This window comes from Synchiropus splendidus, chromosome 2 (genome assembly GCF_027744825.2).
Source record: "Synchiropus splendidus isolate RoL2022-P1 chromosome 2, RoL_Sspl_1.0, whole genome shotgun sequence".
NCBI lineage: Eukaryota > Metazoa > Chordata > Actinopteri > Syngnathiformes > Callionymidae > Synchiropus > Synchiropus splendidus.
Window position 1 is genome coordinate 11,120,084 of NC_071335.1, and position 60,948 is coordinate 11,181,031.

Sequence of the window (60,948 nt, forward strand, 5' to 3'; positions counted from 1 at the left end):
CAACTTGAAACAATAATGTCACCACCACATCTGAGTCTTCTCTCGTCCTGAAGGCTGTTACTTTCCAGCAGAGTAGCACACATTTGGCAACAACTGGTCAGCTTATAGTAAACCTTACGACAAAACCTTGAGGTTTACTCTTCTATAAAATCTTGACCTACTTTTTATTATAATCCGGAACGATTGACGTGCTGCAGTTGAAGCTCACGCTCTGCAGAGAAGCCAGTCACAAACATACGTTTGGTATTTTAAGGAAACCATGAACAAGAACTTTTAGAATTGATCAAATTCACCCTGATAGCAAAATATACCTGGCCCGTTTTGCCAGGACGTATCTGCATTTAAGGGGTGTCCCATTTCTAAGTCAGACATAGATCTTTACAGGTTGAGGCGAACAATCGAGGAGTGATCTTCTGAGTTCCGGAATGAGGATTAAGGGAGGAATTGGAATTCACCCTTAGTGAGCTGCAATGTCCCAGGATAAAAAGATGAGAGCTTGTTTTTTTTTTCTAGCTGTTCTGTGTTTACGTGCTGATGTGAATAGAGACTTATCGCAACATGAGATAAGAGTTTGTGATCATATGGACAAAGGCCCATTTTCAAGAGTTTGAGAAACCATTTCTAGTTGGTGACAGGACAGGATATGGACTGCCTTGTTTGAAGTACGATCTTCACAACTGGTAGTACATTTACATTTTAAACCACATGCCTAGTCATTTTGTGTCCTATATATGCAGAAAGTTGAAGTAAACTAATTGCAAGTGCTCCAAAAACTGCATGACCAACAAAGCGCGTCAATATCTTGACCTACAAAGATGAGCGTTCAGGCTTTGCCCTTCCGCAGGCGAGCAAGTGGAGATTATAAATGTCAAGAATTAGTCTGAGAAGTTCCCCAAAAAATCATGCAGGTAAAAGGGAATTCAACTTTTAAAGTGGACAAATGTTTGAAGAAGAAAACCAGACTGGTGCTGAGGGTCAGTGGTGAAGGAGGACTTTTTTCGACTGCTATTTCCTCTCCTTTGCTGCTCAATGAATGTGAATTTTTAACGGCCTGTTACTTCGGCTAGCTTTGAAATTTTGGCCCCTGGTGTGAACTCAGTGGTCCTCCAGAACTCCCTGCAGAATGTCAGGATGTTGCTCAAAGCAAAAGTGTGACATCCACAAAGTCATCAGCTGTCATGTCTGGTCACCTTAGAAACGTTTCATATTACACACAATATATTCTTCGGTCAAACATGGACAAGCGCCATCTACAAACAGCTACAGCAAATTTACCAAACACGTGGTTTAAGAGGGAAACAGCAGCAGTAATAAACTAGAGTTCAGGATCATTACCACTCAGGATTGAGGGCACGTCTCTTCTGGAGACTGCAATAAGAAGTTCTTGCTCTCAGTTGCACATTGAAAGCAGCCAGGTTTGTCACCAAGAATGACAGGAGAATCAAGCGCAGGTTTACCCATCAGAAGCACCGGGGGTGACTGAGCAGCAGGATACCCCTGGAGGGGATGTGGACCACTGACCTTTCTGGGAATCAATTTTTGTAAATCCTTATCCTTTACGTTTTAATAAATGCCAAGTAAGTGTCAGTCCGTTCATAATTACTTGGCCTTATTTGTGGCCAAGACGCCTGGTGAGGGCCGGAGGGGGAAACTTGATGATGCACTTATGCAGGGCGACTTACACACCCTCTTCAAGAAACAAGGTGTGAGAGGCTCTCAAAATACTGTTTGTATGTGGACAGCTTTAGCACTGACGCTACTGGCGTGGGGTGGAATGGGTCGGGCTCCAAACACACACATTTTCCCGATCAGTAGTTGATCATATCTCATATCAATTCTGGAACTGGTGAACAAAAGCCAGGCCCATAAATAGCAAAATTCACTTACTGGTGGAAAATCATGGAGGAAATTGAATTACTCTGCCACTAACTGGTGGGTTTACAAAGGAATGCAACTAAGGCCAAAACAACAAACGCGCAGAGCCTACCTCGCCTAACAGGATGTTTGGCAGCTATAGCTTTGTCGAGCAGACCAGAGGATTTTAAGGATGGATGGCACCAGGACAAGACGTGTGGCTGTGCTATAGGCTCTGACAAATTCAACTCCTTGGTAGCGTCTGTGAGTTCTCGTTCACGGGATGAGATGGAAATTCAAAAAAATGGTCTCAGGTGAAGTGCCGGTGTGTGGACACGCCCACGGCACCGGCATCATGTCAGGGTGGTGGTCGAAAATGGCACAATGATGTGCGGCAGTAATCTGTTTACAAAGCAAAGCACAAACTGGATGCGTAGTGGAGGAACAGGACAGTGACAGACGCAGCGACAAAATAACAAACCTCAAGCGGCACCTGACCGTGGAGAGAGTTGTAACACACCATGTAAACACACCATGTTTATTAGCTTGCTTCGTGCTGCTTACCTCCAACTTAAGCTTGGTTGTGCTAATGTCAGCTCAGTTTCCTTGGAGTGTTACTATAGCAAGTGATGTTGGAGCTAAACGTTGTCGGGACAAATGAGAAAGCAAAGCAAAACAACAGTTGAGGTCCATTACAGTTCTGGCCAATGTTCAGAGGGTTGTGCGCCATCATGTGGTTATTTAGCAAATGATCAAATATAAGACTAAAAACTAACAAAAACTGAAATGGCTGCCAAGTACATCTATATATTTGAAATGAAACTTCATAATTCAGTCGTGTTGGTAGTAAAATATGACCCCCATACCGCCACAGGTCCTTATCCTGAGTTCTTTTCTTTTTTTCTCTCATTTCTAATGCACATATTTGAAAAGGTAATCTCATGATGCAGATATTGGGTACAAATATTGAGTATAAACAGACCTAATGTGGGTGTGACAGAGCAGAACAGCGGAGGTCAGCACCTCCCGAGTGCTTTTCAAACTGAATACAGTGTTGAGATGGAGAACAGACCCAGCAACTGAATTACGTTTTTCACATTAATGTTCGGTGCATTCTGTATACAATTTATTTTGTGATGTTTATGAAGACCGTGTGACATGACGAGTGGCTTGACGTATGAAAACGCATCATACAAACATGTACAAATGATGAAACACAGGGAAAGATGTCCGGTTTGACTGGCCCAACAACATGATCCCTCGCTGTCAGGGGGCTCGGCTTTCCTAGTTCAAGGAAGTCGATCCAGGGCAAAGGCCCATCAGTCACATTTAAAGCAGGACTAATATTCCCTTCACTTCCAAATGTCTGTCATCACAAAACAAGAAAGTAGAAAGCCAGATCTGCAATCCTCCTCCCCATTTACCATAATGCAGAGAAAATGACTGTCGCCGCACTATCTTGGAAACCAGCTATTTCTCACTACACAAGTACATTTTCTTCACTCATGTGCAATTAAGACACCGCAGTCGCTTCAGGGCTAAAAAAAAAAAAATGTTAAATGGGGATGAGCTCAGCCGGAGTGGTGCGTCACCGACGGCGCTTTGCCTCTGACCACATCGCCATCTAGTGGCAGTAATGAGAAGTAACCTAACCAAAACAGACCCATTTCACTATTAAGAGGGGGACAGAGCAGGCGAGTGCGTCACACTGCATAACATAAGTAGTACATATTTCTCTCGCAGAATTACCCGGAGAACACAGCGCTGTCTAAACATAATAATAGAAGCTCTTTTTGTCTTTGCTCATCTCAAGTCAGACTGTGGAACTGCACCAGTTCCAGGGCCAACTTGCCACTTACACTGTATCCAGGATACAAATGTAACTGTGTAACACAAATACGAACTGAGATATGCCATCTCCAAATGAAAGTGAAGTGAAACATGCTCATACAAGGGGCACGGCCAGTGGAGCATGACGTCCTGCTGCAGATGTTTCTCATATCGTTCGGACAACATTGTACCTATTTGTGTTCAGGTAAATTCCATTGACGCTCCGTGTCCAAGTGGGAGCCAGGCATGGCGTGGCCCCAGGGCCCGTTGACAGCCTCTGCCCGGCCCTAATGAGCACAATGTCAAAAGAATTACACCGAACACGCACGCGGACACACAGTCCGGGCCGCAGCAGCTGATGAAGCAGATGACACGTGACAGGGTTACGTTTCGCTGCAGCGCCTGCCATTGCAACACCCTTTTGAAAACCGATGCATGAAGCCCACACTCAGATGAGCTACCCCTCCCAAAACACTGAGCCGAGATGATGCGTTTCCTGTCCAGTTCTGCTGTGCCAGTTCTAGTCAGACTCCAATAAATCTTCGGGCTAAACTGTGTCACGCATTATTTCTGAGTTCAGTTCTCCAAGTCACTTTCCCTTCAGGAGAAGACACACTGAGGTTTCCCCAAGTGCCCCAAGATCACGGTTGAAACAATCCAAAGCAACTTTATTTAAACTCCGGAGTGTTGCCGTTTTGAGTACCCGACCGATCAGTGTCGCTGGATGAGCAGGCCCCAGATGAAGCGTGAGGGCTTTTGTGCCGCTCCAGTTTAATTCACGTTGACACTCCGCTGAAACAGACGAAAGGTGACTCAGCTTCATTTCAGCTAACTCACTCCAACAGTGGGGAAGTAAAACTGTGTCAGATATGACTGTGAACTGCTGTCGTTCACCACTAAGAGCTTAGTCCCAGCTAGAACTGGAAACATCTGAGCGAGGCTGGGAGCACATGCAGCCCATGGTCTGCATCCGTCACTAGTTCTAAATACAACCTCTAGATCTGCTTTTAGACCCTTATTTTCATTTTCACTTTTTTTTAATTTTTTTTTTTATGTTGAAATTATTTCAATGAATAATGATCAGCTCATCAGCGTTTCTTGTCCCTCAAAATATTGAGAAATATTGAGTGAAGTGCCTTTATATCATTATGTATTTATTAGTGGTGGGACTTTAACTACAAAACAAAACAAAAAAAATATTTATTTTAATTAAATTTGATTGAACAGTTTGCTCTCCAGACGACAGGGAACCTTTGTCAGTGCAGGAGTCCCTGGTCCACTGATCACACTGATGCACAAGACACGTGGCAGCTAGGATGATAACAACAACAACAAACATGGAGGAATCCCTGAACAAAAGCAAACAAAAGCATCTGTTTGCTTTGGTTCAGGGAGGTTTTTCACTACACAATGGTCATGGTTTCCACTACTCTGAATGGACTTGAAATTCTTATAAAACTGAAATTCTTACACAAATATGTTCAAGATATTAAAAGAGCTTTAGTTGAAATAAGGTGATATAAAAACTTGAATATAGCCACCATTGTGAGTTATTGAGCTATTGTCAGACTGATGCAGAATAAACAATATTTTGTTGTCTAAATGTATGTATGGCTCCATCATTTGATTCAGTAACATACCTAATTCATTCCAAGTGAAAAATGTGGCTTATTCTTAGACCATTAAACTGTGATTATTTGAGACTCTAACCCAAGATATTCACCACTAAAAAAATGCCCAATATTTATATATCGTTCACTCTCTAAACAATATGCAAATAAAAAACAATATGCAAAAAATAATTCTAGCATATTTTAAGCAATATAATGCCATTGATGATATTTAAGAACATTCATTCCCTTTAGTTGCCCAGCCTGACCAACACAGTCACCTGCATCTGCAGCTTCACACAAACAAAACCACAAAACATTTAAATTCTTGCAGCGCTGAACTGTCGTTCTCTAAAGTGCAAAATAGAAGGTAAATCCAACCTTTGGATCAATGCAAAGGAGTTGAATTTATTTTTGTTGTAGAAAATGCTTTAAAACAGTATCAGTGAGGTTTATTCGCCAAAATAAAGTCAGTTCATTCAGTATGAGTCTAAAAAGCATTTAAAGTTCCATGGTGAGGAAAAAAACCCCACAAAGCAAAGCACTCACAGCCCTCACAGAAACAGCTTATCAAAATGTTTCCAATCGTACTGTAAGTGAAATAAAAGTCCCCTCGGACGTGAGTGAGGAGCGAATGAGGGACAGAAAAGAGCTGCCGGGCAAAGGTGAAGAAAGGGAAAGTAAAAGGTTGTTCAGGTGGATCCAAGCACACTTCAGGGCGTCAGGCCTGCTCATTAAAATTCCTCATCTCAGCCTCTGAATCGTAAACCTTTTTTAAGTTTTATTTGGGCGCTCACCTTCAGCACCTCTCTCACGCAGCAATCGATCACACGCCGGCTTGACCTATCCTCATCCACCACTGCTCACTCGCCCCCTTCATTTTCTCTTCCTCTTGATCTCATTTCTTCCCCCTAACACTCAGATTTCACACTTTCGGAGACAGCTTGAATGTGTTTCGATTCACCGGCAAAACAGTCAGATATCTATATTCAATAAACTCCAATTATTTTTCGTCAATCATTTCATCAACTCAATAAAGTCAGCAACCCTGGGGGCGTCTACTGTTATTGATCATCAATGTTGAACTCCAAAAAACACTTTCTATAGTGCTATAAAATGATAAATATAATACTAGCCTTTCCAGGAATGAGTACAAATAAGCCCATACAATTGAGCTTCATTTCCCTTTTTTCACTTTTCACTGTGGATCAAGCATGTGTGTTTTTCCTTTTGATCAAGAACAGTACTGTAATGTAAACATCAATGTAAACATCACCATGGGTGAGGAGACAGTAGTGACACGTACATGAGGTTTCATGAAACAATGTCCTGATTTTCAGATGGCACTGTCTGCTGTGAAGTGTTTGGACTTCAATGAAAACCTCACTTCATTTCTAAACCACGAGCGCCATCCAGCGACCTCTGAGACTTAGTATCATGCGACACTGTTTCATGATACCTCACCTGCCCATCACTATTAAACAGCATTAGCAGCGGGGAGACGCGGGACGCGACCCAAAGCATGAGTTTCACAATTATTAGCCACAACATATGTTCCTCAATGGCATTCGCTTCAATACGTTCATCTCAGTTTAAAGGAAAGTAACAGGCCCTGCTGCCCTTTAGTCAGTCTTCATTATACCTTCATTGCAGCCGTGTAAAAAGGTCAGTGTTAGGTGTTCGTACAGCAGATGATGTGTAGGCTTCTCCCTGGAGATATTGTCTTATAAGAACTGGTTTTATCGTCCTGCCGTGGAAGTTACTCTAATGAGGACTTATAATAGGTCATTTGAAAAGGTCTCACCAGTAGCAGTGGGAAGAAAAGACAGTGAAAATAACAGTGTCTGATCCGAACCGTGGCCCGCGCACACTTCGACAAGAAAATCACTTTCAGTCGGAATAGATCTGGCTGCGTGAAAACACAAGTTGATGCTCTTTATTTTCTCCTGCATTCAGCGCTTACAGCAAAGATGAGCTATTGATTTGCTGTGGAAGCCCTCACCTGCGTGCGGAAAGCCACGTGTTCCACTTTCTTATTTCTGATAGAAATTGATTTGCATCACTTCAGGGACAAAAAAAGAAAAAGGATGTCGCATGGTTTAATGGGAAATAGGTGCAGATGCATTTAATTCTGCCTGATATTTTGATTCAATGACTCTTTTCAAAGTAAGTCTCGTAATCCGCGTTTCTGGTGAAGAATAAACGGTCACGCGTGTTGTAGCGCCTCCTAGTGGTCAGTTTGTGGACTGCAGGGAAATTATTTATTGGATTTATGTCTTATATTGAGAAATAAATACAGCGAAATTCAGTCTCTAAGTTTGATTCTCTCTTACAGGTCAATTAATATAATTATAATAACTGACTCTATTATTATAATATTATATTATAATAAAGTCAACTGTTATTACTGTAAATTATTTCAAATAAATCCATCGTCGTAGATTAGCTGGTCCTGTGTTCATCCCACAGAGGGGAAATTTAAAAACTGAAATTCAATAAATATATTTTAGGGGCAGCTCTACAAGGGAGCATGGTTTCCTATACCCACAGTTTTGTTCCCACTGTCGGACCGGTGAGCCCTGTGAACTCAGACCAGTGGGATAGAAGCCAGACAGCGGTTTCTGTCGAAGAAAATTAGCCACAATAAATATGCACATCCTCATCAGTGCTGTGAGCAGTCGGTGGTGTTAAATATTCATGTCCCTCTTCTTAGAAGGGAAAACTGGGTGTGTATTTCTGTGGATTTTTGGAAGTCATTTCCATCAGAAAAAAAAAAAACACACACAGGTGAGTTTCTCATTTGCTGGCGTGTTGAAAGGTTTTCCCTGTGTCATGCTGGTATTCTTCATTCTTCAGATTATGGACGAATGTGCACGTGGTAACAACTTTATTCTCACCGCGTCTAGTAAGAATGACTTGGGCCTTTACTTCAAAATTGACGCCACAGACACCCTTCTTGGTGGCGTGGTGTTTCATTGAAATTAAATGTGTCCCGTCCCACAGGAGGCAGGCGTACTTCAGTTTATTTTAATGAACTGCCACCATGGAAACACAATGCTCTTTTTTCTTTCTTTCTACATTTTCCAATATTTAATAAAAGAGAAAAGGAAAATGCATTCATTTTATTTCTATTTTGTTCCTGTTTGTTAGCCATACTAAAGTAAATAAATATTCAACAGCTTATTAATCATATCCATGTTTGTGTACAGGAAATTTTCTCTGAAAATAGTACAAAAGGATGCAGAAAGTTGGAAAAGTAAGAATCCCTCCGGCCTCATCTTTCATTTTACATGTGGGGCGAGAGGGGGAAATTGATCTTGTAGTGATAGGGAGATGAGGTATCATGAAACAGTATTGAGGGGTTGATGATACAGTGTCCTAATTGTCAGAGGCCACTAGCTGGCGCTCTTGGGTTAGAAATGATGTGAAGTGTCATTGAACTGGTTGTTCAAGTGTAAACATTTTACAGCACACAGTGCCATCTGGTGGCCGCTGAAAATCAGGGTGCTGTGTCATGAAACCTCATCAACCCTTCAGTACTGTTTCATGAAACCACATCTACTCACCACTATGATCTTGTATGGATCTGTATCTCCAACCCATCCTCACTCTCATTGCGTAATATATGGACATTGGGAAAGTAGAGTTTAGCGTTCTATACTGACAAAAATGGCAGCCTTCGGCGTAAAATGTTACGCATAGGTGTTTCAATGGACTGAAGGAACGTTTTCAGATGGGGGAGGAGTGGCGCTTGCGTTGTGCGGGGCTGCAGCGCCCGAGTGCAGGGAAAAAAACCACATTTTACATACGTATATGGTGGATCGGACGCCACTGAGCACGAGGAGCACCACACGCACAAGTGCATGAATGCACGAGCATCGTGGGGAAACGTGTTGAAGATCTCTTCACTGAATGAGACTGGTTGTCAGTTGCTATCTATTACATGGCTCATATACTTTGGGACGGCAGTGAAAGTCACCATGACTAAAACATGCTGCAGTTTGATGGCTTTTAAATATCAGAATAAAAAGAGAGAAATAATATTAGCATAACCTAATCTTCCTTTTTTCTTCATCTGCTGTGCAGCCAGTGTGTCAACATGCCACGCTGAAGGCTGTCTTGTTCGTCAGTATAGGACGCAGAAGTCCATCTTCTCAACATCAATATATGAGGCCATGGGACTGAGAATGTGTCGGTATCTCAATATAGACTTGACACCGATAAATCCAGCGCATCTACAAACATCTCAGACGATGAAAAACCAGCTGGTTGTTTACACGGCCAAGTGTCACAAATTCTACTTAAAGGGCATCGACAAGCATTGTAAATGTCCATTTAACGTGTATTTGATCATCATTTTCAATCGCAGAGACTGTAGTCCAGCAGTGAAAGAACTTGAAACAGGTTAAAGACAATTGTTTATTTCACCAACCAGAGAACATAAAATCATTTTCCTGTTTCGTCTTCAGCACAGATCACTGGATCTGGCCTTACTCAGAAATAAGAAGGCAAAACACAAGGCAATTTCAAGACAAATTAAAAGCACTACGCTTGTAAACAATGAAAGGGAACAATCGTCAACAAAAATATTCAAGCATTTTTTCACTGTGTTGTGTTCATGTATCACATTCATCACCATTAATAAATAAAAAACTAATCTGGTGATTTCATTGAAAGGCTCTCGGTTGTGTTTCAGCGAACTCTACAGCTGTATGAATGCAATACACAGGCAACATAAACAATCATTTCACATGAGGGAACAAACATGGGGCAGCTTTTTTCAGGTTTGTGTGCACTAAAACTCGCCACGCATGCTGCGAAGTTTAGTGAATCATCAAGAACGAGAAGTGATGTGTCTCAAAAGGTGTGTCAAAGCAGCAAGCAATGGAGTCAGCTTTGTTCATCTATGATTCTGTGGAGCATCTCTCCACATTCGCGTTCATGTTGTAAACTATGAAACTCCAACTCAAATTTTATTTTCTCTGCAAAATTTCAATAAACCCGTGTTCGCCCCCGCAACAAATTCTATATTGTGCACACAAATTGGTACAAGACTACATCCAAAGTGAAGAATAAAAAAATAATAAAGAGTATCATGTGTTCATACCCAGCAAGGTTTGCTGATTTGACACAGTTTGAAAGTGCTTGTGTTGGGTGAACAAATCTCAAATGTTGAAGAAAACTTTTGTCTCTTTGCTTTTCATCTGATTGCACTTTGTGGATAGAGTTTTTGAATCGTGATCCACGCGCTTTGAAAAGGCAATTGACCATCAGTTATCATCACTTGATTCTAAAATGCAGCTTCTATGAAGACAGAAAAGTATCGAAACAAAACAGAAAAATCTCACGACTTCTTCAAGGCTCAATCTGGACACAAATGAAATTCAATTTCAAGTAAGACACAGAAGACAAGCTGGTGCCACTGGACTCTTCAGACCGAATCCTAGCGTGATGTGAAATTACTTCCAAGTACAAATCAGAAAGAATAGAAAACACTAACTTCAAGTTAAAGTGTCTAAAAAAGAAGGGCATTGTTATCTGTGATGTGATGTAATGATGCTAGTGTATCAAATAAAGTCCGACTACATCCGCATGCAGCTTGTGAGCTGGGGATTGGGCAGCATCATTCAGACAGCTTAAGAAATTTGTGAAAGAAAAGGTAGCAGTGGCTCTTTCAGTTGGGTGCTGAGTTTGAAACCCAATATTCTCTGAACAGGTCTCATGCGATTGACCCTATCGAGTTGTGTTTTAATGTGAGGGAACTGAATTCCCCATTCTGACCAACCCCATCTGTCAGAGTTTCTGGAGGCCGCTCTGAATTTTCTCTGGTGTTGGTTCATTTTTCTTTTTGAAGAGATTCTTGAGTTTCATGGACTTCTTGCTTTTCTCTTTATCCTTGTTTCGTTCCTCTGATTCAGCTGTGGTCGCTGTCGATTGAGGGACGACTTGTGCGGGTGGTTGTGGAGGCTCCGGCATCTGTGGGATGGTGGTTGTTGACGCTGTTGGTATAGCGACGGTATTGCAAGATTTTTCCAAAATCCCATCGTACACAAGTTTGCTCAAAGGGCCAACAGCAAACGTGTCAGCGGAGGTCACCCATGGCTGTTGGGAGGTCGCTGTGAGGTCTGGCTGGCCAGTTGCTACAAGAGGGGAGATCGACTCGGTGACACTCATCTTCTCCCTCACTCCAGAATGCTTTGGGATGTCAATGGGAACGTCAACTTTATCCCAGCAGATCTTTCCTGTCGGTGTGTCGATCGAGCTGTCTATGCTTTCTCTGGGTACCCGAGGCATTCGCCTTCTTTGAGAAGCAAAAGGCATTTCAAGGTCTTCTCTTTGTACCCTTCTACTTGCCGTAGGTTCCAAACAAAACTCATCTTCGTGCTCTGGGGCGGGTGAAATGTCTACAAGTCTCTCAAATGGATCTCTCGTAGGCTTCCGTAAAGCAGCTGCATTGGAGTAGTACTCGCGCTCGTCGATGGATATCTTCTTTGATGTTGTCCTTTCACTGTCACTCATTTTCTCCATGGCCCGAACAGAGGTATCCAATCTTCTGGAGCTCACATCTGTGGCCATCAGTTCTCTAGTCACACTCTTGGACATGTGGTCGAAGGGGTGATCCAACTCCTCCAGGACCAGTCTTCTGGAACTGCTGTCCACTGAGAAGCCCAGCATATCCTTTGATATCTTCCTCGGGCCAAGATCAGATTCCACCTCATTCCAAAATAGTCTTCTGGCCTCCAGTGGCGCATCATTTTTATCCTTACAGATATTCCTTGAAGAGCTATCTAACTCAGCTTTTACGTCCCTGTCTTTTTTCCTGGAGAGGAACTCCACATCCACAGGTAGTTCACTCCTGTCTCTGGATGGCTTTCTCAACGAAGCCTCGGTCAGGGATTCTGGGTTCGGATTTTCCATCGGATTCTCAAAAGATCTCTCTTTTGTCAGTTTCCTGCAGGACGATTCAAGGTCGTCGATTGACACTTTGCGAATTGGAGGTTCAACAACTTCTATGTCTTTGCTCAAAGGATTTGTCATGGCACTGTCAGGAAGCGCCTCCGAATCATCATAGTAGAACTTTCGGGACGAGGCATCCACAACAGCAGCTGGGAACACTTTACACTGCGGGGGTAAAGTGGGATATTCTGTGTCTGAGTACCTTTCCTGTGAGTCCCTATTGGTGAAGTACAAAATGGTCAAGTTAGAAAACAGAATGTTTCTGTTTATAGTGCAGGGAAAGGGGGGGAAATAGGAACGTACTGTTTCTTCAGGGTTTTGATGAAGAAACCGTCACCTTCATCAAAGCATGGATACGGCGCTCTAATAGGAAGGAGCAGGTCGGGGTCGGCGGAGAGCATCGTGGCAGTTGGCTGAGTGATGACCCCCGGTCGCCGGGTGCGGCAGATGGTGGAACCAAGGTTGCGAGGGGAACGCTTGAGTGGTTGAACTGAAACAAGTCCATTTCAGCGAGTCCTTCAAAGTCTCTACTGAGCACATGCCTTGTTGCTTACCTGGAATTTGTTGCATTATTGGGGATTCTTCCATCAGGTCCTCCATAGATCCATGGATTGAGCTGCGACAAGAACAAGAGGGCTGGGGCACTCGGGGCAACCCCAGTGCCATTGAGTCAGAGTAGAGCTGAGCAGATAGGTTGGCGAGGCCTGGGTTCCTGATCACGGGGAATCCACAGAGTCGCTCTATCTGCTGCCAGCGATGCAGGCGCTCCCGTAGACAAGCTGTTACTTCAGCAAGAGCATTCCTTATGAGAAGATAGAAAAACAAATGCATTTTTTCTTCTATATCAGTCCTGGTCTTGCATCAGGGATCGAGTGACTCACTTGGCTTCCAGGATCTTGTGGTCAACCTGGTCCAGAGAGGAGCTGTGGGCCACGTGAAGTGTCCCAAAAACTGAGCTCCTTTTCTTCTTGATTCTTTCTGCCTGCAGTCAGGAGAAATGATTACTCTCGAGTGGCCTCTTTTTCAGTGAACTCATAATTTTGGCAGTCACCTCTTCTTTCGCAATGGCCAGCTGCAATTCGGCGCTCTGCTTCTTTACATTGTAATATTCGACTTCTACTTCATGAGTCAATTGCAGCCACTGCTGGAGGGCTTCTGATGCATTCCAGCTAGCCTGCATGTCCTTTTCTGCCCGCTTCAGTGCGCCACGCACCTGAGGACACGTTTCAGAAACCCTTTCACCTCTTTACTGATGCGTTAACTAAACTGGGTGACTGGGTAACAGCCTTACCTGGACCAACTCTTCCTCTGCATATCTGAGGCGACTGAGCTCTGTGACCGCCCCCTGTCGGAGCTCGTGCAGACGATGGGCTTCCTCTTGAGCACCCATGATCTCATCGCGCATTTTCTCCTCCAAATTTTGCTTCTCTTCCGCAACATTGCGTTTCTCTTCCTGCGCTCTCTCCAACCTGTTTTCACAGAAACGGTATTTTAACGGTACCCGCTGCTGTCAGGAGTAGTGGCTTCTAAACACTTACTGCTCTTGCAGGTCAGTGAGGCTCTGCTCTGCCCTCTGAAGGCTCTCCAGGTCTTTCATCATTTTGGTTATGTGAATCTTGCTGGCTTTGTTTTGGGCTTGGGCAAACCAGCAGCCACCGACTCCCATCACCACTGATACAATGAGCAGGAAGTCTTTCATATAGTTGTGTGGAGGCCCTGTGACAGTGGGAAGATAGTGCTCAATGATTCATTTTAACTGATCTCCTCTTCTTCTAGTTCAACTTCACGTTAGTTATCATCGCTCTTCGCACCACATAGTCATGGGTTTGATAGTCCCCTATGTTTCGTCAGGTTCTGCACAATGACAAGTCCAAAAGGACACATTCTATAGTTTGTCAGTTACTCTAGATCACATGGAGAGGCGAGAGGTAGGTCTCTTTCCTAAATCCTTAGCTGTTCTGGGACAACAGGTTTGTGTTGGCTAAAATCAACATGGCGGCATGATCAATATTGGCGACACATGGTTTCCCTCCAGCCAAATGAGTCCCAACTCTAGTCTAAAATAGTATTGCAGATTAATGCTCAAATCCGGTGCTTTTGTCTTGAATATAATACTTTAAACCAGGGGACTCAAACTCTAATGATTGGGGCCACCAGAGGCAGAGACCTGGTGTGGCTGGTGCCGACAGGAAGTGAGTGGTCCTGTGGTTTTGCCGCTTGGTATTGGTCATTCTGCTTCATCTGGTGTTGCTATGTATTTGCCTTAAAAGAATCCTCCTCTGTAATTCCACTTCTCGTCGGAGTGAGTCTCTCGACAGGCTCCTTTATACAAACACCACGAGTCATCCCTCAGTGTGAGCTGTCCCATCGTGATTTTTCATCCCTCCGCACAGATGTCTTCTCGTCATATTGTTACAATCCGTTGTGGTAATAATGACAGCATTTTAATAACATAAATAGCATTGGAATTATTTGGTGGTTCGACACTGTGATAAAGGTGCTTCCAAGGTAAAGCCTAAAATGTCATTCATTGGGATTCACAAAGGGGGGGATGCACAGCAGGGCTACTATTGGGCATGGCGTGGTGGGCCCCAAAACTGTACCCTGAGGGCCACAAATGGCTCTCGGACCGCAAGTAAAGCATTAAGAAGTAAAGAAGTGTCCGATTTTCTATACACCTCCGTCCATTACTTTAACAAAACCATAGTAAGCAATGAAAACTTCAAAATCTCTTAAAGGTTTGTATTTACGTGTCGGGGGACCGAAGAGCACCACGTCCAGAGCTTTGATGTTAAGCTTCTGCTTGTCTCTCTGATCCTGAACCTTCAGGTGTCCACTAAGAAATGAGGGCTCGTTGGCTGCAATCCTGTCAGCAGACAACACAAGGGTCAAGTTTTTTTTTTCTTTTTTCTCTTTAAATCCCATAAAGCTTCTCACCTGGGCAGAGTGTTTCCATTGACCTTAAAGTCTTTAAAGTTCCTCTCATACTGGGGCAGCTCAACAAAGTCCTTCAGCCAGCGCAGCACATCGTCTTGCGTCCAGTTGTGAACTGTTGGAGGCAAAATGTGAATGCTGAATGTGCCATGGAGCGCCATCTATGCAGCTGGTTAGGGCCTGCAGCTAGGGACAGCATTTCTATCCACCAACCTTATATTGAGCTGATTTGTTGCTCACAAAGAAAGCAAGCGTTTAAGCAAAAGTCCACCAAGTGGATCAACCAAATCGTAGCTTTTAGGCCCATCAGATGAGGAGTTTGATGTGGGGGGCAAAGCAACATGTTGTGAGCTGCAGAGAGTTGAAGAAGTGAAGCCCCACCTTCGGACGACTTCCAGCCTTTCCAGAGCTCTTCCACCGTGATGTGCTGGTCTTCTCTGTGCAAGTGACTGTGTTTGTTGGTTTGCTGCTGCTTCATGTCTTCAATGATAAACTGCAAATACAGATGCATGCAGATATTTCATTTCTTCAGACATCAGTTGCAGACCATGATGTCCTCATCAGCGATCCAATATATTTGTAATGGCTGCCGCTCAGGTTATTTTAAGGCCAGTAGTCAGAGGCTTGTGTGCGCGCATGCAGGGCAGAGTGCCTGACATCACCAGACAAAATAATCCCATCCTTGCTTTAGTGTTTATCATGGATTTAAATCATATATTAGTAAATGAATGTCAATGTCTACCTGCACTAAATGAGTGCAGTCTGATCCCTCACTATTAAAGTGATTTATAAAAACAAAGGCATAAAGTTTGCTTCAATTGAAAAAGACATATCAAATATCAGAGCAGTAAAAATTGCAACATTTTTTGGCGGGTTTATGGGTAATGTTCACACTTGTTACGGACAATAATCACCTCATGAATACATGACACCAAACACTTTTCAGTCTCCACCATCAGCAGTTGTCAGACAGATGTTTGCAGTTGAATGTCTTAATGCCTGTGATCAGCTTGTGGTTGCACGTTCAAATCTATGCGGCTGTGTGTGTGTGTTTTCTAGCCTGTCTGAGCGCACGAGGCTCATGCTGTCTTGGAATGTGTCCTGGGCTGTAAGCGAAGGCTTCAAATGATAACTGGAGAATCTTGTTGGGCCGAGTCCCCGCCCCACTTCGGGCCACTCTCTGCCCACGACATCTGAGCCCCTGGATAAAGTGTCGCTGAAATGCTTTCTCAGAGCTATAAGTGGAATTTTAGAATTCTTGTTTGAGCATGTCGCAGATGATCAGAGACTTCTATCAAGTCATGTGCAGAGAGACGCCGCATATTTCATATTAACCAAGTTTTCAGTGATGACTTGTAGTGATCGGATCTGAATTTTGCCAGATTTAAACCTAATGAAAACGTTAGGAAGTGGGTAGAGATATCTTGAATCGACTGACAGTCGATGTTGTTTACTCTACAGAGATTTGCTCTCTGAGTCTGCAGAGATGAGCCGGGCTCTTTCTTTTGTCAGGGAGCCAAGAGGAGCAAGGTAATACTGTTGCTATCCTTGAAGAAGCATCTGACCCTGACAGCAGCCAGATCACCTGCTTGGACACGTCTCGCTCCTCACATGCAGGACTTGCTTTCACGGAGCGTTCCTCACCTCCACACTCTCCTCCACCTCGATCCCTCCATCCTGGTCATCGTCCATCATCTGGTGGATGCTGCTCAGAGCCTCCAGGCTGAAGCGATCGGCTTCACTCAAGCATGGTGGAAACACCACCATGCAGGGGTCTGTGTTCCATGACAGTCGTATCAATAAATCTTAAGTTTGATTTCAATGAGAAAGGTCATGCATACATTTCAAAACGCATCTACATTTATACATGTCCCGAATATGTGACCAAAAAGTGTCATTGTTTACGCTCAGCCATGGAAAGAGAATAAACATTTTCTTGTGGTACCTTCAGCCATGGATCACAGCGTTCAGTAACATACCACAGCTCTTCTGACTTGTACCTAAGCGAGAGCTCTGTTAACTTCCAACTGTGTGTTTGACCATGTTCCCAACACTGCCACCACCTCTTTTGTTTTTGACTGTGGTGATATGTAATATGCCAGACGGTATGTCAAAAGCATTAGGTAAAACAGAAAAAAATCTCTATGTGTGAGAGAGTGCTTCACTGGTATTATCATTTACTGCAACCTTTACGGAGCAAAAACACTCATGCTAGCGAGCGATGTAGCAGAAGGGATGTGTTTGGGTGGCAGAGCAGACGGGAAGATGCCACAGAGATTCCTGTTAATGTATGGCGGCGTCCTGGTGAGTCACAGGTCCGACTCATCTGCGTTATTTTTGACCTCTGTTGCTTACAGCGGTCCTCTAGTTCTACACCTAATAACTCTGTCTCATACCGTGCTATGTGTTCATGTTACATGAAATAATAATCGAGATAAATATTCCTTTATTATTGCTATTGGCAAGCGAAACTTGCTGCATAAATAACACACTGTTTATCCAGGTGGATACATAGTTATTAATCAGTAAATGAGATCAGACTGCTTTAAGCGAGACACAAGTAACAGGAAAACATTCGATCTCAACCTTGAGTCAAACCGCATCCCACCTATGAAGGCCGTACAAACTAAGCTAACAAAGCTAACAAAAATGACTTACAAGGTTGGCACCTGTCCTTGGTGGTAATAAATATTTCACCAGGAGTTGTGTACTTGTGGAACATTTTTCAGGGATTAAATACTTGTAATTACTGTGTAATACCAAAATACTAATGATAAATGTTGAGGGGAACAACGCTGGAATGAATAAATTAAATCAGTTTAATGGAAAATTCCAACGATGAAAGGCTGAGAAGAGTAAAAACTACAGAAATACTAGTAATAATAAAGACAATTAAAAAAACAACACCAAAAAAAGAAGAAAAAATATATATAATGAAGCAGCAGGAACTGCTCAATGATTTGAAAAATGTGGCCACATTTAAACTCTATGACTTCATATGCTTCTGTAAAAAACTTGACTTATGTCTGTACTTTTGTTTTAGATATTAGCTCTGCTGGTGCTTTCCGTAGTTAGTTACCATCTTGTTCTAGTATTGGTAACTAGAGGTGCTTTCCACCAGTAACTGCACTGAGGTGAAACAGGGCCTTGTTGTTCGCTGAAAGCTCTTCATTAACGTCACATAGTCCATCACCGTCAGAGGGACAGCTCCTCACAGCCTTATTTTTTCATGACTGAGTGTTGTTGACTCACCAGTGGGGTCGAACCCTGCAGTCCCCCCATGGAAGCTGAAGCCCTGCAGGTCTCCGGCCCCATGCGCGGCCACGAAGAGAGCAGCAGGGAGCAGCAGGTACAGCAGCGGAGGCAGAGGCCACATCTCACCGGGGGAAGGATATTTTCCAACTGAGAGGAGAAACAGCAACTAAATACATTGAGAAATGTTTCATTTATGGTTTGTTTAAAAGAAAATGTGGTACCAGATCATAAAGAAGTCCCGAACAGCCTCGCTGCTGAGCTCTACTTTTGAGATGGGCTGTGATATTCCAGAGTATAAAAAGCTTTATGACTCAGTCGTCATGAAAGGAGTCCAAAATAAGGGGTCCATAATCCAGTGTGTTCAGTCACCCAGCGTCTGATCCTCCACGATCCGTTGAGAGAGAGGAGCACGGCCTGTTGTCTTGAAAACCTTTCAGTCCAGCTGGTTTGTCCTAAATCACTTTGTCCACTTCAGTCCTGGGCAGGCTCTTTCCCAAATGAGTGAAGACACCGGGACATGACTTTGCTGCGGGGAAATGACTGACCTCCTTTCTCCCCCCTCCCGCCCCACCTGCTGCTCTCTCGCCCCCTCTCTCTCGCTCTCTCACTCCTCTAAACAACCCAGACCTTTCATGTGTACATGCAGGGCCCTGTCACCTTATTGAGTTTCCTCTCCAACCCAAATGTGATCCAACACTGTTTAAAAAAATAACTTTCTAACTGAGTTGGTCCAGTGACCTCGATGCACAGTGTTGCTCATGTGGCGCCACAGTGACAGTCAGTTTCTCAATCATGCCCTGAAACAGGAGCAGGCGGTTCACTACTCTGTTGTTACTGTTTAATGCATCTTTGATACACAAAAAACCTTTGTGTTTACAATGCTATTTCTCTTCTCTATTTCCATGCCAAAGTTTCAAATCCCGCTTGAGGAGCTGGTGCCAACGTGGTTAATAGGTGGCGCTAAATGATCTGCGTGAGTGCACGTGCTTGTGTGCGCGCGTGTTTAAGTGGTCGTCTGTGCAAGGGAATGGATGAATGAAAGATTTGCTATTTGAAGCATGCGCGCAGCTATTGTCACCCCTGCGTTGCTTGTGCCAGTGGAATGGCGCTGGACAAGCCCCATCTGTTTACCCTCTTCTTCTGTTATTGTCACCTCTGCCAAGAAGGTTTTGTTTTGCAGCACCATTATCCTTCTGTCTTTCAGCAAAATAACTAGAATTTCAGAGAGTTTTTTTCCTCTAAGGAATCTTGATAGTGACACCAGGATCAGACATTCTCATGTCAGTGGTTCTCTGAATTCCCATGCGCATCCTGAAGACCGGGCCACTGATGTCTTGGCCACACAGTGACGTGAGCTCACCCAGCTTTCTCGCTCTGCTTTCTACTGGGTTGTGCAACCTGGTTAGAGAAAGTTACTGCCACCTACTGTCCACTGAGCTCAGTTGAATTTTCTATATTTCGTATACTGAAGCAGATACTTACTTCTGTGGATAAAATCCAGGGGGCGCTTACCTCAGTCCCACCCACAATAATGTCATTTATTATGTCTATATACTTGGATACATGTTTAGTAATTCAAGCATATTCTTCATGACTAGTGAGCTGCTGGAGTCAGCGGTGCATTCAAGTGGTCAAAGTCCACCAGGACAGAAACATAGGAAATGAAGAAAAAAAATAAGAGAACATACTGGGTTATTTTGTTTTGTTTCCCTGTTTCAAGTCGTCCATGTCCAGATTCCTGGGGTATTTCACTCTGACATGTCAGTGGGAGAAGTGGAGCACAAATAAGAATGAGACAGCAGCCACTTGCTCTTGCATGTAGACGGAAAAGATTCAAAATTCTCTGGCTTTCATTTCGTTTTTGAGCGGAAAAAAATATCAACGATCGCAACATACGCAGATTCAGAACGGCACCAAAATTAATTTCTGTTTGTTAACAGACAGGCGCATGGAAGGACGGCAGTCAGCATAAATGAAAACTATTTCACTGTAAATATAATGATAACAGTGGTTGAAAATCACAACATGTTGGTTGTGATAGGCTGATGGGGTCATGAAACAGTGCATGATACAGTGGCCTAATTCCTGAGGCCACTACATGGTCCTCTTGGTTTAGAAATGATGTGAGGTTTCATTGAACTGGTGGCCCAAGTCCAAACATTTCACCGCAGACAGTGCCATCTGGTGGCCACTGAACAACAGGACACTGTGTCATGAATCCTCATCCACCCATCACTACTGATGAGGTTTTATGAAACAGTGTCCTTATTTTCAGAGCCCACTAGATGGCGCTTAAAAAGATTGACATGGTCATTTAAATCCAAGTCTTTTAGAGCGAAGAGCGCCATCTAGTGGGCCCTGAAAATAAGAACACTGTTCCATAAAGCCTCATCGTTCATAACTAGGTGGAGAACTTTCTAGAATGAATGAGGTCATCCAGGAAATTATCTTTTCCTCAGTCCAAATGCTTAAACGCACCAAGTGCCCTTTGCACTTGGTGCAAGGTTCAAGCAAAACGTGAGGTTCTCACCTCAGATCAGTGCTACTGGAACTGCATATTCGGCAGGTAATAATAATGGAGCTAGTGGCTAAAGATGAACTGAGAGGGGCTCGGACCTGAGCTCTGTCTTCTTCTGCCCCCTGATATGGCGCATGGTCGAGGCGTTGCAGCAGTGTTGGCAATAAGGACCAACAGCTCACATGTGGGCCTGAGTGGTCAAGGGTGACACCAGATTTCCGTGGAAGGAACTGCACCTCGGTCTTGCCGTGTTTAGTTCAAGAAGGACGTGCGGAGTTCACTTGCTTTTCACAGGGAAGAACTGTCCTGGAAGAGCAGAGACCCCAGGATGTAGGTGGACATGGATCTTGGTGGCTGGGTTCAAGTTTGTCTGATGGCTTGGTTGACTTGAACACCAAGTATTTCCCTCAGCGTTTCACTGTCTTCCTGCAAAACATATGTTGAACAGCTGCACATGTCATGTTTGCTGTAATCTTTCGTCACCGATGACCTGGATGTATCAGGTTACTGAGTCACATTTTGTGGCTCCAACGTCAATAAACATGCCACAAGTGAACGTGCAAACTGTTTAAATCTTCTAACCATAAGCATTTGAAGACGCGACTCTAAACGCTAGGTTGAAAGAGTGAAAAACTCCTGCCAAATAGAGAGCGTTAAGACAGGAATAGCTTTGCATGTGCTGCTCCTTGTCTGCTGCGGCCTCCGTATTCCTCCATGTTTACGACTCTTCAAGCTGTGAAATAGGGAGGCAAATGTTCACACACCTGTCCTGCTGGTCGCTACTGGACTTCACTCAAGAAGCTCAAAAAGGAGCTCACAAGCTGTTAAAATACAGATATTCGGTGAAATGTCACGAGTGTGAGGGGAACAAACAGGCCCCGTGCAAACACGCTGGGAGTCACAGACAGGCTTTTAAACCCTAACAAAGTGTCCGGTTGCATTCCAGCAATCTGGCTCCTGGTTTAAAAATAGTGGGGCAAGTTTGCCCTTTAGCCTGAGGAGCATGCCCGAGCTGCAACTGAGGCTTGTGTGTGAGAAACTACAGTGTTTTGGTTTGGTTGTCTATGGCTTCCACCCTCTCATCCCCAGTTACTTAAATATAGTGATTATTGACTTCATATTTTACGCGTCTCCCTCGTGATGGTTTCCTTCTGAAGTGATGCTCCATCCTTTGGTGTTGTCTCACTCAGGACTAAGGTCTGATCCCATGGCAGAGTCAGGACTGCAGACTTCCCTGAGTGAGTCTCTACAAGTGTGTGAGAGAGAGAATACCTTATTCAACTCCAGATTCTGCTTTAAAAGTGGCACAGCTATGCTCCTAAACATGAGGCCTGGTACCACTAAGTTGGCTGGGAAGACTATCTGAAATGTATTACTGCATTTCATCCTGGAATGAAAACGAATAACTGGGTCACATATACCACTGTGAAGCAGAGACCTGTCCTCCAGCCTCTGCACCAGGAGCAGGTGGAATGAGGGAGATGGATGGAATGACAGACCTGAACCTTGCCATGTTTATCTGTCAGCATAATGCTGACTCATGCGTATCCAGCTTCACAGCATCTTTCCTTCCCGTGACTAAAAGAGGGAAATAAACAGTGTGGATATTCATGTATTTACTTTGTTCTTTAATATCTCATTCCTGTAGAGAATCTTCGCAGCAAAATACAATTTAAATGTTTGAATTTTCCATGTTATATCAGGCTAAAATTTATAAAATGGCTGCCTAACTTGCGGTGCTTTATAAGGACAACAAATAAAGCTGATTCTGATTCTTCATGTGGCTGCCATGTTTATTATTATTCAAAGTAAATAATTGGGAAATGATTGAACTTTGTTGTTTCACACTTCCATACTGTTAAGGTGACCTTCCTGTGACAGCTGTAGGTAACTCCCCGGACCTCCACCACCCTCCATCAGCCAGTGCTTTCTCTCACCACCAAGAGTTCACAATCCAAGATCCAAGCGGAAAATATATTTGTTCAAAACAATTGACAATCGCTTTCATGGCTGTTGTTCTCTTCTTTTCGACCTGGATAACTAGAATGCACTTGAGCCTGTGTTTCCCAGCTCGGACTTCCAGCTTCAGTGGTAACTGGAACTCAGCAATAAAGCATGAAAAAGCGTAATAGGGCCCCTATAGTTATCTCTGGTTTTGAATGACTGTTTTGACAGGCCTCCAACAGTTCAGACAATGCAACATCCCTGTGCTGACTGACATTGGAGCTCATTTTTGGGATGTTTTTTCCCATTAAAAGGATCCAATGGTGACAAAGGCAGCAAGGTGTATCAAGTATGTTGGAGCCAGTATTGTTATTCATTCATCTGCTAAGCCATAACTATTAAATTGTCACAGGCACAGCAACAAGGAGACAAAACAACTACAAAAAAGTGTTGTGGATTGTGCCGCATGCTGCCAGGTGGAGCTCAAGTCCAAGTAATGGTGCAGAATCATCAAGCGTCTGAAGCTCTTCAGAGATGGAATTATAAAGTTCTGTTTAAAAAAAAAAGTGCACAGACACAAACTAAATCATTGAATTGACACTTTTATTCCAGTAAGTGCATTCAGCAATAATGATACATTTTTCACGGAAAAAAAAGGTACAAGTCAGTGTTGAATAACTGTTGCTATCTACTCTCAAAAGCACCTTTTGAGAACTGTTTAGGTCAGCATTTGGAAGTCACCATGGAGACACAACAGAGGTTACTGCTCATTGATAAATCAAAGGAACAAACACCAGGTGATAAACTTCGTCACCAGTGCAACTTTATTCCTGCTCAGTAGTCGAAGAAAACACTTTAAGGAACACTGTGAAAACACAGCAAACTTGAGTGACTCCTCTGTGTTTCGGCACGTTTACCTTTAACTGAACCAATGGGATCACAAGTGACCTCACTCATGTGGCCTGTATAGAGAAACAAAACCTGTCTCCAACACCGCTCTTCTCTGAAATGCCCTCCACCCTTCAATCGTAAGGCACAATGAAGTTAAAAAATGACTTAAAGCTATACTCAAAAGCACAACATTTTCACTAGCCTTGATGTCCGCCTCCTTGAAGTTGACCTTTACAACTATGTCACAATAGATCACAATTTTGTGTCAAACATTTTTATATTCATGTCATTGATTATTTTTTCAACCACGTGTAAACAGTCCTTGTTGCAGGTCTCCCCTATAAGTGATTATGATGCAGGGGGAGGGACACATAAAAGCATTTACACACGCAACGGTTTTACTACTAAAATGACATGGAACGCTGTCATAGTGTACCTCAATAGTCGCTTATAAAATACTATATGAATAAAATAATAAAACTCTAGTCGTTGGACCCGCACACGCTAAAAAAATCTCAAGTATCAACATGACCTCGATTAAAAACGCAATAAAAAAACAAGGCTCCACAAAGCTTCTTTAGCAGGTCCGATATAATCCAGCAGAGGGAGTCAAAGAGTCAATATGGTTCCATCCTTTCACAGTCCAGATGAAAACGCCGCTGCGCTGCTGTTTGATCACAGGGGCTTCGCCTCTCAGGAAATGCCCACATCACATCACGTCACTACGACAGCAAAGACATGGTGGACGACCCTGACGACAGCCCAGAGTCAAAACTGTTGTAGGAGCTGTGGCCCTCTGCAAGTCCCCCAAACGACGAGGACGAGGAGGGTGAGGAAGATGAGACAGGCGATGAAGAGGAGGTGCTTTGTGTCCTCAAAATGGCATCGGCGATGCTGCAGTGAGGTCGCGGGCCGGGTTCAGGGGTGTAGGTGAAGGTCAGAGCAGTGGAGTAGATGATCCCATCATTCCGGACGAGAGTGACGGGAACCTGCACCGGCTGTCTCACCCACCGCCAGCCCTCCCTGAAGGCCGAAATGTCTGGTACCACACAGAGGACGCTCTCGCCACATCTGAGAAAACACACAGGTCAGACATGGGGCTCAGCTGAAGTCACGATACAGAGGAATTCTTGACTAGAAACACGGTTCTGATCACATACGTCTCGCATTATCTTTAGTGAAAGTGAAGGCCAGTTTCATAGCTGTTCAAGCTAATGAATATTTGCAGCCAGTTTCCATAAAGAGCATTGTTAGCTCATGTGACCTCAAGTCTTGCGTCACAGTGGTCGAGACCACGACACATCAGAAGCCAAGGCGAACATATGTACCTGTACATCGTGTCAGCCTCAACGTCGCCGAACCAGACTCGGAGGTTTGGAGTGAAATTCTGCCCCGTCAGCTCCAACATGGCGACATCTCCTCCACCATTTAACTACGAACACACACACGACACAGTGAGCACGGCTTGTACACAGCATTTTACTTAAAATAATGAAACCCTAGGGGTATAATATGAGAAGTATTTCATATCACAATAATTCAGTAGAATAAAGTCACCAACTTGATGTTATGATAATTTGCTTTCACATTGCTTTTGAGACTGACTTGCTGCTGATCATGAAGAGTGTGGTCAACACTCAGTTCAGGACACTTTCTAACAGAAACGATTTCTATTGTGGGAATTCAGGGTCAACACCCACAACCCCCAAACAAAACTACGCCTGTTCCTTTGGAGTATTGCTCAATAAAAACACTTCAATGAGGAAATGTTTGTTTCAAACTAGTCTTGAGGTTTTCTTCAAATGGGCTCATCCAATATGCCATAAACTAACCCTCAGTCAGTGAAAAGGGATTTGAGTAACCGCCTCATCGCTCACTGAAAAAGGGACAAAAAAACATATAAACTTATTAGTTTACATTTCCTAAAAGTAAACACATAACGGCCGACTACAGCCACAGATTATTTTCCCAACACTTACTAGTCTTCTCGCTCACAATTATATTAACAAATAATAAAGTAGTCACTAGCTTCTTTACTGCGAATAATGGTTAATTTTTTAGTTATTAGGGTGATGAACTCCATTGCAACCATCCTAGCACAGACTGCAGTCGTGCTAAACAACATGCTAACAACTGTGTGCTACTGATAAATGACTATAACATAAGCTAGACGTCTGCGTGAATGCGTCACCTGTAAAGTCTCCACCACGGGCACCGGAGTGACCGCGGAGAGGACCGGACCCATTCCCTCATAAAAGGTATATTCAGCCTTCTCCGTGCTGATGATGGTCCAGGAAGCTCCGTCATTGATGATGTCCTTGTTTGCTTCTTTTGAGCACGGTGTGGCCTGAAACGTTGCAGGACATTTCATTAAATAACCAAGACCAGAATCTATATATACGTCTATATTACAGCTTGGTAGTGGCAGGAATCTGGCAATACCATATACTGGATATAGTACGTATGGTGATGGAGACAACGACAAGAGTGGTTAACAAGAGCCAATATTTCAGGGTTGGCCTGGAGGGGAATCATATCATAGCGGACACTTAGACTATTACGTGTATTATTGGAGCCATTTCACTGTCATGAGGTCCAATTCTACCTTCTGCTACATATTACAGTGACAACCATAGCAGCGGTTAGCTTCGCTAACCCAAGCTTAAAGGGGAAGTCGACTCAGTGTTTTCTGCAAGCCTCAATACAGCTAAAAAAAAACAGATATCACAGTATTTATTTAAAAAAATCTACATTTAACACAAACAATATTAGTATAGTATCATGCCAAGTATGGCAATATTTGAGTGCATCGACCATTTTCTCATACCCACCGTCTTTATAGACAGCAAATCGGTGATCATACGACTATTGTGGGATGTAATGGTCACTGGTATAAATGATTAACTGCAGTGATATTTGAAATTTCCAACCGCGTTTGATCTCTTCACCACTTACTAACTTACAGATTTTTGGCAAAATAAAGCAATGTTAAATTATGTTATTATTGATTTTATTTTTATATTTTAAGGACATTGCAACACCTAATAAAACCTAACAATACCAAAAGAAAATAATGGTAAATGTGATCATTTTGACCGTTACACCCCAAGTCAGGAGGCAAATAACTACCTGGAACTGAATGATTCTCTCCTGTGCCAGACAGAGGTACATTCGTTCTGTGTCTTTCAGGTAGAAGGCACACTTGTGAAGCTGCGACACCGGATCATCCGCGTCTAACAAAGCCGTTTGCTTGTCCACTTTGCGAATTACCTGAAGGAAAAAAAGAGACAAGACTTCAGATCCATTGACCACAAGAGATGTTAGCGAAGAGCGTACCAGTCTGGGAAGAGCCATCCCAGTCACAGAGCAGACCAGTTTGACCGTCTGTCCGTAGTGAATGTAGCCATCTCTCACTGCAAACTCCTCGCCCTCCGACTCTTCGTCATCCACTTGAAATAAGAGAAGTTTGTCAGCAATTTTTGTTCAGATGCGAAGGCTGAAAACTTCCTCCACATGGGTGGTAGGTAAATCATTCAAGAAGGTGGGGTGTGATGAAAAAAGAAAGTCGACTCACGCAGGTGAATGTAGAAGGCCCCCCACTGCTGGGAGCTGGCATGAAAGTTGCCGCCCTCCACGTGGAGATACCTGGTGCTCACCGTCTGGGAGCGCAGGCGGTTAAATAAAGCGATCTTTGTTCCCGACGCTATGCACACTGAGACGGCAGAGACAGAAAGGTCTGATTGAAGGATGAATTCAGGAGACAAAATCTCTCTTGCCAAACTCACATTCTGCATTTTTTAAGGACTGTTTCTTCTTGGAGGGTTTGGAGATGACTTTGATTCTCTTGCTCAGAAACATGCCGATGTTAGCGCCGCTTCCGTACTGCATCTTGACAGACAGCATGAAATGCTTCCTTTTATCAGAGTCGCTGATAAACAGCGTCTTCGCTGTGCAGAAGTGCTAGAGGAGAGGATGAACACGAGGATTCATGTGAATGGTTTGGTTCAAACTTCATTTCATCAGCAACATCGTGAACAGCTGCGCCAAACTTTACCCATTCATTTCTAAAGGATTTTCCCGTGATAACGAACGTCTTTATTATTGCAGTGTGTATTCCAGTGTTTGGACATTTAACTTTCAACTGTTAGACATGCAGTTGAATTTCACTGTTGACATACAGACTTAAAACTGGAGAAACATTCCAATATCAATGTTTGATCTTGTTTTGTTCCTCTGTTTTCATTAATATGCCAAATAAAACCAGTTTTCTTTCATTCATTCTCACACTTCACCCCTTTAACTTCACGGTGGATCCTTCAACAAGCTGCAACAGAGCATCCCCAAACTTGACACTCTTACTTTCTTCAAAAATATATGTTTCACCCCATACATGATGAGAGAAGTGAGATATTGAAACCACTCACTTTTCCCTCCAGATTGAGCTGCTGCATCTCTTGCTCACTGTTGCCAATCCCAATGAAAGCACAAGGCTGCACCTCTTGCTCCGTGCCGCCCTCCTTCTCCATTTTCTCCAACTTCTTCTGCCAGCCGCTGCCCATCAAATACACGCAGGGTGGAGGACAGAAGAACCTGAATGTGTAAGCACATTCATGAGGAAGCCTGTTACACACACCTGCAAACACCAGGAGGCTTGCAAAAGACAAACCTTTTTTCATTTCCGTACGACTTTTGTGCAACCTTGGCGTGAAGAATGAGCACTGTCTGGTCATCTTTCTCCTTTAAGTAATTCCTCATGGCCTCCCTTTGAAAAAACAACAACACTGCTTAAATACGACAGCATTGGGTGACAATGCAGGGTTTCCACTCCATGTAAATGAGCGTGGTGCACTGCCACGGCTTAGACAAGAGCCGCCATGCCATCGGAAAAATCGCAAATTTTCGCTTGGATAACATAAAGTGCGTAATGGAGGTGGACATGAATGTGACGGAAAAATCATAATGACTGAACGCAGTTGCTCACGGAACTCAAGCGGCGCATTCTGGCTGGACATATAAGAGACAAACCCCTGCTGACTGGAGAGATACTTCCCATGGTTAGAAGCCAGTGTTTTTATTGTCACCAATTCAGTAAATGTCAAAACTTTGGGTTGTATTTCTCCATACCTGGTTAACCGCTGATGCTGTGGTCTGTCAGCAAACTTTCTGTAAAACAAGAAAACATTCAATCACACACATAAGGCCATTAAACTCATTGTCGATCACATAGAACCAGATAGGCTTCATCTATAAAGTGTAGAGAGAAATGTATGGCAGCTCAATGCTGTCCTCCGTCCCCTATTAACAGGAACTGCACCTCCAAAATCCCACTTTCAACATGTTGACAATGTATGTAAAACAGTGCTAGACATTTCAACAGCAGGTATAGGTGGAGCCACGATGGCGTCCATTGCCGTTCAGGTTCGGACCCTTCTCCAACCTTTCAGGGTGCCTGAGTCACATCAGGCTGAAGTGGCACGTGACAAGGACGGAGGGAAGCGGCTGTTTAGTGATAACCCAGCAACAGATGAGGGGTGGGTGACATAGAAGTTCCATGCAGCGTCACGGTATGTTGTGGGCATCACATTCAATCACTCAAAGGTTGCAGAGGCAATAACATTTCTGTTTAATGAAGAGAAATGTCAGAGTCTCAGCAGCAAGATTTCACTCTCTGGATTCATTCTCGAGGAGAAAGTGTTGCAAAAAAGCATCTTTATGGTTTGTATTCAGAACCATCGCATTACCTTCCATCTGCCTGAATGATTTGGTTTTCGAATGATAAGATTAATTGCTAACAATGATTTCCACCTAGCGATGAAGGTGGGTTGTTTTGTTTTGTTTTATTGAATTGTCATCTTTCACCATTTCAGAGCCAGGTTTACGCTGTTCAATCTTGCACTGCCAACTTAAAACAACCAGGCTGGCCGGTTTGGCCCCCGACCCTCGGGTTGGACAACCTTGCAAGGTTCTTTACTTGTACCCTTCATTAAAACAGTATGTTCATCACCAGATTTAGGGTCGAAAACAAAAACATTATTTAAACTTCAGAGTCGTGGTGAGTGAGTGAAAGACCGTAGTGAATTTAACTCCACTTGAACATCTTCAACAATGTCGGCAGGAGAGAAGCGTCGATAGTAAACGAGCGACAGAACCGTGATTCACGCACAAGTGTAGTTATCACAGGTTATTACGCGTTAGTTTAAAACACTCGAGATACGTCGAGAAAGTTTGGTTCTTCAGTTCGTAGGGACTTAAACGCATCACGGCAGTTCAACAAATGGCAGAGAGAGCTCGCGACTGAGTTGAGACGAGTTCGAATAAACGTCCGAGACCAAGAGTGTCGCCAAAAGCTCGAGAGGACGAGCAAGCGCGCACACACGGCGAGGTGCGCACCATTCGGGGGGAGAAAGTGCCGTTTCTGAGAGTTATCATCTTGAATTTAGTCACTTACCCCGTAACAACAGGCGCCATCTTCCAAAAAACTCGCTTACCCCCCTCGAAAAAGGCTAACAATCGCGAGATCCGTCCCCGGCAACAGACGAGGCAGGCTGGAAGGAAAGCACGGCGGCAGGGGAGGGGGGTGTCGGGACGTGAAGGGGTGAGGGGGGCGGGGAGGGAGTGAGAAGAGACGGCCAGAAGGGCAGACGCCTAAACAACAGCCGTGGGAAAGTTTCGAACTCGCGCGAGACCTGAAAAACTCTCACCATAGACACGCATGGCGACGGCACGGTCCTCTCGCGAGACCGCAAGGGACTTTCACAACCGACTGGATCCCAAGATGTAACTCGATTCCCACGCTGTTGAGCAACATAGTGACACAGACTCTGCTCCACGGATGAGACGGGGAAGGGAAACAACAGCGTTCACCTCTGATGATGCCCGGGGCGCACATTGGAATGATTTGCGATGCATTATTTTTGGCTTTGTAAAGGTGTGAATTATTTTCCAAGTTAAACAGATCTTCTAAAAAAGAAAAATCTAGGAGTCTACAGTGTGGGGTTCGTTTTATCAGCAGCTATCTGTGGTTGGAACTAACTTTCATAGAATAGAATACGTATCATTTGTGTGTCACTACGGCAGGGGACTGTTACAAAATGGAGGGTTGTCTCACAGAGCCCCAGTACACCACAAAAAAGACAAAAAGCATCGAAGGTCCCCAAATAACCTTGCAATCCTTAGCCAACCTTCAGGATCCTCACATTAATAATATTCAGTTCAACCTAAGAATATTGTTTAGATTTACTGGTCTATCCCAAAGATCTTAAAATAATGAGAAATTATCAGCCAAAACATCAGAATAAAGGAAGAATAAAGAAGCATTGCCAGTTTATGGAGATTTATTTTGGATATTACAAAAAAGATATGCATTGTACAAGAATAAAAAAGACATTTTAAAATTACAATCGCACATTTTTCTGCCGCCTAACGGCTGAATAGTAGATGTGCTTTAATTACATTTTAGTGTATGTGATCCAGCATCATTGAGATAAACAATCTCTTAAACAGTACAGGTTGAAAACCTCGCAAAACGGATGTGAAGGAGTTTTCGTGCAGCCTATTGTTTTTAGAAAGGAAATAGGCTTGGAGCAAAAAGTGTCAAGCTTTGCCAATTTGTGAGGTCCCCAACAGTTCATGGTGCATAAACAGTTGCTGGTTTAAAAGGTAGACTTCCTAAACCGACTTTAGGAATACAGCACATTTGTATGGCCAATCACGCCACAATTTACACGGAGACAGCTCTAAATCTTCCAAAAAATCTTCTTCTTGTAAAGCACATACGAGACAAAGACCCAAACAGAAGTTGCGATAAGATTCTGAGCAAGATGCTCAGCATGGGACTGCGTGTTGACCATGCGCCAGCGAAAAGGGAAGTAGTCCTCGAACACTTCATGTCCAACATAGACGAGGATGGAGTTCATGCCTGAGCAAATGAGATGAAACCAAACTTTAAGTATGTACAAAATCAAACAAAAAAAAGTACAGCATGACGAGTACAATTCTAAGTGTTTCTCGTACAAGCTGTTAATGTGCGTAACTTTATAAGAAAAAACATTTTTGGTCAAGGCGTAAAAGAGCAGCAGCTCCATTTGTGGGTTTCTCAATAAAAATGCACGATTATAAATTGGGTTGCGATACGATACACTGCAAGTTCAGCAACATATTAGTAATACTTGTTAACAAAGGACTATCATTTTGACGGGGGAAATTCAGATACCGTGGTACATTATTATGCACATGAAAACAAGTTTATTGTCGTGAACTCAGTCCAGTTAGACTTTTCTATTGAGATTTATTTTGGATATTACAAAAAACATATGCATTGTACAAGAATAAAAGCTTAACATCCATCATTTATTCTTGAATAAATTAATCAAGTCGGCTGTCGTGTGTATTTCTTACCAGGATACACGAAGGGAGCTCCTGACCACCATCGTATTACATCGACCACATAATAGACCAAAGCTAGCAGCACGAAGGCAAAGCAGCCAAGAGTTGTCACATAGGACAGAGACCTGGACAAGAACCAGAGAAAGAAGAAGCATTTAAATGGAAAACAATACACTTTCATTTGCATTTCTACATGACATATATGTTTATTTGGGGAGTGTAATTGTAAAAACAGCTCGCCATAATTCTTATATAAAAATATTTGATACCATTATGATGAATACAGTATGAACAAATAAATGTTATATTCTAATTGTTTTTTCTTTCAATTCTCATTTTAGTTATGCACCCATTTGATATATATGAATTATTAATTCTAAACCAAATCGTAATCAATGTTAAAAAGGAGAAGTGGAGAGTGAGACTTCCAAAACAAGAAGTTACCAGAGATTCTTGTTGACAGGAATGATGCCTTCGTCTGTGGAACAGTTGGTGAGAACCGCTGATATCACTCCCTGTCAGACATCATATTAGTCATCACGAAGATACACATGTACAATATACACATATAAATCACACAAAGTTCACTAATGCTTCAAAGTCACACAATAGTTGAACTACTTACCAAAAACAAACCCCATATGAGGAACCTGGTCATAACACTGTTATGAAGGTCCCGATAGTGCAGAATGATTTTTCCAGCCTGTTAAAAGAGAGAGATCACACATTACAGGAGAGCATTTTAAACACCTCCATTTCAATGTGACACACAAAATGGCACACCTGCAATCCAAGAAACCCCATGACAATTGAGTTAATGCTTCCCAGAACTCCCTCGGGATCATACGGCATTCGAGTATGGTAAATGACCTGTGTGAAGCGAACAGAATTTGAGACATTAGCACACAAGAGCAACACGTTTAAAAGTCAACTTGTACTCAGTCTAAAGGATTTAGTGCTTAGTCACCCTGGACGATGGTGACTGGTAAATGTGACTCTCTCCAAGAAGCCATCGGTCGATAAAAGCAGCCGCACCACCAGTGCAATTAGGGTACAGGCCCATGTCCCCAATTCCACCTGGTCCAAGATAACCACTGACAAGAACAGGAGGAAATAAGAGGATTAAATGTTAAAGTCAGGTAAAAAAGAAGAAGAAGAATGCCCAATTGAATTGAAATGAATCTGTATAAATAGTCACAATGAAAAAGAAAACAGAAGGAGTGTAACTGTATGTGACACTCACACACACACAGGGCAGAACATTGGCGTCACCCGTGATGCTCATCTTTGACACTTTAAAAAACAACCACCAAACCTGGCTAGAATTCAGCTGTCACTTTTTCCTCCTCAGGCAGACAGATCCATTACCACCGTATAACAAGTTAGAACATCACATTCAACCTCACTACTGCACTACCAACCACTACTTCTCACTCACACCCTCAACCAGCTCATGTCTGTGGGCTATTAGCAAATAAAATAAAAAAACAAAGAAAAAAATTGAACATTTCTTTTGAGCTACTGAGTATGGATATTTGGATAAATAAATACAATAAATGAATGTTCTTAAAGCTGTTTACATTGGTTGGATGCAGCACAGCAGTTGTAAGATACTGAACCCTGCCGTTACGCAACAGTAGAATAACTGAAAATCATTTCCTTGTCAAATAAGTGTGGTCAAGAAAGTCATTTTAATTTGTGAATCACTCATAGCATCACTTGACAAAATGAATAAAAAGGCATTTTTGTGACTTACACAGGACAGTCTGGCACTGGAAGAAGAAAAGTGAGACAGAGCCAGAGGACCTCCAGAAGGAGGACGAACAGCCAAGCGGGCCAGTAAAACAAAATATCAAGGAAGGGCGACCACCATGCATCCTGGGAATAAGACACAGACTCTTTATTGAAGAATTAAATCTGTGAAATGCGGTTGCAGAACAAAGTCAATGAAAAATGATTTACCACCGTCATGATGTCAAGGTGGCCTCGGGCCACCAACAGATCCAAACAGGCCACCACCAGGTAGGACCACGCCAAGCGCTGTAGGACGCCCGGGATACGCAGGTTGTCCCAAGACACTGGCGAGTAAAGGCCATCAGAGTGAGTCGTTACAACTCAGCACACAGGGGAAAGTAGTTCCTCACTCACATGGTCCCAGGCAGTAGTTTGGATTTATGATGAAGACGCCAATAACAAAGAGCTGCATGCTTCTCCAAAGAACCTTTTTAAGCACAGAGCAGCGGGTCACACCTGTCCGCAGCTGGGAGTTGATGGAAAGTGCGATGGACGTCCCCATGATGAAGACAAACCTGTGAGGAGAACGAAAATAAAACTGAATGAATTCCACTTATGAAGCACAGATCTGTATAAAAACCACTGCAACAAATAGAACAATTGATGAAAAACAATGTACTTGCCAAGGGAAAACCAAGTCTGCAACTGTCAGGCCTGCCAAGATCAATCATGAGACTCTCAGTACCAAGGTCAAAGCACGTATCTGGACTGATTCATTAGATTCAATCTGCACGGCTCACCATTCCAACTCGCATGTCTGAAAAACCAATATCGTCCACCGCCATAGTTGACAAACACCATAAGAACTAAGGAGATTCTGAAAATAAAAAGCAAATATCAGTATGAGAAACTCAGATTACTACCTTCGATGACTTACCCTCTGAATGTATCCAGAGATCGTAGCCTTTTGCTTGGGCTCGGTGGAGGTGGGAGGATTGTGTCAGTTGCGGGTGGGACCCCTCTCCCAGAGGAGCCCAATTCCTGGAAGGTACATTTGCATCACAATCATGACACGTAATGCCAGGACTGAAACCATGTGCATGTCGTGTGATATACATACAGAGTTGTACTCTGTACACAATCCAGAAAACAAGGACCCACACTGATCATTTTTACAATATGACCGTCATCACAAGAAGGGAGAAGAGCATTACGGAGTCAGAGACACTCACAGAGTTTATAAGCCTCTCCGTCTCCATAGTGCCGCCGATTTTTACAAGGATGCCTTTTACAAAATCTAATCTGAAAGAGATCAACAGTTTATTCACTACTCAAGTGACACTTTGGAGTAAATCAATAAAGAATGAGGAAACAAAAACGTTCTTACCTAATGATCATTCTTGAAATGGCAGAAAACAACACAAGACCAGCAAATATTAGGAAAGCCACCAAAAGAGCTGTGAAGAGAGTGGGACGGAAAATGAGCTTTTGGGAGACAAGACAAGTTTTGGCAGGTGCGTGTCGCTTACGTATGAAACTGTTAACAGGGACAGCTTCAGTGACTATGGTGCAGTTGACTGTCGGCGACTGTAAACTCTTCACCCAGAGTGAATAGTTTCCCAACTCGCCAAAGTGGAACGGAACTCTGGGTAAAGGACAACAGCCGATCAGACAGGATGACAGTGTGGCATGTTTCAGTCAGTTTTAGGGGAAATTCTTCATAAAAGTAGATGCTCAAAGCGAAAATAATTGGTTACAGGTCTCAAGTTCGAGTGAAATGGAAACAACCCGAAACATTTTTCAGGCAAACAATAGTTATTTATAGACCCATTAAAGCCCTTGTTTCCAGCCTGAGGCACATTCAGGTGCTCACACTTACGTGCAAAAGACTTGGTCTTCAGAAGTACTGTTGACGCTCAGAGTAATCTCATGCTGCGTGTCAACAATGAAGTCTTGTGAGCTCTGCTGGCCAGGAGTGGGAGCCTGAGGTACCACCCCTAACTGCTGGTACAAGCACTGGGAGCAAAAAGACACAGCTTTAGAAGAAGAAAGAAAGCAAGCAAGCTGGTGATCTCAGTTATAATCACTATGCTAAGTGTGTACCTGGTAACAGCGGTTGGACATCCAATATACCACCACGTTGCTACTGAGTTCATTGTGAACCCTCAAAAAAGCCTCGTCCATCTTTGGTATTTGGCGACGGTAGCCAGCTATTGTGGGTGTGAAAAGGGTTAGTCATTATTGTCAGGAAATTATTTCAAGGCATTTTCAGGAAATAATAATTCCATAAATGAAAAAGTACACAGGAAGACAATGTCATGAAAAGATATTCAATGTGATCCATGGTCACAAATAGATTTTAAAAAGCATCCAGAGATCGAATGAGACAAAACCCAAAAAAGATATCAGGGAAGTTAGGCAGTCACAAATGAACAAATAAGGGGGCAAAATGTTTACACATAAAACCTTCGTAATTGACAGATAGTAGGGTTTGTTTGGAAATTGTATTTACTTATTAACAAAGGTTCACGACCATCAGGCGGCTTAAAAGACTCATCCATTCATTTGAAGAGTGAGAGAAAATAAAGAACTAGAAAAGTTAGTATGTTTACAATGAGTAGATAGAAGAAAACAATTGGATTACTGATGTATTGTGTATTTAAGCAACCACCTGAAAAACCCATTGCCCACCAACCATATATTGGACTGAGAGTCAGCCGACGACTGGCTACCGTTCTGTTGATGTCAGATGTGATTCGACTTGAAATGAGGATACTATTTCAGGAAAGAGGATGACAGACAGACTGTGCATCCTGTGTAGAAGTGTATTTAAAGGCCTGCTACGGACATAATTTATTTACGAGTAAAATGTTATCGAGGAGCACATGACTTTTTGGGGCACAGAATGGATCCATTGTGAGAACTCAGTTGCATGCATTTTTAGACATGAGTTGACGTGACTGCCAGTTTACTACCAGTATTTTGGGACTATATCACTTCATCATGTCAAAGACAGAAGTCAATACACAAGCCTGGCCGCACCCTTTATCTGTATCCATCTCAGCGGATATCAACTACGACAACAATAGTGATTTGGTTATTGATGCATCGGCGGTCTTGTGTGGCTCCACGCAGACAATACGCGGTGTAAAACGTCGGCTTCTCACTTGGGAATACTCTGCAACATACCTTCACGTTCGCTATCACGAGATGCGTTACACTCCAGTCAAGACAGGCTGCTGTTTGTTTGAGGAGTGGGTGGCAAGGCTTCTGGTCTCTCATGCCGAATGAAAGCATGTGAGAAGGATGAACTAAAGCAGCAGAGCCCACTGGTCACATGTTGAAATAATCCGTACAGCACTACACTACAGGAGGGAAGTTCAAACATCTAATGTCCCTGGCTGCTCCACTTAGCTCGAAGCTAGTCGCTGGCTCGTTTCTGCGTTTACCAGTACCATAAACGATATACTGCTCTCATAGAATGGTCATGTAACTGCCGCAGAGTTCTTGTTTGTTTCATAGAATGGAGAAGCAGGCGAGAGGGTATGTTGTTATGTGTTAGCTGTTAGCATGTTAGCTCACAAACAGTGGATTCCCAACTGTATACTTACAGGCGGACCTCTCTGCAGTCAACGGTGCCACACACACCGACACGAATAAAACGGCAACTGACAGAAAAAGCAGCTCATATCGTCCAGGGGACGTCATTGTATTGCACGCTTGTGTTGCCTTTGCTGAGACAGTCGATGTATCGTCGTTGCTTCCCGCTATGTTCCCATGTTTTGACATGGCAAGATCAATCTTGAGTTTCTAACAGTTGGAGATTAGGTAAGAAAGTGGTTAATATTGGTGTAGCAGACATGTAAACAAATGTTGCTAGACTACTATGGAAGACATCTTGAAATAAAATGGTCATTAATGGGGGGAATTAAAGTATTAAATACAATTATAACCTCACCAAAATAAATACCTTGCGCATGCGCTTAGCGCAGTGACGCCCAGGCTTACAAATCGATGTCCGAGTGACAGAACGATAGCTCCCTGCTCGATCAGCCACAATGGCGGATAAACAAAACGCCCAGAAAAGGTGAATAATGATGATTTGCGTACATTGTCTCAGACATCGATCATTGATGTTCAAGGTTAATATGAAGAATTGTATAGATTCGGATTATGTAAACTGTTCCAACTGGACTGCTAACAAATTAAGCTAGTTTCACACCATAACCTTTATTTTTCTTGTGGTTTACAGCGTCAAAATAGCCACCGGAGCTGTTGTTTGTGTTGAAAGTGAAATCAAAGGGGATGTCACAATAGGTGAGGATCTTAAAACGAGAACGCTTCCGACAAAATGCCTTAGGTTAGCCTTTGATTGACTGAACATTTTTGCAATTTAGGTCCGCGGACTGTGGTTCACCCGAAAGCTCGGATCATCGCCGAAGCAGGACCTATTATTATTGGGGAAGGGAACCTTATAGAAGAGCAAGCGGTCATCATTAACAGGTGACGTGTTATTCTGGGTACAACCGCCTGTGTCGTATCGCTTCTAACATGCATTTCACCTTTATCCAGTCATCCAGAGAACATCAATCCCGATTCAGAAGTAGAGCCAAAGACCATGACCATCGGTGTCAACAATGTTTTCGAAGTTGGCTGTGGTATCCTTTTGCCTTTCCAGCTGTAAAATTCTCCTCAAATGTGAATGGACTTCTCTTAACCGTTGGCACAGTATCACAGGCTCTGAAAATCGGAGACAATAATGTGATAGAATCAAAAGGTGAGGCACAGTTGGGTCCTTCTCAGTGACTTTCTGAACTTATTGAATGAGCTCTGTTGTATTTACCAGCCGACGTCGGTAGAAACGTAATCCTGACCAGTGGCTGCATCATCGGGGCCTTCTGTCAAGTGAACACTTGTGAAGTCATACCTGAAAACACGGTCATCTACGGCTCTGGGTGCATGAGGCGGGTCCAGACTGAGCGACCACAGGTGATCGTCACTAACCCTGTTGACCACGATGTTTTTCATGGCAAAGGTTGTGTATATTCACAACCTCTGCCTAAGCATGCATGAACAAGCCCTGTATTTCTCTTCACTGTTCTTAATGTCACTGGAAAGCTATTGTTACAGCTACTTTACTTTCAAATCGCATATTTTATATCATTGAAAATGAACATTTAACAGCGTACTGACTATAGAATGTTTTGAATATGAAATGAATATTATAGGTTTATTTCTTGACAAATCTGTTTTTTGTCTTCACAGCCTCAAACTCTGCAGCTTGACTTTCTGATGAAGATATTGCCCAACTACCACCATCTAAAGAAAACGGTTAAAGCCAGCCATAATGCTAGTTAGTCAGTTCTTTGAGATGTAGGAAAATCAGGCATTATAGCGTATTCCTCCTATGTCCCTTAGTGGTTTTCTTAACTGGTAGTTAACATTGTTGCAGTTTTGTAAAATTAATTAAATGCTTACATGTTGTACTTGACTTCTTCTTGTCTTTAAATCAACTGCAGCACCATTCATGCACCCTTGATGGGAAAGGAGTTTCCATGGGAGGCTTGGATTCCCTCTCATACATGTATGAGCATTTCCTGTCCTCAGACTTGAAAGCATCTGTTATATATGAAGATGTTTCTGCTCCGAGATCAATGATGTCAAGTCATTTGGTATCACAACATTTTAATAGAACACATCCCACATTTTGAAACATAATTGCCTGGTGCGTGACAAACTAACACACAGGATGCTTCATGTGGAATAAAAGTCGAGCAACTTATACAACACATTTCCTTATATAGTTGCTGAACAGACACACCTATATAATTAACCATCAAAATAAAAAATATATTTACAAGCTTCAGCCTTTGGGGTTTATTTATCAATAAACACAAAAAAGGAACTATAGACATTCCTGTCCCATCAGTTCCTATTCCCAGGGTATTTACTGCCAACAGTCGGTAACAGAAACCAATAGAACCCTCACTTCTTAATTGGAACACCATCTGAATAGTCTTCAAGAACTTCTGACAAATGACGATTGTGAGTCTTGAAGTGTGTCTTCCTCTGTCCACTTTGCTTCTTTCTCTTCTTAACTGGTATCTGTCGATACATGAAAGCATTTTGTTTTTGGGATTCTGTTTCAATTTTATATACATTTAAAACAATGGACATGTGAGCAGCACTGACCACTTTCTTAGGTCCTGACTCCTGCATGGATGAGATTCCTTGTTTCTTCAAATACTCCTCAATCTTCTCTTCATCCATGGAATCCACAGGGACGCTCCTCCATAGCTTCTGAAACTCTAAAATGTTGAAATTTGTTATAACCCTCTGAAATGAATCATTCGTTTCTCACCACCACACATAACTGCTTCTGTCAAGGTGATGCAAAGTACTTATAACCAATCCAAATCAGTATCATAAGGCCTGGAAACAAACTTGTGGAATCAAACGTGACTCACCTTCATCCACCGCAAACTGGCAGTGCTTGTCATTGTAGAACAGGATCTTCTTCTTATCTGGTCTGGTCACAAATATGATTTGATCTCCCAAAGCCTGCAACAGGAACAAAATGCTTAGTCGTACGTTTAAGCATTGCAAAGTGCTACAGAGCAACAGAGAAAAAGGAACAGTTAGTTACCTTAATGGCCTTGGCAGAGTTGGGCAGACCTTCCTCCACATCCTCCAGTAAAACTCCTCCCAGGCCCAGCTGGTCATGTTTGTCCAGCAGCCTCAGTAGTGCTTTCTTGTCTTTCAGGTTGTACTTGGGTTTGAAGCCATATGTGCCATCGCGGACATCAATTTTTGGGTTGTTAACAAGAGCCTGAGTAAGAAGTGCAGAAGGACATTTTAAAACACGGATGCTAATATGTCTACCCAATTTTGGCGGCCAGGATTAAACTACAGTGATCGACCAAATTTGGAGACGGTGCAAGACTGGTGGCGCATGTCCATCTGTATGACAATACAGTTGGCTGAGGTTTCAGTGGAGTCCAGCGTTATCGCAGTAGTGTCAAGCGTTGACATGCCACCTGCCTGCTGTGTGAATGGCGGAGGCAAATGTATGAGAAGCTGCTGTTTCAGAGAGTGAGTCCCAAACCCAGCTGTAGTGCTGTTGCCAGGTTATTAGCCTGTTACTCTCATAAATTCACAAGCAGCAAATGAAATGTTGGGGGTAAGAGAGAGTGATAATTACAGCAGGTCTTTCCTGTATTCTGTCACTGAGTTGCACTACATGATCACACAGTGTAATAGCAAACTTATTCTATTAATCATCGTCAAATTCTTTGAATATTTCTTTGAAAAATATGATAAATTATTAATATTCACAGCTTCATTTTGAAATCTGCTCATACATTACTTTTTTTCAGAAGTAAATACCATCAAGACCAACAGTGATTAACAGCCGTGATCATCATCTGCAAACTCATCTTGACATGACAAATAAATGAAACATTACAATGATGGCAAAGCCACTTTTTGATTCATGCACATTTTTACTGAATGAACAGAACAAGAGAAAACATGTTGATCTGCCACCATTTTGTGACCTACCTCTTTTGTAAATAGCAGGAGGACTCATGTTAAACATCATAAACATTACGACAACGCTAAAGTATGACACAGCATCAGTTCAGAAACTATCCCATTATCTTGAATTGGTTAAGGGTTTTTTTGGGGTTGCGAGTGCTAATCTGTCACACCTGGATCAATTTTAGCCTCAGTTTGATGTCCTTTGACAACAGATCTCTTTTGTTGAGACAGTTACTCGTACAGCGAGGATTTGGTGAAATGATTTAAGAGTAATGGTCATACCTCAGACATCAGCCACTGCTTCTGTTTCATGCCGATATCAAGTAGTTTGGTCTCATCCAGGATCTCCTCAAGGGTCAGGAAGTGGGTGTCACCATTCTGATGTCTTGTCTAACAATGAAAAGGTTGACAACAATAACTCAAAGTAGTAGCATGTGCAACTAATACACACCCAGATTAATTATTTTTTGGTACTTTTTAAAAGGAGTATTGTGAAAAATAACATTTTATAAATCATGTTTTGTCAGCCTTCACATTTGTGGAAACTAAATTTGATAGTGCTGGGTGGAGTTGATCAACTCTCCGACAGGAGTGGCACCAAGGGTAAGGCCATAGTGAGAACTCTCATGACACATAGTTTAGAGACAGCAGCTCTGACGCAAAGACAAGAAGCAGAGTTGAAGATACTCAAGTTTTCATTGGGAGCAACAAAGCAGGACAAAATTAGAAACCAATAGATCAGAGGCACAGCTCATGTTGTAGACAGTTAGTAAGGACAGACTCAGACAATTCGCACACACACAAAGAGGAGAGACAGGCAACATGTTAGACAGGGAACGTTAGAAAGGGAAGTGCCAGGAAAAAGAAAGGGAGATAAAGATTGAGTTTCATGGATATGATAAAGGAGGATGTGAAGAAGAGAGATGTCAATATAAGTGAAGATGCACAAGGAAGACTTGCTGTAGTAAATAGGGATGTCTGATATTGCCATTTTGCAGATCTATGAGATGAACATATTGTCACTTGACACTTGAATTCCCGATACCTATGTATATATGCAACTCATTTCAGGTCACATCATATCTGCTGTCATGAAAGTAGCACATTAATTATTGCTATTGTGATGCCCGTATAAATAATGCATGTTACACACAAGAACAGCACTTCAACTGACGTTACACAGAAGCGTCTCAGACAGGGATGCCCACACTTTTTCAGATTGCAAGGTCCAAATAACTGACAAAATGGCTGTGGTGTCATGTTTGGTGAGGGAACATGTGCTGCAAAAAAAAAATCATTGTTATGCTATCCTTATTTGATTTGGGAAAGCACTCAATCAGCAAAAAAGTGGTATTGGGACATCCCCAGTTTTTGTTAAATGTGACGGCAAATGAGCAGAGATTTGGAAGGAGTTTAAAATGCAAAAATGCTTCAATCGCTGCCAAACCATGTGGAGTCACTTTGCCAAATAAGTCACAAGTTTGTCCTTCAGTAATGGATTGTTTTGAAGTTTCATCATTTTCCTAAAATGATTCAGAAGATCACAGCAGGAGAATTAACTTCAGGGCATTTTGACAGCTTACCTTCATGTAGTTTACAATCTTGGCCAGGCAGCCAAACTTATAGCCAGAGCTTGTCTTAATGTTGAAATTGCCATTACTGGACTCTGTTCAGGGAGAAAAAGAAAATAGTGTTGATAAAAAAAATTAAAATATGACAAATAAAACATTGTGCACAAAGATGATCAACATATTTTCATTTCAGGTTTTCAAACAGTTACCAAATGAGTACAGACAAAATAATGTTAGGCTACTTTGACAAGAGCAGTTAAAAGACATTTGGTCTTAATCTCCTTCTGGGCTAAATAATGCAGACTCCCCGCGGGAGACTGTCTGAGATCTGAACCAATGGCAGAAGCCGCTTGCAGACATTGAATCATGAATGACCCAGTGTGGGCGGCAGCCACGGCTGCACTGAGCAGTGAGGGGGCAGGAACTTCGTGACAGACAGGCGAACAAATGGTGCAGAGGCTGGACTACATGGAACCAGCCAATGATTCTCGATTACGATGTGTTTTCACTAGTGGAAGGAGGCACAGAGCAGAGGCAGCAGCTTTTGCCATGTTGATGTGAAAAAGGGACAGAAGAGCATCTGAAATAGGAGGTGAAGGTGGGGCCAGTCGCATCCGCTTGAAAACACAGCCAGATACATTGGTGAGTGTGCACCTTCTCTCACTTGTCCGTTTTGCATCGGATGACATCACTGTGCAACTGTGAGTTTTGACGCTCGACAATCTCAAATGCTGAACATAAATAGCGATGCCTCGAATGACAGCCTAAGAGGCAGATCAGAAGAGCCTGAAAGTGGCATCAGACATTAACAATTCAGAGTGCGACATTCTCTTGTAACCATGTAAACATTGATCACTCTGTGCGCTTGGTCCTGGAGTACCTTTACAGGCAGGGTGGAGTGCACTTAAGTGGCGGCAGATTATTATATTCACCAGATCAATGACGGGACACCATCAGCGTCAGCAACACAGATGGAAAAAAAACAACTTTATTTTCTGACATCCGGTTACTGCACAGAATGTTCATCCATTTTCTTTTATTTTGAGGGCTATCAGACAGAAATGCCAGTGACAGGTCAACTAAAATAGGGCACTTAATTCTTGCGTAAAAACAAAAACAATTAAATAAAGCCTAAGTGAAGCTGCTCCTCATTCAATTTAGGCAAAACATCGCACGACATGTTAAATATTCAAAGTTCGTTTTGAAATGCGGCTTAGTTGAAATGCATCCTGTCATTTTTGACGTTCTTACAAAACTAAGGAGACAATCTCGTGCGCAGTAGAGAATCTGGGTCAACAGACTTCATGTCCAACATATAAAAATTGCATTGCATGTGTCAGACTCCTCTGTGCGTCATTGAAGGCGGCATTTAAAAAAAAACAAAAAGGAAATGATGTCCATACTATAAAAAACTTTTGATAAAACCACTGAGCAAAACATCTCCAAATGATGGTTTAATAGATGACAATCCGCTGCAAATGAAGTCCTCTATGAAAAAATAAAATGTGTTTCTACCCAAAATATCTTATTAGATGCTGTTTTGGTGATGTTTGTGTACTAATAAATACACTTCAAAATCTGGCGATCAAATGAGTTAGCTTCTTTCATCGACTCGGTCATGAAGCATTGTCATAAGGATGAGACCAGGACGCACTAACTATTATTGTCCCCGTTTTCCCGCCACAGCAATGATGGCCAGGCACTTGAATGGTTTCAATTCAAGTGTGCCGCCGCAAGGACTGGAGGCCGTCGCTCTCTCTCAAATCTCTTTTCAAGTCCAGGAGGTGTACCCCTTCCACGATGGCTGGAACCTGGCTTGCTTCATCGTCCTCTTGCTCTTCATCCTCACCGTTGTGTCACTGGCTGCCCTGGCTGTGCTGTACGAGCTATTGGACTGTGGCTGCTGTGCTAAAGGAAAGACGCAGTACCAGCTCCAGGAGGACGGGCTTGGAAGCTGCAGCAAATCCATGGCTGGCCTTTGCAAAGAACCAGACTCTCAATCTGAGATAGTTTAAGATACTCTGTATATATCAAAAAAGAGTGATGTGACTATGCTGGATGGACAATTGAAATATACCATAAATATCAACAGCAAAGTAGTTTGGCAAAGCATCAGTAGTGTCACCTTTACACATTATTGTGGTTAGTCCTTCTGCAGTGGCAAAACACTGTGTGGAGAAAATGTCCCTATGAGATGAATGCAGAATTCTTGTCATTGGCGACAGACTCAGAATCACTGCATGAAAAAAGTCTGAGTGTGACAATTTCTTTCCTGGCTTTTTTTGTCGTGCAACCAAACTCCGACTTCAGATGTGCCTGCACTGCGGCGCTGATTGCTTAGAAACCAGATTTGAGTCATTAATAAAGGCACAGAACAGATGTCGACTTTGTGAGCACAAGTAGAAGAAGGCAGAAGGACAGAATCAGGGAATATGTCCAAATCTGAGCATTATGTTTCTATTTAACTATCAAGTCACAACAAATGTCAAATCACATGAAAGACAGTACAAACCATTTCCTTGCAAATCTATGTTTAGAAATATTCAAATTCTTCTCAAGATCCCTACACCTGGATGAAACCCAAATCAAGTCAGGCATATTTGGTATTTTCATCACACTGCTTGCATGTTGATCAAAACCCTTGTCATGTTGTGGTAATAAGCGCACAGCAAGCTCAAGTCAATCTGTTTTATTACAAATATCTTAAAACCATATCACTTCTAATGTTTCAGCAATGTTCATTTCTTCCTTCTCACGGTCACAAACAACACAATAAACTATTTACTTCTACTCTGTTTCACTCTCCTTCACGATCAGCAAAACGATTAGAAGTGTCAATTGTAACAAAATATTTGATCATGGTTGAGAAGGAAAAAGACCTGCAGTAAACTGTGCTAGTTGAGCACATCACCACAACCACCCTGTGTTAGCCCCAAGATATCCTAGCTAGTTTGAATTTCAGAATACCCTAAATACATTTGTTGTCAATTTATTAATCAAAGGTCCAGGGGATACATTTAACACCAATCATTTTAGCTGGAAAAGAGCTACTGACGTCGAGACAAATGAGCAAAAGCCTGCCTCATGACAGATCAGATCAGCTGTCAAGTCCACATTCAAGTGAGCATGAAGTAAGAGGTGTTATTTCCCCTTTGAAAGTGTACATTACAAAGCACTTACAATCACCACGACAAAACGAAAAAAAAAAAAAAAAAAAAAGTACCAGGACCAAATCGGACAGTAATACTTTTAACACTGCTGCTGGTAAGTAACATATATCATGTATATGGATATGACCCTTCAAGACGTTTATGTTGCAAAACCATATTGAATGCAGAACATGACATATTGGACCTTCAACCAGATATGAACAGTCAATAAGTTCATATTGTTTAATCAATGATCTTAATTTCCCCCACTTGTTCACCATGTAAATCTATGGCAGTGGCACAAAGAACAGCACAATAACAATGGAGAACACATTCAGATTGGATGCTCATGTTTGGATTGATGGTGAAGTCAGCAGCAAGTGAGCGCAAGCATGCAAAAATAATGACTCACAGTCCACCAAGGTATCAGCAACTTTTTCAACAAAGTTTCATACATGCTTGCTGTGCTGTTTTATGTGTGTCAACAAAGAGAAAGTATCATTCTCTCTCTTTCTCCAACTGAATGTCTCAAATATAAAAAGTTGTATTTAAAACCTCCAATGAACAGAAAAGAGCTCTTAATAGCTGAGGTAGAGATGAGAAGGACAAAACGCAGTACCACGGTACTGCAGTACAATTTAATTCTTTATTGTTGAGCATGAATGTGCGCAGGCACATTAGGATGGATGTAGTGGACAAACGTGATCTCTGCAGAGAGAGCGGTGTAAGGACAGGCACTGTTTCAAGTGGACAGAATTCACCATAGTAGACGCATTGACACAGCGTCGGCAATGCTTGAATCCGACAACTTTAGCAAACAGGGGCCGGAGAGGAAACTTTGGCAACGATGGGGCTTCATCATGTATAAATACTCAACATGAACACAGAGTACACACCGACAGTAACTGTAAATAACTTTGGCCTTGTTGAAAGAACCAACTGGCATGACTTTCAAACTAAACACGACATTCAAAAGACCATTCCCTGTCATCTCTGCTTGTGGTGCAGCAGTGCTCGCTGATGTGTCTGTCGCGTACTAGGGAGTCTTTGAAAAGGCACACATAACGTTAGGATTCACTATAGTTCAGGCATTTCTAACTTCACATAAAATAAATAGTGTCTCCAATATTTAAATTATGCAATAATAATAGGAAGGTTCCAGCCAGGACCTTTTCCAGATGTAATATGAGCTTAGATGACACTACGAGGTTTTGCAATATGCAAATTTGAAAATGATTTTTATTATCAAATGCAGTGAAAATGATCGCACCGTCAGCCTGGTACTCTATTTACACATTGTGAGGCTGCTCCACCTTCATTTCAAGGAACAGGGCGCTGCACTTACCAGAAGTGTGCTTTGAACTGGAGGAGCTCTCCTTCTCAACTTTGGGCTTCTTCTTCTTGTGCGACCCAGGGTCTGAGGTGGCCTGTCTCTTTTCGACAACAGGGTTGGAAAGCGCCCTTTTCTTGAAGAGCTCCCGTTCTCTCAGTAAAGCTGGATCCATCCTATGAAAGGCATGATAGAAATGTAACACTTCAACGCTCACTCATCAGCTGGCTTCTATCCCAGGGACACCCTGGACATCGACTTGCATTTAATGAACCTCTAGGCTTTAAGAGTGTGGGATCCATGTATTAAAAACATATTATTCAAACACGACACCAGAATGGGAGATGCTCCAGTTGTTGTAAGTAAAATAACAATCACTCTCCATGTTAATCTATGCAAGTATAGATAACAATAAGTGTTCGAGTGGAGCTTCTCCTCGTTGACAAATGACACAAAAGAGAATGGAGTTCACACGAAGTTAAGTCAAGCACATTGACCCAACTACCTGTGTGCATATAAACGAACAACAAGGAAACAACTGTTAATTAGAATAAAAGAAAATCACGTAACACTATGACGTCTGCCAACGGGCGACAAGCCCATAGCATGCAAATGAAATGCGTTGGTTTTACGCGTATCCGATGTGGAACAATCCTCGTAGAAAATATAATTCGGACACTCAAACGTCGATGTATACGGATCACACGGCACAATCTTCGGCACACTCATCTGTTAGCTACGTCTGTTGACAAAACACAACGCCGTGACTAACCACTGACCTGACGACCGTGGAGTCCGCAGAAATAAAGGCTCTTTGCGTTAGAGCGAAAATGCTCTAAAAGACAAACTTAAGCTCAAGAATATCTTCGGTTATTCACGGCTATTTCCACTAAACGCTGGCAAACTAACTTCCACCACATCCCTCTGCCGCATTAGTGAAGCGCTGTGCTTCCGGTTCTTGTGTTCAAACTGCCGGTTAGGATCATTACTGACCCCCTGTGGTGACTTAGTGTAATGTACCACCTGAACACGAGTGCTGTTATCAGAGGCAGTTTTACATTATTTGACTAAGATGATTCTTCTGTTTCCAGGGACATTATTATTATTATTATTATTATTATTATTATTATTATTATTAGAGTAAAACGTATTGTGATTTTGAAAATACAAGGCCAACATTTCAGGTCTCTTTTTCTTTCCTTTTTCATGGAAATCCAGTTTTCTTACAGTCAACAATCCTCAGTCAAACCATTTCTGATTTAGCAGCCAGACTGTGCCTGATAACGGTGTTAAACTCACACAACGGACCAGAATGTTATTCAAATAATACATCAATGACATGAAATACACATTAAAAACATTAATAGTAACACAAAGCATCATTCAATTGCAAATTACATTTGCACAAATAAGAGATAACCACCAATTGTGTGATTAATAGTTAATTTTACACGTAGCAATTGAGATATAAAGTCAATAATGTCTGGTTGTGATGGGTAAACGAGGTAACCTGCAACAGTATTGCAGGTTGGCAAAACAGTTGTCGCTCTTGGTTTAGAATCGATGTGAGGTTTTATGACATTTTATGTCAGACAGTGCCATCTGGTGGCCTCTATAATCAGACCATTGTTTCTTCAATATTGTGTCATGAAACCTCAACTACCCAGCCTCATCCTGTTATCTTGAGTGCACCAAATATACTGTACAGGTAGATAATGCTGAACTACCAATACCAATAGTGTTTGCTGTGTAATAGGGAACCTATTTTAATGAAGTTATATTTATATATACAGTGGTACCTCGGTTCTCGACCACAATCCGTTCCGGACAGCTGTTCGAGAAGCGAATTGTTCGAAATCTGAATCAATTTTTCCCATCACAATGAATGGAAAAAGAAATAATGCGTTCCAAGCCTTAAAATAGTCTTTTGTAGGAGTGAATGTAGAGTGTCTGCTGCAGGTGCGCTGTTCCTCTATGTGTGTGGCCGCTGCATGTGGGAGGGGTTGCCGAGTGAGTGACGTCTCTCCAGAAGTGAAGAGGTGCCCGGTGCGTGTCCAGCTCTGAATGTGCGCTTCTGTGCAGTTTGGCTGTGACAAGGTCATAAACCAAGTAACGCTCTGTCCCAGACTCGCCTCATCCCTGTCCCAGCTCCAGCCCACAACAGGACATCAAACCCTGGAGTGTTGAGAGCGATCACCTCCCCTGTGACACTCTACCACGGTCCAGTGCGGAAACAGTCAGGAAATGCAGCTAACGGGACACGGCTGCATACAGAGGCGGCGTTATACACAACAACAAAGCACGTCATGGGTCAGCCGCGCATGTTGTTTTTTCTGTATACAGTGTATGTATATATATATATATATATATATATATATATATATATATATATATATATATGCTGAAAGTGGCCATTGCTAGCCTAGTCCAGTGTTTTTCAACCTGTGTGAGAGCCGTGAGACTCTGTGTGCCACGGGAAATGATAATCCAGAAGCCGATTAAATGCGCAACTTCAAGTTGTATCTAAACCTGATGAACCTCTAACATGACCACACACCTGCACGACAGATTGATGGAGTGTTCTTTGGCAGACTCATTACGGCAAAGGCTGCATTGCAGCGCAAACGGCTGACATGATGTCTCCCTTCAAAACAACTCGCATTCTGTCACAGTTTGCTTCGTGGTTTAAAAGTTAGATTTAAAAAAATAAATGGAGAACCAAATTAAATGTGTTCCAAAATGTGAAGAAAGATGAGGCAAAGATTGTTAGCAATGTGTGTGGATATTCTCGAATGACATCATGGCAAACAGTTAAAATAAATAAATCTTGATGTATTTTGCCAGATTTCCCACCCCTTTCTTGAAACATATAGCATGCCACAATCGGTGCGTGTCAGTGGCTGCAATTTTTCTTAAATTAAAAGGGATTTTCTACAGGACGACTAAGCACTATTGTGCCCGGGTGAGGTTCCTTTGGTGGTGAGCCTCTGGATTATTGAAAAAGGTTGAATAACACTGGCCTAGTCGATGCCTGCGACACTGTTTATCGAGCGTCTTCCTTTGGTAACTGGAACACACTGATCTCAGTTCTGATGTCGTCCCACTTCTGAGGTAACAGCAAGTACTGAGGTGCTGTAGTACACATATTGTTGTATTTGTACTTTATTTTGCATTTATTTGCATTGAGTAAAATATTTTATTTCAAGTCAGTTTCAATTTTATTTGAATTTGGCCTTTTTTTTATACCAGCAATATCAAAAATGGTAATAAGTAATGGGTATCAATATGGGGTTTAGAATTTACAACCTTAGCCCAGATTACAGCCCTCAAAATAAGTAGGAATCAAATGGGAACCAAATGGACAAAGCACTGTGACGTCATCATTCCTTATGTGGTGTCTGAAAACGCCTTCAGTTAACATGGGACACATGCGTGTTCACTAACATCCATCCCCTCACAATAGCATTTCAAGCATCATAGGCTGAGTGAGGTGTTAATGCTGGAAGACATCATATACCCAGCTGCCTAACAATCACGATGCATGGCTTCTCCTGTGTCAAATCCATAAAATGGTGGGACATTGCGGATTACTGGATTATAAAAGTCAATATCGAGGCCAAAGGACAGTCCACAACTCTGCAGATGACGACTTGGTCAGGACAGGACCAGACTCACACAGTGAAAAACCGACCAGAAGCTGATTTGTGTGAAAATTAGGGTTAATCCACAATGCAATGGGATGCCATTTTACACATGACAGTGTATTGCTTGCATTTTTTTCTTTGTTATGATTCAGAGTTTGATCGCTTTTTGTTGCTTCAAATTTTAATTTCTATGTCATATCCAGAGTTTATTAAAAAAAAAAAATTGAGAATTGCATGTTGCATTTATACATCTGTTCAGTATCTATCGGACAATGGAAACAGAAGAGGAATGTGAATAGGAACCTCTTATCGAATCATAATGCAAAATCCTAAAATGATGCCTCTGTTGACAATGAAGAAGCCAGGACACAAAAGGTTGACTGTGGCTATGAACTCCTCCCTCGCCCACCCTACTCTCCTCCAGTCCTTGCTCCCAGTGACTTCCACCTCTAGGCTGAAAAGATAGAGGCGGAAAGCTCTTCTCCAGGGTTGGTGATGAGATTACAGATTGAGTATTAATAGCTGGAAATTGTGTGGAGTTGGAAGTAGTTCAAGGGTGGGGCGGCCTCAGGGAAGATACTTTTTTTCCGTACTAGAATAAAGTGTAATTGCACATCCATGTGCCTGTTTTTTTTATTATTATTATTATTCCAGGCGAATTGATGCACTTTAAGTCTTTTCTGATGGAGACTTTAACAATGTTAATAAAGTTATTCTGTATTGTAAGTTGATCTATAATACTTTTTTTCTTTTATTTGTACAAGGATACAATGTTATGCATAATTGTACTTATTATAATTTTATAGACAAATGATACCATTTACAGAGGCGTCGGAGAGTTGGGCGGGGGGGGGGGAGAAGCACTGGACTAGAAGAAGGGGTTGGACTATGTTGAGAAATAAAGCAGCTTAAATCCACATATCGTATTATTTCAGTGTAAGGCTCAAAATCTTTAGGTACGTCCTCATTATTGGTGATTTTTGGTTGAATCACAGTAAAAAGTACTTCTCAGAGGTGTGTGTGTTTCAAGAAATAATGTCAAATCTGCCTCTATTTCAAGTGATTTTAATGAAGTTACCATTCAACATTTAACTTCTATAAATAACCTGCACACTGGATGAACCAGAATACTTTTTAAAGGGCACTTTATTATTTCACCATTAAAAAACAAAGTGAAAATTTCGGCCGCTTGGATGTTTTTGTCTGCAAAGAAAAATAGATCATTTCTGTCACTCTGTTCCGTACATATTTCAATGAAATGCTCAGGTAATGAAGAAGCAGGTGATGAAATTTGGGTGGTGGGGTTTCATCTGGATTGAGGTGGGGTTTGAAGGAATGGCTTCGAGCTGTTGCGACATATGACCTGCCCACACCCTTGACGCCCAGGCTGGAGTCAACAAAGTTCATTCTTCAGAACTTCAAAACTCCTGAATGATGGAAATTGCTTATTGCATGTTGCCTTTTTAAAAACTCAAATGTGTTTCCAGTTTAATCAATCATAAAAATAAGATATTCTTTGGACATTGACACTGATTCAACTCTGATCATCTGGAAAATAGTTTAGAAAGTAAACTAATAAACACTGCATGTCCTGAAGAAGCCCACGATTTGCTGACACGCACATTCTGATGAGGCGCGCACATTACCCTGGGACCAACAACTTTTCTTTGATGCTGAAGAAGCATCCTCAAGAAAGCATCATTAGCTTAATGAGCCTTCAACCTGCTTAGACTGAGAGAGTGACATGTTCCCCCTCACAACATGGGTTTAAATGTGCTCTGTGAATGTGACAGAAAATCAGCTCCATTATGCAACAACACACATTCACGTGCGTAAACACGACAAATGATGTTTAAAGGCAGAGATTCTCATTCTCACCTGTGCTGGTGAAGCTCCCCTGCGTGCTTGAATTGGGATCTGTCAGACACTGGGACAAACACCAGAACAGCAAGTATCAGTGAAGGGGCTTGTCATGAAAGGCTTCTAGATTTGTCAGACAGTACCTGCGCTTGCTTCCAGCGGTCTGTTTCTCTTCTCCGCCCTTTCCCATGGAGGGCATGTGTGCATTGACTGCTCTTTCGGCACACCCAGCAGCATCTATCCTCTTTATAGGGCTGATTGAACAGTGAAAAAAACTGTCAATTGCAGCATGAAACCCATCTCACTACCATATTACATGAAGATCAAAGGCACACTCAATAGCAAAACTGCCTTTTCTTGTTAAAAAGACTGACATAAACAATGACACCAAAAGCATTATTTCATTATTGGCAAAAATCTGAAATTGTTTTTAGAAAACAAAACCACAATTTAGTCTTGTTTTCTAAAGCTACAACCAAAACACCCCTCTTTACCCAATGAATAATAACAGAATAATTGTTTAGTTTGTGGAACAAATTTATTTAAACGTTTACCTTCAATAACAAGATACCAGATTTGACTGTGCTTCCATGAAGAGGTGTCTTCTCGTTCTGTCTCACTTTAGCGCCATATGACTCATTGACCAAAACTATTTAGCAGAATTGAAGTCACTTCCTCTGTGCTTTATCATCTGCCCTTTTGAAGTGTAGCCTGTGACAAGTTTAGATCCCTGTATCTACTACCACACGCCAGTCTCTTGCGTCCCTGCGGAGGGAAGACCTTTATGTGCTTGGTTTAGATTGTTCCATCATGTCTTTGTGACATGATAAGTGCTCATCCGGTTGATAGGAGAAAGGTGTCTCCAAGTCCTCATCACATGAGTGCCCTTATAACACAGCTGCAGAAGTTTGAAGAATTTATATAGCTTCAGCTGCGAATAGGTCTTTGTTGCATCATAGTTTAAATCAATGCCGACTTTGTCTCCGGACTGCTCAACAGGAGCCTGTTCCTCTGGTGTTGTCATTTCTGAGCTTGGCCTGTCAAGTCACTCCCAAAGAATATCTTCAACTCTATCTACTGTCTCCAAACCGATTGTCATGGCAGGCCTCACTGTGGTCCGATGAAGTTGTCAGTCCACCATGCCTGCACTCTCTTCTTCACCTCTCTGCATCTCTGTCCATCTTTGACAATCCGCCTGAACTGTTTTCAATCTTACTGTTGTATCTGGTTAGAAATAAAGACGAAATTATATCAAATAACTTTGCAGATATTGTATTATTTCAGTGCAAGGCTCACAACCTTTCGATACCGCTTTGTAATTGGACTGATAAATGTGTGATTAGCAGTTTTTTAAGCTTAAAATTGTGATTTTTGGTTGAATCACAGTAAAAAGTACTTCTCAGAGGTGTGTGTGTTTTAAGAAATAATGTCAAATCTGCCTCTATCTCAAGTGATTTTAATGAAGTTACCATTCAACATTAAACTTCTATAAATAACCTGCACACTGGATGAACCAGAATACTTTTAAACAAGCACTTTATTATTGCATTATTATTATTATTTGTAATTTCCGCCGCTTGGATGTTTTTGTCAGCAAAGCAAAATAAATCATTTCTGTCACTCTGTTCCGTACATATTTCAATGAAATGCTCAGGTAATGACAGGGAAGAAGAGCAGGTGATGAAATTTGGGTGGTGAGGTTTCATCTGACTTGAGGTGGCTTCTAACTGATGGAACCACACTTTTTTGGACTGCGTTTTTACACAGGCACTTTCAAGCACAGAGCACACTCTATTTGTGCGGGTCTAAATGCCGCTGTCTATTAGATATTTCACCAGCACACTACAATAATAAGAGCCAGAGAGAGAGAGATGATAAATCATTGAAGTCCTGCAGAGACTTCATAACACATCTGAACACAGAAACATGAAATAAATGTTTCCATGTTGCCATGATAACTGACTCGAAGGCGCAGCAGGCCGGTCCAAAAACCCAGTGAATGAATCTTTCAGTGTGCGCTAACCCAGTTAAAGTCCAACTGCATAACAAATTAATTACACTTCTGCGCAACAACCAAAAAGGGACTAGAAGAGCGAAGGAGCGTTTGATAATAGGAATGAAAGAAAGAAAGAAAACCCACACGACTCCTCTAATGCAGAATTCAAACCAACTAAGTTAGATTCACACTAACTCAAGAACACATCCAAGTGTCAGCTACCTGGAGTTAGAGCTCCATTAATACGAGCCAATGGGAATCAGGAAGTGTAAGGAAGTGAATCATACAGTTACTGTATGTGTGAGGTGTTGGCATAAAGCACACATGGAAAGTTCCTGTGCCAATTTCTGCGGAGGAGAGAACCCCACTCTGGCACCTTTTAGCTATAGCGTGAACTGGATGTCACACCTTCTGAATTTGAAGCCCTCAAAAAAATGAGCAATCACTGACAAACACAACAAAATTCAATACAAAAGTAATCAATTTCACAAAGTTCTTGATACCTGCGACTCTTCAGATGATCAATAAATACACTCGCTTTAAAGAATTGTTACTTTCTGCCCATCAGTGCGTCAGGCTTTACGTGAGAGCTGTGTTTCTGAAGCAAATCGATGCCTATTGTGCTTTATTTACAATGTAATGTAACAGCTGCTTTGAACTGCCGTGTGTTTTGCAGTAGCTGTCAATCAGACGGGTCTCTTCAGGCATCCACTGGTGTTGTGTTAGAAGCCCATCATGCAGGCCCTCACAGTGCAGAAACACTGGTGGTGAAGCCTCATGAAACAGTGACCTGGGTTACAGAGCCCACTCAACGGCACTTGTGTGTTTGGATGACGATGTACAATGAGACACTTATATAACTTTAGCCCTCAACAACACAGACGGAGACAAAAAGTAGGTCAAAGCCTTCGCTGCCCACAGTGACCAAAAAGCCACACTTCTTCATGAGTCGATGGATTAGTTCATTTGAGAGAGTTGATCCTGGATGAGGGAATTCGATTTGTCGTCAATCGATCATCGATGAGTCTAAAGCGATCGCTGGGAAGAGGTGCAGTAGCTAGATCAATCCACACGGTGGCAGTAGCAGAGCGCATCTTCGCTGTGAGACACTGAGGTCACGGAGACCCTTCAGACTGCCAGACATGGGGAGTCAGAAAATAAGAAACAAAAAAGAAAAACACCTGCTGTATTTATCCCAGCCCCTGGAATGTAGCTCATCTGTTTACACTCCAGAATGAAAAAAAAAAAGAATCTGCATCCAGATTTCTTTGTCGTGCTTGTCAGCTGAATACACAGCGGAGAATTCACTCATTTATTCATTTTCCACCGCTTATCCATTGCCAGGTCCCAGAATGACAGTGAATTTCAGGCTGCCAGACTTCACTACACAAACACTACAGCCACTTCGGAATGAGAAGTCCAGTGTAGAGTTATGATCTTTCTTGTTTAACGTCGAGTGACAACACGAGATGATAGAAAAAGTGCTTCAGCATGTGCGTGAACGGGTCACACCCTCAAGCATCAGAGGAGCCATTGACGTACCGCCATCTGTGTGTGGCTACAGATGAATGCTGATGTAGGACCTGAACAATCATGCCAATGGTGAGCCAACATGATGGGTCCGCTCCCGAGGAGTTGGCCCTTTTGTGACATTTGAAAAGGGCAACGGGAGCATCGCTCACACACAAATACACTCTGTCACACATCTTTGACCTCCACACCCTCAGGTGGCAGCAGAGACCCCATACTGAAGATCAGAGCTGGGATTAACATCAAGATCCAGGATTAATTTCTCCTGCAGGGATGTGATGCTGAACTGTTTCAAGTCTGACGGAACTTCCCACCGCATCACACAAATCCTCACTGAACACATGAAGAGACAGATAGATAGATAGATAAACAGACAGACAGACAGACAGACAGACAGACAGATAGATAGATAGACAGACAGACAGACAGACAGACAGACAGACAGACAGACAGACAGATAGATAGATAGATAGATAGATAGATAGATAGATAGACAGACAGACAGACAGACAGATAGATAGATAGACAGACAGACAGACAGACAGACAGACAGACAGACAGACAGACAGACAGACAGATAGACAGACAGACAGACAGACAGACAGACAGACAGACAGACAGACAGACAGATAGATAGATAGATAGATAGATAGAGAAACATAGAAACATAGATGGCCAGAGGAACATAGTGGGGGGTGTATAGTATGTTATTTCAGTTGACAGTTAACCTAAAGTGGATTGTGGCTGTTGCTCAGGTATCTGAGTGACAGCAGAAACGCTTGCTTCACTCTCTCCAAACAAATTCTGCTCGCTTCTGAAAAGCAGCTCTCCACATTCTTTTCAGACGTCTGAGTGGTGGAGAAACTCCAGATGTTGGACTGAAAACTCCAGTCGGAGCACCTCATGTTGACGTGTTTGCTTCGCTTGTAAACAGATCTGTGTGTTACTGTTTGGCCAACAAATCAATTGTGTGTGTTTTGATGAATCAAACATGAAGCTGAGTCTCAGTGAGAGGGTTGCCATTCAATCCCACAGTCTCTTTCCCCAACCCATCAACTGGAACACAAACAAGGTGGCCGGCTTGGGAATGCCGTCATTTTTGAGTTGATGTGGAACACAGCACATCTCTCGTGAGAGAGAGAGAGAGAGCGCTGGCAATCTAAACGCAGAATTATTCTTTATTCATGGATTCATTTCATAAAACAACATATACCAGTCATGAAAGATAAATGATATTTTAGGAAAATACTTTTGTCTACTGTTGTTTTAGGGAAACAAGCCGACAGTTTTCAGCTCGGTTGAATTCACTGCGCCGTGGCAGTTAATAAACAGCGCATCAAGATTACTGATCCCTGACAGCGTCATCTTCAAACCAATAAGTTGACTGTACTTTTATATGTATTGGCAGCATCCTTCATTGGAGTTTAATACACACTCCACAATCCAGGCAGCAGAAATGGAAATGCAGTTGAAGCTGTCAGTAGGCTGTCGCATATTAATAATACTTGTGATACTTGAGAGCCAGAGCTCTGATGAACACTATCGCCTACACTCCTCTGTACCTTGCAGCGAAGTAATCGATTATGAGACAGACATCTGCTGCTGACCATCATCACCAAAGCCAGAAAACGAACGTGCCTGCTGTTTGTTTTTACCCAACCGCTCATCTGCGATCCCAACTGGGAGTAAAGACATTACATAAAGACACTGAACAACAGTAAACAAGGAATGTTTGATGTGTTTCTACTCTGCTTTTTCACTGTTTGCGACTCAGTTTTATTTATTTATCGACCTTTTGAGACCGTGCTTCTAACTTTGTCAAATAAATACAACAGAGATGTCCCCTGTAGATTTATTGGAACTGCAGTCGATAAACAGAAATGTTCAGTGTGAGATGGTAAATAATTGATCACAATGAACAGTGTTTTAACATTATTTTTGTGCGCCTGTGTTTTATCAAAGTATTCCAGTCAACAGAGAGAAATAGAAGCTATTGCGGATATTTTTCCCGTTTACAGTACAGTTTAGAGCTGGTTTTTGCAGGTGTGGCTTTTGTAGAAACATTAAAAGTTGTGAGGTTATTAAAGTGGTGTAAAAAAGCAACACTAGCCATTAGACTGTGGGGAAAATAGCGCTCCCCTCACTGTGTCGGCTCAGGAACACTTGTGTACAAGACGTCTAGCAAAATAATTTATCATCAAAATCTGGGGTGCGAATCATGGAGATGGGCCAAATGAAAGTGCCAAAAAAGTACTCATACACGCCACACTAAATGACTCAGCAGGTTCTTTAGTTTGGCACATTTTAAATTTGTTTGTGACGCAGGTTTTATGTGCTTATTGACCGAGTAAAAACCTACACTGACACCTTGACTTGGAGGTCAAACATATGCTGCTGTACTTTGCCATTTCATGATAGTATAGGATGCCAAGTTACACGGTCGAGGGGCCACATGCCGCCCTTTGCCTATATTTATGCGGCCCTGGGTGTAATGTACGTTGTTGTTTTTTTTTTCTCGATCGATGGACGACTTCGCTCTCATTGGTGGTGTTAGTCCAGCGTTTACAGCCATGGACCTTGTCATACATTTGATTCAAGTTCTTGTTCGATTTGGGTTTGAAAATAAAGGTTTGTCTCAAATATTAAACATGTCCTCATCCGCTGCTCTGTTCTGAACAGATCAAGAGATGCGCTTGACTTTGTATAAATGGATAATGGCTATGACATGAAGTCTTCACCGCTACTCATTGGGTGAAGCATGCAGTGAATAATATCAGTTCAGGTGATAAATATTAATATTTAACGTCAAGAAACAAATCATGATCCTATACCTGGATATAGATACCGTAGTTGTGAGTACCAAGTCGTAACTTGCCACCTCCTTGAGGGGACCTTAAACCTTTGTGGGGACCATTTGGCTGGACCCCAGAAATCCCAGCCTCAGTTTGAGGATGAAGACTTTAGAATAATAAGGTCATTATTGTGAAGTCAGGTTTAGGGTGAGAGGCTGGGAAAGCATGAGGGCAATGAGAGGTCCCCATAAAGATAGAGATACAAACCTGTGTGCGCACGAGATGTGGACAATTTTCTGCTTATATTCAAACGATCCAATATTTTTGCTGTTATTCTCCAAATTGCCACAAAACAAAACTTGCATTTCAACTTTGTTTTCATGTTATATGTTTACTGCCCTCTCCTGCTGTGTTTAGTTCATGTGTTTCACTCAATTGAATCACTAAATAAACACTGCGCTGATATTATGAGACAGCACTTTGATAACTGCTTCTTAAATTAACTAAATAATGCAGGAACCTTCAGCATGCATAAAACACTCAACAACACCTCATTAAAGTAATCAAAAAGTACTCTTTTAACATCGCGTGCTAACATTTGTTTACTCCAACAGCCCCACAGAACAGATACTGACTTCAGAATAACCTCAGAGGCACAGAGAAGTTGCAAAAACATGGTGAAACAATAACATTATAACCACTACTGGCCACTCTTGTGTTCGTAAAATCTTCTTTTACGTTACATTTAACTAACAGACATTAATCGCTAGTTTGTGATGAGAGAATAGAATTTGAATGTGTTGACTCAACGTATTAATATCAAAATTAGTTGTCAAAATTATAAATGTAGATATCTCAATAATTAACCTCTTACACACCTCTTGTCATTGCTACAAAACAACAGCAGGGTTTTGTTGAAAAAGGGGCCGCAGTTTTGTTTGTTTCAAAGATGAAGCCGCGCAAGTCAAAGTGCGGACGGCTCTTCTTCGGGTGCTTCTGAGAGAGAAGCTTCTTCCTCCTCAGTGACTTTAACTGCCTACCTTCCTCACCTAATAAAATCTTCATATACATTGCTATGAAAGCTTTATGAAAGAAATGGATAATTTTGGGGTAAAGACGGATATTAAAAACATTAAATCTGTTCCTAGTTGGTGGGATCCTCACCGACGTTGGCAATAAAGCTAATTCTGAAGTGTGCTACAAAAAAATACATGTATTTAAAATGAAAATATGCGATTCTCCAGGTATTAAATGACTTCCAATATGAGGGATGTTTTCGGCAAAACAGATCTTTCAACGGTCCCTTGTGTGTTGGTCGATGAGGCTCAGAAATGTTGAAGGCATCAACTCTATTGTAAGCTGTCAGATGTCGTTCAATTTTGCCTGTGTTTATGATTGCTTTTATCCTAAAAATAACATTGAATCGCTGCCATCTTCCAATGATACATACACAGAAGAATGAAAAAAGACATTTTGTACGTTTGGGCTTTTAGCACAGCAGGAGGCTTTGAGGCGTTTGAGCAACTGATGACAGGGGCTCTGCACAAATAGATTCAGACTGTGGCTTTCAGCGAGATTTCTGCCACAGCAGCAAAGTCACGACATGGAGTCTTTAGCATGGATGT

The 60,948-nt window shown here is 42.3% G+C and overlaps 6 protein-coding genes across 8 annotated transcripts; 2 read left to right on the forward strand and 4 right to left on the reverse strand.

Annotated features, from left to right (window-relative positions):
• Positions 1-10,712: 10,712 nt before the first annotated feature.
• Positions 10,713-18,956, reverse strand: LOC128754062 (stromal interaction molecule 2-like). Its single transcript, XM_053856386.1, has 13 exons — positions 18,662-18,956; positions 18,438-18,587; positions 16,830-16,960; positions 15,567-15,678; positions 15,189-15,300; positions 15,002-15,117; positions 13,790-13,967; positions 13,543-13,720; positions 13,303-13,464; positions 13,133-13,233; positions 12,806-13,053; positions 12,555-12,741; positions 10,713-12,468 (listed from the first exon to the last, which is right to left on the reverse strand). The coding sequence occupies exons 2-13, from the start codon at positions 18,559-18,561 to the stop codon at positions 11,088-11,090; spliced, it is 3,030 nt and encodes a 1,009-aa protein (XP_053712361.1). The 5' UTR covers positions 18,562-18,587; positions 18,662-18,956; the 3' UTR covers positions 10,713-11,087.
• A 4,568-nt stretch (positions 18,957-23,524) lies between these two features.
• On the reverse strand, positions 23,525-30,385 carry LOC128753813 (recombining binding protein suppressor of hairless-like). The gene is made up of 11 exons (XM_053855925.1): positions 30,242-30,385; positions 28,918-28,956; positions 28,460-28,555; positions 28,218-28,383; positions 27,579-27,753; positions 27,368-27,505; positions 27,130-27,242; positions 26,923-27,063; positions 25,985-26,140; positions 25,122-25,225; positions 23,525-24,864 (listed from the first exon to the last, which is right to left on the reverse strand). Exons 1-11 carry the CDS (start codon positions 30,259-30,261, stop codon positions 24,516-24,518), a joined length of 1,497 nt encoding a protein of 498 aa, XP_053711900.1. The 5' UTR covers positions 30,262-30,385; the 3' UTR covers positions 23,525-24,515.
• Positions 30,386-31,117: 732 nt separating this feature from the next.
• Positions 31,118-37,853, reverse strand: LOC128753812 (heparan-alpha-glucosaminide N-acetyltransferase-like). 2 transcript variants are annotated; one of them, XM_053855923.1, is made up of 18 exons: positions 37,524-37,853; positions 36,016-36,122; positions 35,792-35,928; positions 35,442-35,557; positions 35,300-35,369; positions 35,145-35,214; positions 34,850-34,953; positions 34,713-34,789; positions 34,596-34,626; positions 34,327-34,487; positions 34,141-34,256; positions 33,935-34,056; positions 33,146-33,272; positions 32,962-33,048; positions 32,804-32,881; positions 32,623-32,693; positions 32,191-32,303; positions 31,118-31,711 (listed from the first exon to the last, which is right to left on the reverse strand). In XM_053855923.1, the coding sequence occupies exons 1-18, from the start codon at positions 37,699-37,701 to the stop codon at positions 31,530-31,532; spliced, it is 1,947 nt and encodes a 648-aa protein (XP_053711898.1). In that variant the 5' UTR covers positions 37,702-37,853; the 3' UTR covers positions 31,118-31,529. The 2 variants fall into 2 exon arrangements, with proteins under 2 accessions (XP_053711898.1, XP_053711899.1); XM_053855924.1 differs by lacking the exon at positions 37,524-37,853 and adding an exon at positions 37,102-37,218.
• A 23-nt stretch (positions 37,854-37,876) lies between these two features.
• On the forward strand, positions 37,877-39,396 carry LOC128753815 (dynactin subunit 6-like). Its single transcript, XM_053855929.1, has 7 exons — positions 37,877-37,999; positions 38,165-38,229; positions 38,310-38,415; positions 38,485-38,570; positions 38,642-38,689; positions 38,759-38,901; positions 39,178-39,396. The coding sequence occupies exons 1-7, from the start codon at positions 37,971-37,973 to the stop codon at positions 39,268-39,270; spliced, it is 570 nt and encodes a 189-aa protein (XP_053711904.1). The 5' UTR covers positions 37,877-37,970; the 3' UTR covers positions 39,271-39,396.
• A 190-nt stretch (positions 39,397-39,586) lies between these two features.
• On the reverse strand, positions 39,587-53,879 carry gtf2e2 (general transcription factor IIE, polypeptide 2, beta). 2 transcript variants are annotated; one of them, XM_053855926.1, is made up of 10 exons: positions 53,560-53,879; positions 53,149-53,259; positions 53,024-53,072; positions 47,517-47,677; positions 43,035-43,117; positions 41,734-41,841; positions 40,559-40,741; positions 40,380-40,473; positions 40,105-40,220; positions 39,587-40,017 (listed from the first exon to the last, which is right to left on the reverse strand). In XM_053855926.1, exons 2-10 carry the CDS (start codon positions 53,240-53,242, stop codon positions 39,898-39,900), a joined length of 1,008 nt encoding a protein of 335 aa, XP_053711901.1. In that variant the 5' UTR covers positions 53,243-53,259; positions 53,560-53,879; the 3' UTR covers positions 39,587-39,897. The 2 variants fall into 2 exon arrangements, with proteins under 2 accessions (XP_053711901.1, XP_053711902.1); XM_053855927.1 differs by lacking the exons at positions 53,024-53,072; positions 53,149-53,259; positions 53,560-53,879 and adding an exon at positions 48,281-48,451.
• smim18 (small integral membrane protein 18) lies at positions 43,459-45,992 on the forward strand. The gene is made up of 2 exons (XM_053855930.1): positions 43,459-43,664; positions 44,709-45,992. The coding sequence occupies exon 2, from the start codon at positions 44,711-44,713 to the stop codon at positions 45,035-45,037; it is 327 nt and encodes a 108-aa protein (XP_053711905.1). The 5' UTR covers positions 43,459-43,664; positions 44,709-44,710; the 3' UTR covers positions 45,038-45,992.
• Positions 53,880-60,948: the final 7,069 nt, after the last annotated feature.

Bases quoted from the DNA above. Each gene is read 5' to 3' on its own strand.
- LOC128754062 (XM_053856386.1), bottom strand. From the start codon at position 18,561: ATGTGGCCTCTGCCTCCGCTGCTGTACCTGCTGCTCCCTGCTGCTCTC. The intron at 13,968-15,001 runs GTAAATACAAAC...CCACTGTCACAG, and splicing joins GCTCTTCGGTCCCCCGACAC to GGCCTCCACACAACTATATG. The intron at 13,721-13,789 runs GTAAGTGTTTAG...CTGTGAAAACAG, and splicing joins CTCACTGACCTGCAAGAGCA to GTTGGAGAGAGCGCAGGAAG.
- LOC128753813 (XM_053855925.1), bottom strand. From the start codon at position 30,261: ATGGCGCCTGTTGTTACGGG. The intron at 28,556-28,917 runs GTATGGAGAAAT...GTTTTTTCAAAG, and splicing joins CAGCATCAGCGGTTAACCAG to GGAGGCCATGAGGAATTACT. The intron at 26,141-26,922 runs GTAGTTATTTGC...GCAACGTTTCAG, and splicing joins AGAGAATCATTCAGTTCCAG to GCCACACCGTGCTCAAAAGA.
- LOC128753812 (XM_053855923.1), bottom strand. From the start codon at position 37,701: ATGTCAAAACATGGGAACATAGCGGGAAGCAACGACGATACATCGACT. The intron at 34,627-34,712 runs GTGAGCCGTGCA...TGATCTTGGCAG, and splicing joins CAGACATGCGAGTTGGAATG to GCCTGACAGTTGCAGACTTG. The intron at 33,049-33,145 runs GTGACTAAGCAC...CGCTTCACACAG, and splicing joins ACCAGTCACCATCGTCCAGG to GTCATTTACCATACTCGAAT.
- LOC128753815 (XM_053855929.1), top strand. From the start codon at position 37,971: ATGGCGGATAAACAAAACGCCCAGAAAAG. The intron at 38,230-38,309 runs GTGAGGATCTTA...TTTGCAATTTAG, and splicing joins CAAAGGGGATGTCACAATAG to GTCCGCGGACTGTGGTTCAC. The intron at 38,902-39,177 runs GTGATCGTCACT...TTGTCTTCACAG, and splicing joins TCCAGACTGAGCGACCACAG to CCTCAAACTCTGCAGCTTGA.
- smim18 (XM_053855930.1), top strand. From the start codon at position 44,711: ATGATGGCCAGGCACTTGAATGGTTTCAATTCAAGTGTGCCGCCGCAA.
- gtf2e2 (XM_053855926.1), bottom strand. From the start codon at position 53,242: ATGCTGCTGGGTGTGCCGAAAGAGCAGTCAATGCACACATGCCCTCCA. The intron at 40,742-41,733 runs GTATGACCATTA...CTTCTTACTCAG, and splicing joins AGCAGTGGCTGATGTCTGAG to GCTCTTGTTAACAACCCAAA. The intron at 40,221-40,379 runs GTGAGTCACGTT...TCAACATTTTAG, and splicing joins CCAGTTTGCGGTGGATGAAG to AGTTTCAGAAGCTATGGAGG.